This window comes from Nelumbo lutea, chromosome 8 (assembly GCF_056320005.1).
Source record: "Nelumbo lutea isolate HS-2025 chromosome 8, American lotus-T2T, whole genome shotgun sequence".
In the NCBI taxonomy this organism is placed as follows: Eukaryota; Viridiplantae; Streptophyta; class Magnoliopsida; order Proteales; family Nelumbonaceae; genus Nelumbo; species Nelumbo lutea.
In genome coordinates, this window is record NC_142691.1 from 35,671,065 (window position 1) to 35,743,153 (window position 72,089).

General features: G+C 37.2%; 1 protein-coding gene, 1 long non-coding RNA gene, 2 other non-coding genes and 1 pseudogene across 8 annotated transcripts; 2 read left to right on the forward strand and 3 right to left on the reverse strand.

Annotated features, from left to right (window-relative positions):
- Positions 1–1,857: 1,857 nt before the first annotated feature.
- On the reverse strand, positions 1,858–35,661 carry BIO1 (adenosylmethionine-8-amino-7-oxononanoate transaminase). Of its 5 annotated transcripts, none has more exons than XR_016103588.1 (14): positions 34,727–35,659; positions 25,646–25,816; positions 25,141–25,402; positions 24,806–24,886; positions 21,341–21,461; positions 21,030–21,178; positions 18,517–18,611; positions 13,494–13,609; positions 13,256–13,396; positions 11,992–12,125; positions 11,745–11,876; positions 3,931–4,033; positions 3,202–3,314; positions 1,858–2,249 (listed from the first exon to the last, which is right to left on the reverse strand). XR_016103588.1 is itself a non-coding variant. In XM_088959040.1 (14 exons), the coding sequence occupies exons 1-14, from the start codon at positions 35,479–35,481 to the stop codon at positions 2,069–2,071; spliced, it is 2,577 nt and encodes an 858-aa protein (XP_088815166.1). In that variant the 5' UTR covers positions 35,482–35,654; the 3' UTR covers positions 1,863–2,068. The 5 variants fall into 5 exon arrangements, 4 of the variants coding, with proteins under 4 accessions (XP_088815168.1, XP_088815166.1, XP_088815167.1 ...); XM_088959040.1 differs by having other exon boundaries at positions 1,863–2,249; positions 3,931–4,065; positions 25,646–25,807; positions 34,727–35,654; XM_088959039.1 differs by having other exon boundaries at positions 1,867–2,249; positions 3,931–4,065; positions 34,727–35,661.
- Positions 22,515–22,633, reverse strand: LOC148843808 (5S ribosomal RNA). Its single transcript, XR_016104004.1, has one exon. It is a non-coding gene; the product is annotated as a 5S ribosomal RNA (ribosomal RNA).
- Positions 35,662–56,116: 20,455 nt separating the features above from the next.
- LOC148843809 (small nucleolar RNA R71) lies at positions 56,117–56,223 on the reverse strand. Its single transcript, XR_016103968.1, has one exon. It is a non-coding gene; the product is annotated as a small nucleolar RNA R71 (small nucleolar RNA).
- A 9,382-nt stretch (positions 56,224–65,605) lies between these two features.
- Positions 65,606–66,654, forward strand: LOC148843810 (chlorophyll a-b binding protein 4, chloroplastic pseudogene; annotated as a pseudogene).
- A 324-nt stretch (positions 66,655–66,978) lies between these two features.
- Positions 66,979–68,194, forward strand: LOC148843811 (uncharacterized). The gene is made up of 2 exons (XR_016103832.1): positions 66,979–67,070; positions 67,978–68,194. It is a non-coding gene; the product is annotated as an uncharacterized LOC148843811 (long non-coding RNA).
- Positions 68,195–72,089: the final 3,895 nt, after the last annotated feature.

A 72,089-nucleotide genomic window follows, 5' to 3' on the forward strand; every position in this document is an offset into this window, starting at 1 on the left:
TTATTTATTTTTAGAATAAAATATGCAGAATAATTATTTCATCTATTATGTCCATAAATCCATTCAATTTTTTGTTACATATTTACTTTTATTAATTTTAATTTAATTTTTAGAATAAAACATGCAAAATAATTATTTGAATAAAAATAAATAATTATTTAGGTTTTAGAAAATTAGAATAAAACATGCAAAATAAGTATTTGAATAAAAATAAATAATTATTTAGGTTTTAGAAAATTAGAATAAAATATGCAAAATAATTACTTGATCTATTATGTCCATAATTAGATAGTATGTTTCTATTCCCAACTTCCCATTTATTGATTATAATATGTTTTTCATAAAACCCACTAAAATGTGTTATTTTTATGCATAAGTAGTTTATATTTAGTAATATTGATGTTTATTTATGATTTATTAGATATTTATAGCATTTCAATGTGTTACTATGCGTATCTTAATTTTTTGTCTATATCCATATCCAAGATGTATCTCGATACGTCTCTTAAATTTGACTTTTCAATACGCATAGCGTTTCCGATACTTTGAACCTTGAACTGAATGCATGGCGGTGCAAGAAAATTTATTTTTTACGAAGTGAATCCATTGTTCCAACCTTTTTGTTCAAACTGATGCAAAAACTCTAGTAGATGATTTGAATGGAAAAGGCGATTTTTTGATAATTCTATCTTTATTACCTGGAGACCATAAAGATACTCTTTAAATTTTTTGTATGTAAATATTAGCTTTAAGAATAGAACTCTAACTTTACTCAAAGGTTGGCCCAAGAGGCTTAACATTCGGGAATTTTTTGGTACCGGGAGAACTTACCCAGCTGGTTGGGCTCTGGTGACTTTGGCTGCGTTTAATTAAATCCTATGTTTATTTAAAAAAAAAAAAACGAATAAAGCCTTGAAGAAAAACAGAATAAAATATCTAAGCACCCCTTCAACAGGCCTAGGTGTTATTTTCAAGGTTGAGTCCCTAGATCCAAATTCCATACAAGCAGTCGCCAAAGTTATAAGTAGGGGTGACAGCGAGTTCGTTTGCTAATTGAGCCTAATATAATTTGGCTTGTGAAGCTCACGTGCCTAATCAAGTTTACATATAAAGTATTGACACGTATTGGCCTGTATTGGCCGATATGTATCGTTCTAGGATCCCTTCAGTATGCCCCTAATCAGGGGTCTATCAGTTTCAAGGGGTTGAGCCCTAAACTGGCCCCACTGAACCGATTGTGAAAAAATAAAAAATAAAAAAATGCATCAAAAGCTGTATCGATTCACCCGATACGTCCATACTGACGTATTGTGCATATCGATATTTTGAACCTTGTATATACATACATATATACATACATACAGATAAACATATATACATATAACATTTTTATTTTTATATATAATAATAACTAATTATTATAATTATTAATTTTTAAATATCAAATAAAAATACATTTTTATATATAACCTTTTACTTTTATAAAGCATTTGACTTATAGATGAGCTCGAGCCAAGCCGAGTTCAAACTTATGAGCTTTTGACTCGGGCCAAGCTCAAGCGCAAATAACTAGCTATTCAACTCGGCTTAGCTTGAATCCACCCCTATAAGCTTGATGACAGCTGTAAACACCAATTATAGATGGGCCTCGAGGTCCAAATTCCAGACCAACAAGATTCTAAATATCGATACAAGCTTAAAGTAGCAAATCGGTGAATCACCTACACCGATATGATACATATCCGACAAGATGGGCCTCAATATTATCCCTGGCTTGACCCACTTTAAAAGTAGTTTACCAGGAACCACTATAAAATTTGCTCCTAAACCTAAACACAATGCAGGTGCACGGTGCGCCCAAGAGCCGGATCAGGAGAGACCAGCCAACTGCCTGTCATATCTTGAAGATTTACATTTTTTGTCATGAATATATTATCAATTATGGTAAATAAATAATAGGTGCCATAGAATCAAAAGTACATGACAGAACGTTTGTAGTTACATGTTACAGGCTTATAGCCATTGAATAGCATTATCGCAGTATCTAACTTACTTACAAGATCGATATTTATGCATTAGCTTGGCTGAATTCATTGAGTCTCCTGTGAAGTTTGCTGATTAGCTGACTACAGATTTGAGGAGATGTGCATGGACCACACATTAGATAAATAACATTACCAAGAGGCCTCAAATAAACACCATCTTCACGAAGCATCCGAACAAGAGAGCTCGCATACAATGATCCATACCTGCATAAAATCCAGAAATTAAGATTTATGGACAAGTGATACACCATGAAAGTCAAAAATTCTGTTGGAAGAAATAAATAAACCCAATTTTCTAGCTCATAGCCAGTAAAATAAGGCTTCTATGATGATGATAACGAAGATACAAGAATATAATAGGAAAATGGATTTGTTTGCCAGAAATACCAACCAGCTAACATTGACATGTACCGTTCTCAAGTACTAGGTCATCTATGAAAATAAGTGGTGATAGTTAAACATATTTGAAGTCAACTAACATCTGTCATTAAAAACTCAAAAGAATAACGATTTATGGCCCATCAAAGAGCCAGAATATAGTGATAAAAGGTCTGCTAACAAGATCAAATAGAATCAGATATAAGGTAGATCTAAATCCAAATTTGATTTGTTTATAATTGAATTCAAATTGCAATCACCTAGTGATAGTATAGATAGATTAAATTAGAAAATGATCAAAATATTATAAATTATTAATAAGATGAACTAAAAATGGCCTTAATATTGTATTTCATGAACAAAATGGAATGAAAATCACTTGTGCGAATAGTGAAACTTGAACCTATCACCTATCACAGTTTGGTATAAACACAACATTCAAACCAATTTCACTAATGGATATAAATTTTAAGAATATACAAGCATAAATATTTAAACTGAAACAAATACAATTACATAGGGATTTAAATGGATTGAATACAAATTTCATTCTGGAAAATCTGATACCATTTGCAGCCGTAAATGGGGAAAATTGCATACCAAGGAGGATGTATTAAATGTTTACTCAAGACAGTGGTTATAGAGGTGTAAATTAGGTAACCAATTTGAAGAATTTCCCTTAAAGATTTAACAAATGCTCAACCCAGGGCCAACCAGGGTGTACCGCTAAGTGTCAACAATTGAACTCAGAAAGGAATAGAAGATAATGAGATAGTACCCAGCATCATGGCCTTCTGCACATAATTCTAGAGCAAAAAGTGTTCCTAATGTCACCACCCTCTGCACTGCTGGATGTAATGATATCTGGTGTACAAGCTTTGCATCCCATAACTGCAAGTATACGTCATAAACAGATAGAGGAAGAGCTCATGAGCAATGACTCTAAGCCTGATAGATAATGTTTGATGAGAATAAGTTGAAACAAATTGTTCATGCCACTGAAAGCAGATTGGCATTTTTCCCTCAAAAATTAGAAAAAAATTATGCATGATAATAAGGAATTAGAAATTTAATAGTTTCTACAATAAAGAAATATAGAAGGAAAATGTCTCTGGTTGTAGTATTAAAACTTTAAAAGATGTAGTATCATCATAACCAGATATAATGTAGAATTATATATGAAAATGCAACTTCAATTTATGATGGTTAACAAACTAGAAATAATTTTTAGCATGCAATCTCTCTAAAGAATATTTCAGTGAACAAAAATGCAATTAATGGTCAACAACAATTAAATCCTCATTCTTCTATTTGAAATAAAAAACGGACTTTGTAGTCTGACTCTGGATAGATTTTTTTCCTTCTGTTGAAACAATATAAATCATAGGAGATGGGACTAAGACAAACTTCACATATAAGCCCTCTTGCCTTGATTGTTTAGTAGTTGGGAGAGCATCCAGCAACATGAAAACAACATATGAAACAAAAGTTTCTGCATAATTCATACCTCTCTAAGCCGCCTTCCTCCTGCAATGATATTTGAGTTTGTCTGGGGATCTTTAAACCATCTTATGGCTTTCGTAGCAGCTGTGCAGCCCATTGCATGTGCACTGTAAGAATGCCCATGCAGAAGAGCCATGAGCTAAACCAAAACAAAGGAGAAAATAATCATTTCCTTTCTGTGAGAGAGAGAGAGAGTATTGTAAACCAGCTATGCTCATTTACATAGAATGCTTACATACCATGCAAAAATATGCAACTCAAAACAGGCAGATTATGTGACTTGCACTTTTTTTAATTGCATTTTCTGAAATTTCTGAGGTAAGGAAATCTTCTAACTATTTTCAAATATTATTTTCTTGCTCCTTTCTTCTAGATTATTTATGTCCATGCTTATGCCCCCAGAATTTTCTTTCGAGATGAACTTGAAAAGCCCTGTTCTACCAAAAATTAGGGCTTTTATGCTGGAAGAGTGTACATGATGGTCGGCTGCTAAAATGTGTTCCATCAGAAATGCAAGAACAATAAGCTTCCCTGTTCATATGCATCTTGTGCTTGGCGTAAGGTAAGTTAACCACCTCTTTAACTACTGTGATTTTGCTATGAGCATATGCCTCTATTAGCATTCATTGGTGTCTATGCCTGACTATGATGCCCAGATAAGGGTACTGTCATGGATGCAGATACAGGAAAAATGGACAAAACTCCTTTTCCATAATATGGTTTTTCTAACACCAAAAAAGTTGTCAATGCTTTAAAGAAATAATTTTTTTTCCTAATATGTTTTTTCTAATTTCTAACACCAAAAAAGTTGGGCATGAACAGGTATTTGGGTACCATAGGTGCCTGATAAGTCTTTTCCATAATATGGTTTTTCTAAAACCAAAAAAGTTGTCAATGCTTTAAAGCTATACGGTTTTCTTTTTTTTTTTTTAAATATGTTTTTCTAACACCAAAAAAGTTGGGCATGAACAGGTATTTGGCTATTTATCACCATCCAGTAAGGGAGGGAAAATCATTTTGGCATCCCTTGCTATTTTATATGATACTTGGGAGGCAAGGAATACTATGTTCTTTGTTATAGAACTCATTCCATTATGATTTTTTTTATCTTATCACCCTCAAATCAGCCCATTTATGATAGGGGATGGGCTTTAGATGGTTTACAATTTTACATTGATTTTCAAAACAAAGGTGCAACTGGAGACTGCATTCTATTGCAAGTTTTTGGTCTATCACTAAATAACTGTGCAGGCCCTCGCCCCCACCAACAGACTTGGAAAGAACCGTTGAAACAATTTTAATGGGCAGCTCCCTAGGGAATATGATTATCATTTAGAACCAGTGGAATTTCAAGAGATCATGGAAGTATGGTCATCCTTCATTTATCAGGATTCAGGCCAGAGTTGTATTGGTACAGTTATACTATCAATCTGTGATTTTGGCAACCCAGGGACAGAGTTTGATGTACTCCTTCATGTTCAAACTCGTTAAAGTTGTGGGGTGGCTCTCAAGTGATCATGGGTGGTAGAAGGGGGGTTGGTTGATCCCAGGAATTTCAAAGGCTTCACTCTGGATGCAAGAACTTTGAGAAGGGTGATTTGTCATCTCCCAAGGCTTGGCCACCAGTTCCTTTTGTTTTCTTATTGCCAGTATTTATAGTGTTCTCTTCCGCTCTTCTCTTTCAATAAATCCTTGATTATTTTTCAATCAAAAAAACCATCAAGCAATAGAAAATGCTAACTCAATTACAAACACAAGATAATTTAAACAAAAAAAAAAGTACGAATTTATAGAGAGCATTTGTTAGAAATGGTACTTGATGCAAGATATATTTAAGAACTCTTCTTCATAAAAAAGGATAAACCTTAACATAAATAAGCAAAAATTATGACATGAAACAAGTACTGCGGAGAACCAATTTGGATTTATGCCAGGGAGATCAACCATGGAAGCCATCATTCTTTTGAGACAATTGATAGAATTTAGAGTTAAAAAGAGAGATCTACATATGGTGTTCATTGATCTAGAAAAAAACTTAAGATAGAATTCATAGAGGGATATATGGTGGGTCTTAGAAAAGAAAGGGTCCCAAATGGTTACATAGAAAAAATTAAGGACATGTACGAGGGTTCAACAACTAATGTTAGAGCACCTGAAGCTAGGCTATCAATAAGTTGGTTCCACCTTATCAAACCGAACCAATTATATCGGTTCAGGTTCTGTGATTTTGTCCCAATTAATAATTGGGTTAGTTCTGGTTCTTGCTTGTTCCAAACCGATTCAGATCACAACTGATTGTTTTCTTAAAAATACATAAAGGTTTGTTCTTGATTAATAACAATAAGCTTTATTAAAGATATGAAACTATAATTACAAGAGGGATGGGAATGGGGGAGGTAAAACATCTTAACTCCCCACCAGCACATTACAATGAAAGGGGAATTAGAAATTAGCCCAAAACAAAGAATCCCTATTCACCCCCTGCTTGGCTAACCCATCAGCAATTGAGTTAGCAGTTCTCTTCACCTAACTGTACTTCATCTCAACGCCCCTAGTAAGCCATTTGAATTTTTTCTTTTCATTATTGTAGCTCCCCATACCACTGTTGTCTTCCTTTAGCCATCTAACCACCACCTCCGAGTCACCTTCAATGACCAATTTTCTGATGTTCAACTCTGTTGCTCTTTGGTTTCCTTCTAGAGCTGCACAAATCTCAGCCCTAAGAGAGTCACCTTCTCCAATTGGGCCTGAAAACATGGCAAGAATAATACCTTTCACATTCCTAAACACTCCCCCAATCCCGAAAGGCCCTAGATTCCTTATGCTACTACCATCAAAGTTCAGTTTTATGAATCCAAAGGGTGGAGAGGTCCAAGAGTGGCTGGGAGTCCTCTTAATCTGGGCAGAGTTAGCTATCTCTTTCCAATTTCTCATAGAGTTAGCTATCTGTGAAAAGTTCCAAAGATTTCAACCAATGGGCCACCCTTAAGTGTATCAGCTCTAGCAAGTTTTTAATGGTTCTTTCCTTGTATGAAAAAAATCATGAGTTTCCTTTTTCCCATAAAAATCAACACATGACCTTATAACAGTACAGGCCCATCTCAATTCCAAAGTCCATATTTTCTTGGTCTTCAGGGTCCATCAGGATCTGATTATAGCCGGAATAGGCATCTATAAAGCTCAGGAGCTCATACCCTAAGGTCACGTCCACCAGGCGATCTATGCGGGGTAGGGGAAAGCTGTCTTTCGAGCAAGCTCAGTTCAGGTCCGTATAATCTACGCACATACACCACTTGTCATTGGCCTTCTTTACCAGAACCGGATTCGCTATCCAGCTCGGGTACTGGACTTCCTTCACGAAGTCCACTGTTAGCAGCTTTTCCACCGCTTCATCTACTATTTGCCACCTTTCTAAGGTGAAGTTTCTCTTCCTCTGCCGGATGGGTCTAACCGTAAGGTCAACATTAAGCCTGTGAGTTATGAGCTCATGGTCTATGCCGGGCATTTCTGCAACCGACTAGGCAAATACATCTAAATTATTTAATAGAGAACCTACTAGTTTAGAGCGCATAGGCTCTGTTAGGCGAGCTCCAATTTGCAGTGTTTTTTCCAGGTTCTATCTTGGAGAAAGGGACCGTAACAATCTCTTCTACTGGACAAGCTCTCTCCTCAATATTCTCTAGAGGTGGCTCCAAATCTATGTCAGTGGCTATCTTGCCTTTTGCTTTTAAGGCTGCTACGTAGCATTTTCGTGATTCTAACTGACCACCACACAGCAAGCCTATTCCAATTTCTATAGGGAATTTTAATGCCAGGTGGTACGTTGAAACGACAACTCGGAGAGTGTGTAAGATAGGTCGCCCCAGTATTGCATTATAGGGAGATGAGGTGGCAACTACTAGAAAGTCATGTTCGAAACGTAGAGTGGGAGGAGGTGAGCCCGCCTCGACCGACACTCTTATCTTGCCAACGGGGCGGACTACCTCACCGCTGAAACCTACTAGTGGGACATCAGCAGGCTGTAAATCTGTCTTGCCAAGCTCCATACGCTTGAAAGCTTCCAAAAATAAAATGTCAGTCGAGCTATCGAAGCCAACCAGGATTCCCTTTACCTTGAAATCGTTGATCAATAGTTTGATTACTAGAGCATCATCATGTGGGTACTGGATCCCATGCATGTCATCTTCAGTGAAATAGATCACTTCTTCTCGAGGTCGCTTCGATGGGTTACTGTCTTCCTGTTCCAACTCCCTGACCGAATTCTTGCTTGCTGAAGTAGTACAGAGAGCGATAATCGAACCTCTAGTAATCATGTTTATGTTCCCTCGGACCTGTCTTTCTGGTTGCTACTGATTTCGGGGAGCTGGCTCCTACTCTCTGTTGGCCTGAGGTTCTTCTCTACTTGTCCCTTCCTCAGGTCGCCGCTCGTCTTTGATGAATTGTCTCAGATATCCTCTCTTAATGAGATCTTCTATCTCATTCTTCAAGTTCTAGCAATGCTCCGTATCATGACCCACATCCTTGTAAAAGTGACAATTGGGTTCCTAGTAGTAGGGTCCCCCCTCATCTTGGGTGGCCATTTCACATAACCATTTGACTTGATCTGCATTAAAATCTCCTTCCTTTTAGTGTTCAAGGGGGTGAAGGTCCAAGTGTACACAGGTGGTGTCGTTGACCGCTTGTTTGAATCTCTGGCTAGCAACTTGCTCCTCCTGCACGGCGAGCTACTACGCCTGCCTTTCGGCAATTTGCTCCTCTTGGGGTATTTGCTTCTTCGCTTGGTCTTACTGCTACTCACTTCTTCCTCTGCTCACTTTCTTTTTCCAAGCAGGTCGGACTTCGAACCCACTGCCTCCTCGGCTTTGATGAACTGGTGTGCTATGTCGAAAACTTCTTCCATGGTGGCTGGAGGGCGCAATTATATCTACCACTTTAGTTCAGGGTGTTGTACCCCATTCTTAGCTTCAATAAGTTGTACGGCGGGCTCCAAGTCCAGGATCTAAAGGCGCTCCATGTTAATTCTTCTAATATAGTCCCTTAGCGTCTCATTCGGTTTTTGGATCACATTTAGTAAACAGGTTGCCAACTTGGAGTGCCTCTTGCTTGTGGCGAACTGATTGATGAACAGTTGGGCGAACTGGTCCTAGTTCTTGATGGAACCGGGGGCTAGTCTGGAGTACCAGAGCCAAGCTTCTTCCTTTAAGGTTGTCAGAAAAGCTATGCACATACTTACGTCGTTTTCTCCATGGAGTAGCATGAGAGCCTAGAAGTTATTGGTGTGTTCGACCGGATCTGTCTTGCCTTTGTAAGATTCAAGGGTCGGTGCCCTGAGGTTCTTTGGCCTTGGGGCCTCAAGGATTTCAGGGGCCAATGGAGTTTCCCGAGTTAGGCGAGGTGGTTCGGAGAGGGAAACCATCCTACGGGTGGCTACATTGTCTCCTCCCTTCTAGACTTCACTTCCTACCAAGGCAAGCTGGCTTTTCTTCCTAGCGCGGTGTGTTCGCCTCTTGTGTCTCTTCTCAACACCTTCAATCAAACTGGCGACGTCAATCCTGGTGGGAACCTCATCTCGACCTTCCACCGAGTGCTGATTATCATGGGTTGCGTCATCAAAGCGATTTTGGTTGTCATCTCTAATGGGGACTTGAATCTGGCTGCAAACTCGCAAAGGGATTGGATCTTCCTGGTCGGCCTGGTTCAAACCGGCATTCTGTAGAGGTACCTGCTGAAGAGGTACTTGTTGACTGTTTCGAGGTGCTTGTTGACTGTTCCAAGGTACTTGTTGAAGGGGTACCTGCGGAAATCGTTGTTGTTGTTGTTGCCCCCTGCTATAAAGGCAAACCTATTCTCCCAAGATTGTAGTTGTTCAGTCATCCCTTGCACGCACTGTACTATATCGTTGAACCGGTGCACATAAACCACTACGAGAGCTGTTGTGGGCTCAACCGCAAGGTGAGGTGCGTTCACATTGTCCAGTCGCCCAGTTGTGTGTAAGGGAAAATTAATCTAACCAATGATAACAGTAGGGATTTGGCCATTGATGTTGTTGTCGTGGGCAGGGGGATTGTTCGAGGATGTCATTGCTGAATTTCTGAAAGTAAGAAAAGGGAACTTAGCTTTTTGTTGTGGATCCCACAAATGGTACCAATTGAAGTCACGCAATCTGGACGCTCACTCGTGTACCGTGAATCAGACTTTGACTAGATGTCAATCTGGCTATGTCGAGCTAATGTCTGGATGTCCGAGCTAAAGCAAGCTGCAAGAGAAGAAAGATGAGAGTGCCCGGGTAGTTTTTACCCGGGGAGGGCACTCCGATGCTTAAGTCAGTAGGTGAATGGGGATTTCTCTGAGAGTGTGAGAGAGCTTGGGAGTATAAGTGTGCGTACCTCCCCAAGTGAATTATGGGCTCCTTTTATAGTCATCAGGGGCTCAGGATGCTTTGGCAACGTTCCTGAGCTACTAGCGGAGATGTTTCCACAATACAAGGCGTATTAATGTGTCAGTTACAAGATCTGTGCAGCAGTTATAGTTCGTTCGCTTAGATTGTGGCGCACGATACGATGAGCTACTCCAATGGTCATGATATTGGTGCACCCTCGGTAACGGGGTGTGGGTGCAGTTAGACGAGCTCACCTTCGCGAGTCGCCTCAGCTCAATTGACTCCTTGCTCAGGTCGCCAACAACCTTAGGGCTCTACTAGCTCGCCCTTGCCGAGGTTGAGGTCGGTCTATGCGAGGTGCTCCAAGCTAACCTGTTGACTTAGCGCTACGTTGTCGATAATGGCCATGTGTCGTTATTTGTTTGGGAAGACCAAATTACCCCTCATCGGTAGGCATTCTCTACAATAAGTGATAAAATGAGAGAATGTAGACTTAGATGGTTTGGTCACATTTAGAAGACCATCAACAACACTTGTAGGTAGTGATTTGTTGCAAATTGAAGAGGCTAAAATGGCTAGGGCTAGACCAAAAAGGATGTGGGTAGAAGTAGTAAAAAGTGGTTTAAGCACAAATAATTTAACAATGGATAGGATTTAAACAAAATGCAATGGAAAAATAGGATTCATTAAGCAAGTACATGAATATAACAATATAACCAAAATTTGGGATGATAATGATGATGACTTGAACGATGATGATGATGATGATGATGATGATGATGATCAAAAGGCATTCCACCACTTGAAGGCCGAGGCATTCCACCACTTGAAGGCATGAGCATTGTTCAAAATGTAAGAGGTATAGACCTCCTGAGCGCAAAGATGCTTAAGAGGAGGGGATGAGGAAGGAGGTGGCATAAGCCATCCCTTCCTTCTCTTTTCTCTTTTTTTCTTCTTTTTCTTTAGTTCTCTCTTTCCCTTCCCTTTCTTTTCCTCTACTTTCTTGGGTTTGACCATGATACCAGAAAGACATAATGCTGGAAAAACATATAGCCAATCAACTGGTATCAAAAGAGATGACCAATCAGAGGCATTCATCAAAATTCATAGGGATGCTTTAATTGGTCAAAACTCTTCCGGCACCATGCCTCATGCAAAAGGCATGTGAGGCAAAGCCTCTTGCACCTGAATATACACTTCAGAGGTATCAACACCTCTGGCATATGCCTGAGCGCATTTTGGGGTCAACTCTCCAGGTGTATGGCTCTCATGCCTTCTAAAACACTGGTACATGACAAAGAAACTGCCCTAAGATGAACTATTTGGCAGTCTGATGATTACAAAAATTTAAATCCACTTGAAACTTGATGGATGATCTATCAAAGATACTAACAGATCCGTTATTGTCATACTAATGCCAAAGACAAATAAGGATATACCTTGGAATCTCCTTTAAATGCATCAAAGATAGCTTCTGTCGCCAAGGTGGTAGCCAAGGGTATAACCCCACCAGTCATAAGCTTTGCATAGCAGGCTATATCTGGTGTACAACCAAGTAGTTCTGCTGCAGACTAGAGAATGAAAATCCAAGCCCATTAATTATACAACTATAACCCCAGTGAATCAAGAGAATATATAATAAGAAAGAATAGCAATCATAAGTAACACCATATATCAGCAGCTCACCTCAGCACCAAGACGCCAAAAACCTGTAAAAACTTCATCAAAGATGACAGGAATTTTCCGATTTCGACACTCTTTGACAAGCATTCGCTGAAAAAGTGGATCAACCATATGCATTCCACCAGCAGCATGTATGACTGACAATAAATAAACAAATAAATAGACTTAACAGCTGGATAAATCACGGTATAGCAAGCTCTCAAATTATCAATCTAGATGTGAATAATTGGTTCATGATTGTGAGTGCATACAGGTTGCAAATGCATAGGATTGTAAGAAGTGGGGTTATTGCTCAGTTAGTGTAATCAACATGCTTTTTCCGGTGTAAACAAGATAACCCATGCCAATAGTCAACCTGATGCTACAAGTTGTAAGGTGTGTTCATGCAAGTAAAGGTGCAGTCTTTTCATTTTCTTTAATTACCCTGACAGTCAAATAGCAATAACAATAAGTTGTAAGTTGCATATGCATAAGGTCATAGGAAGAAGGAACTATTGCTCAGCTAGTGCAATCAAAATGCTTCTTTTCAGTGCAAACAAGGTAACCCATGCCAAAAGTAAACCTGATGCTATCAATACCTATTGTAGGTTTTCAAGACTGCTATTCAATCTTGACCACTAAGAGATTTCAGGTTCAATGAGAAGAGAAAGTGAAGAAAAAGTAGAAGAAAGAGTGGTGAAAGAGCAATAGAACACAGTTTTGAGGACAAGAACAGAAACTGGAATTAACAGAATAGTAAAATAACCACAGCTGTGACTAGATACATTCTACCCTACGGACAAAGTGGGACCACAGCTGTGGGGCCCACATCAATGTTCTCTACACTTATATTTCACTCACTTTCTTCCCCTTTTGGGGGGAGGGGGGTCTTCCAAATTGTGGGGTGCATTCTTGCAAGTCAAGGTGTAGTCTGTTCATTTTCTTCCATTACTACAGTCAAATACAGTAATAAGTTGGTGATTGTGATTAGCCAAGTGACTTAACCTATGTATAATAAAATGTCATGAGAAGAAGTAAACAATGGTTCTCAACTGTCTTCCCCCCATCCCCACTTGCACTACATGGCACAAGTGCATCTTCTTGATGCTATAAACAGATTTCATATTCATACATGCCCAAGTCCAGTATAGAATGAACAAAGAAAACCTAGATAAAAATTAATTTAATTCTGTAAGGCAATAAAAATACAGGCTTTTATCTCCAAATGTCATGGAAAAAATGTAATATGGTGAGCAGCAAAAAATAAAAAAAAAATGCACCATCTTGCCTGGCTCTATAATCAAGGCTCCAATATGATCTTCCGATCCCAAAAATAGACACAGTTGCTGTGTTATATATGTTGAATAGCTCCTTGCGAGATCAGAACTTTCCCTGCTCCCATTGAAGAGTTCCTCACATGAATTGAAGACTGCAGAAAATGCCAGCTTCAGATAACACAGAAGAGGACAAGCCAAAGAGAAGTTAAAAATGAGAGCAACAAGCCAAGGAGAACGTGCTTCACTTACTCATATTTTCAAGCTTCAGACTTTTAGATTGTAGCACTTCAGGTAGGGAAGTATTCCAACTCCCATTGCGGATAAACAATGTAGGAGGATCTAGAAAAAGGCCCCTCCCTGTATACCTAAAAAGAGAATGAAATTAAAAAAAGAAAATGCAGTGCATGTTTTGAATCGTTTCCTTCTTACCATCTATCTGTCAAATGCATAACAAGGAAATCCGAGTTTTAAACCCTAATGAAATAAAAATAAAACATAGGGATAATTTATAAAAGGTCGAACAGCATTTCAGTACACTAGGATATCATGGATAAAGTGATTTTATGACCATAAAGAAGTGGACATAAAGCAGAAGCATCAGAAAGAAGAACCCAAGGCTACCAGTAATCCCAAACACAATGTAATAAAACATTGAATCCAATGTTTTGAAATGTGGAGGCATGACACAAGGCGTCCCACTACCTAGAGGCATGACAAAGGGGCAGGGAGCAAACCACTTTCTTTCCCCTTATCTTTTCTTCTCTTCCCTTTCCTTTTCTTTCCTTTTCTCTTTTTTTTCTTCTCTTTCTTTTTCTTTCCCTTCCCTTTCTTTTCTTTTCCTTTCCTTTCCTTTCCTTTTTTTTCCTTTTTCTTTTTTTTTCTGTCTTTTTATATAAGATGTGCATGAGGCACATGAGGCGTATGCCTCTTGCACCTGAGGCGTACGCCTCAGAGATGTCAACGCCTCTGGCATACGCCTTAGGGCGTTTTGGGAGTGCCTCGCCTGGAGGCCTCCAGGCGTATGCCTCCCATGCCTTTTAAAACACTGATTCAATCAATAAAAATATAATAAAATATTGAACCCTGCCGATCATTAAAAATAAATAAAAACATCGAATCTTCCAACATAAAAATTAAGATAGAGGCACATAGCCATGTTCCAAAGGGAAATCTGTTCCTACAAGTCCATGAATGCTCACTATAACCTTATGTCATAACCTGCACTCTTCTAAAGACAATCTTCAAAGCCATTTACCCAATAAAGTCTCACCTAATATGTCTCTTGCTTTACCTTGGAAATCCATCATTACCATTCTTCCCACATTTCTTAACAAAAGAAAACCAGTCCAACAATATCTTGATTGTAAAACAAGAAAAAATAAAGTAAGAAGGAAGAAGAAGCTGTTCAGGAGAAAGAAGAAGAAAGTGGAAGAAAAGGGGAGGAGAAGAGAGCTGAATTATATCTCTCTCTATCCCTAATCACTTTATATATGCTGAAATAAATAAAAGAGACTGCTTTTTACTCCTCCTGGAGACAATGAAGCCTGATGATATTCACAGCAATGAGGTCTGTTTCTGTCTTGTTTTGGGTTAGACACGTGCAGTGGTGGTGGTCGCTCAATCTTTCACTAGGTGAGAGGGGTGATGCACTTCTTTTTCCTTGTTGTTTGCAACTGGTGGTGAACCCCCTTGCCACTACCTGTCCAAGTCCGGTCACCTGATGGATGTGTCCTTTTTGTGCATTCCCAGTCTAGTAAATCTTGAATCTCAAGGTTCTCCAACACTGATCTACATCTTGGATGCATACCTTGAAAACATTCATCCACAAAGTCCTTTTCTTTGACATATTCATCATACACATGTTGTATGGCCCGCTTTAATTGAAGGGTTGAGAGATCCATCCCATGGACGCCCAAAAATTGCGGAATAAGGGGGCGAATTTCAAAAATTTTTCTCTCCCTTCAACTGGGAATCACATTCCCTATTTAGAAAATCATATTTTCAAGGATCAATCTTGAACCTTAAACTGAACCAGATCTGAACCAAAAGAAATGGGAGAGAATGATACCTGATACGGAGAAGTAATATCTCCCAACGAAGGTGTTCACGCCCAAGGAAGGATCCAAAGACTGCTCCCACTGAAGATGGCGCAGTGCAGGATGGAGCAGAATCAGCAGTGTTCTTCCCCAAGAACTCTGTCCTTCGCAAGAAACAGTAGGATGGAACGTGAGCACAGCTTCCTTTTCAATCCTTTCTCAAAGAACTGATGTCAAGATCCAATCTTGACTTCTCCCACAGCTGGAGATCGAATTGGCAAACAGGGCGGCTAGAGCAGGGAGGCGGCAAGAGAGTATTCGCAGGCTGCAGAATTCTCTCTTCTTGATTTCAGCACTAAAGAGGATCTGATGTGTTTCTTGGTCTCACTCAAGGCTGCCGCCCCCTCCTTCTTTTGTTAACTTAAAAGATCAGCTCCTAATCCCATTAGGAGGTGCTTATCCAAATCATATTTGGATCAGCCTTCTCTTCTAGTGATAAGGATAAACCCTTATCTTATCTGCAGATTAGATTAGCTTTATCCTAATCTCATTAGGAGGTTTCTAGATCTGAATCACATTCAGATCTGGATTCTCTGAGTGAATAGGATTAAGACCCTATCCTAACTGCTAATCCATCTCAGAATTCGCCCCTTTAATTAACTAAATAAATAGGCCAATTCGAAATGGGCTTTAGGCCCATTAAGCTTATGTGCTCACTTAACCTTCCTAACTGCTGCCCAGTTGGGCTTCCTTGTATAGCGTGGGACCCAAGCATTGATCTACACATCAGCCACATGGGTTCGGCCCAGCCTTTGTTACAAGGCCTGGTCGAATACACTGTTAAGACAGTGCACCCCCTGAAACCCATCAAATGGGCTCTATGTGCCCAACACTTACCCTAAGTGGTCCCTGGGCCAAGCCACCTTGTAACACCCAGGGACTGTGGGCAGATGCAAGATTAGCCCATCAGATATTATCCTCAATGGTCTTACACTTAACCTCTCAGCCCATAATGATCATACACTGCCCGACAAGAGAGGATCTCTCCCTTGGCTGCAAGGAACAGTGTTGCACTCTCCACTTATATGGATCCCGGGAATTAAAACCTTTTTGCAAACATTTTAGAAACCATAATGTATATACTTTTATATCTCATATAAAATATACTTTGCAAAACAAATTTCAACGGTTGAAATCGGCTGCCGGCAGTCTTGGTTTCCAACAGCGAGAGTGCATCCCCGATCATTACCTTTGTCCGACAAAGGGGCTGATCCTGTCACTATGATCACCCACTTAGATGAATTCTCGGATTGTCCCAACATACCCAGGTTTTGACCCCCGCTAAGGATCTCACTAATTGGTACATCAAAGACAGCCTGATCCGACACCTAGTGCAGTATCATAATCGAGTCTAGGGGTCGGGTGTAACTTTCCAGTTTTGCCCATCAATCTCCAAGGTCCAGGGCAAAACTGGAAATCTAGTCCAGTTCAAAGATTCAATTAATCCCACACTGTATGTGCCTAGGGTCTCACCCCGATAGCTGAGACAAGCCACCCCAACCGACTTGGTGGCACCACAGTGTCAGCCTTGTCAGGATAGGTCTCCCCAGACCAACCCACTGGCTGTGAACATTCTAAACTAACACGAGTCTCAATAAGTGTCCAGTTTAAGGGTATTACACAGAAACATACCAAGGGAACATGAATCAAATATGTACTTTTATTCATCTACAATAAACTCATAAAGTACATCAATTTTGATTGAAGCTAAGGGCATACAAAACTGTCTAACATTAATTTCAAGACATACTCTACAAGATCATCTGCAGTTTTTGAGAAGCAACATGGAGAACTTCCATTGTCATCCTTCACTACATGATGTGCTTAAGAACTCCAATAATTTTTCCCTGGATCTAATGTTCCTCAGGGCCAGATTCATGAACCAGGTATAGGATCACACTGTCAAGGTCTTTCAAAACTCTCAGACCTTTAGATCTCTTTCGGAAGCATAGGAACCTAACACATCTTCAAATTGGATGATATGCTCTCTCGCACTGCCACTCTGACCATCATACAAGTACCATTGCTGAGGCATTGTGTACCCTTGTGGGCAAGGTTTTTGTGCTATAGTTACTGAATAGGGTTTCTAGTATAAACTTGCTCTCTCAATTTGAAAAAATTTCCACCAACAACCAATAAGATACCTCCAGCTGGATTTGGTTTTGTGCTAGTGAAGGAAAACTGATGTTCTAAGGCTGAGGCGGGGTTCCATTGACCACCGCTACAAGTTAGGCTAAATTGAGAATTTGCTGACTCCATGATGATTGAATCTGGCTAGATTGGAGGAGATACTGCCACACACTACCCCTGTTGCAGTTGTCAAAGTATATCATCATCTCTTTTTGTTGTTGAATTAAATCTAGCTTTTCTTCAGCTCGATCTTGCTGATCCATTAATCCAGACACCTTGTGGACCATTTTCAAGATCAGCATATTCTCCACCACCTTCTTGGACTACTTCTGTAAAGTGAGACAAGTACTTAGCCAATTGTTCTTCCGCCACCAGTTCATCTGCTACTTGAGTCCACTGTCGTACCATTGCTACTGTTCTTGAAGATAAAAAAATGAACCAGAGATTCTTGATGTGAGACAACAGGCTGAGCTGGGCTGTCTATGTTTGAAAGTTGGAATCGTAAGTAGGAAGACCCCAAGAATCTCCCCTCAGACTACAAACTGAAAAGCTTCCATCCAAAAGTGGACAGAGAGAACAAGTAGTGATCCCTTGCATATCTTTACTTTATTGGTTTTTGTCTTTTCCCCATTATTAATATTTATGGGATCACACACACTAAGTTTTCATGTCGAATCCCCTTTTCCACGCTATATCATGTGTCCTTTCTTTGCAGTCACAGCATTCCCTTCCCGCAATCACACGTGTTAATAACTCTTTCATCCTATTGTATTTCAATTTATCTATGGTTACCAAAAATGTTGTCAGATTCTTATCGGTTTGATCCCAAAATTCACGAAATAGCTTATTGAACTTGCAGGTTTGTTGCTGTGAAATTATGGAATCCACACGGTTTACTGGCTATAGCCTTTGGCAAGGCCCCATTCTTACAACAGTTACCAATCAAACGGTTAAAAAAAAACTAGAACTTAAACCAAAAGGATAGAATTTTCAATAATCAACCATTAAAAAGGATTCGAAGTACCAAATTAACTATGAATTCATACCATGGTTGCTGAAGGAAACCCGTATATGAAGATGGTGCCTGTGCTTCCATAGCACCCAAAGTATCACCATGGTAAGAACCATTGAGAGCAAGAACCTGAATCAAAGAAAATAACAATCAGCATAACCTCCATTACTAAATTGTTGACATTTAATTGACATGAAGATACATGGTAAATTTCATAATCACAACAGCTGAAATGCAGTGTTCCTAGCCCTGACTTCATAATTACATCTTTTTTTATTGTTTTTATGATGAAAGAAGCCCTTTATTAAGAAGAATGAAGATATATAACACTAGCTGAAATGCAGTATTCCTAGCCCTGACTTTCTTTCCCTTCTCTTCCCTTCCCTTCCCTTTCCTTTTCTTTCTTTTTCATTTCCTTTCCTTACCTTCCCTTCCCTTCCCGTTCCTTTCTTTCTTTCTTTCTTCTTTTTCTCCTTTCTTTCTTTCTTTCCATATGAACCATGCATAAGGTGCATGAGGCATATACCTATTGTAGAGAACATTGATGAACATTGATGTCGGCCCCACAGCTGTGGTCCCACTCTGTCCGTAGGGTAGAATGTATCTAGTCACGGCTGTGGTCGATTTATGATTCTGTTATTCTAGTTGTTATTTACTTTTCAGTTTTATATTGTTGTGTTATGATATAAACACCAAGGGTAGATGTGTCCTTTCAATGTAACTAGCATAACATATAAATATTAAATTAAAGTGGCGGCGGCAGAATATTGAGATTCTGTTCTTCTCCCCAAAACTGTGTTCTACTGCTCTCTCACCACTCCTCCTCCTTCTTCACTTTCTCTTCTCTTCGAACCTGAAATTTCTTAGTGATCAAGACTGATAGCAGTCTTGAACAACTACACCTATAGTACGTACACCTCATGCAAAAGGCATTTTAGGCATACACCTCAACCTCAAGAGGCATCAATGCCTTTGGCATGCCTCCCTAGGTTTGCACCTTGCACCTCAAGCCCAATTGCATTCATATCCTAAATGCATTCATTTGGGGCTTTAGCCTAACTGAAAGGACCTTCAAATGATTTTGGTGTCGTTTGGCAAGTCTTTTTTGAAAGATCTTCTGGAAGATCTGATAGCCAAAAGACATAAGTGAGCTTTTACATAAAGATCTTGGTAGCCCATGGACCGTTTGGTTGGAGGCGCATCTTTTCGCACAAAGATGAGATGAAAAAAGGTGAGAAGCTCCATTTCTAGCTTCCTGAAATAAGCTCGAATCAAGATCGTTGTGTCTTTTTGGGCGCAGTCTTTCAGCAGCTAGATCTTCCCCCAACCAAACAGGAAAAGATAAAAACGCGGGCTTCCGGGCTTCTAAACAGCCAACTGCCCGCGCAGAAAGACGTGCAAACAAGGCCTTTATAAAGACTACCAAGGTCGCCTTTTTGAAGCAAGGCACAAGGTGAGGTGCACGCTTTTAGAAGCAAGCCGCAGAAATACAAAAAAAAAAAGCTAAAAAATAAAAAAAAAAATGTCAGGAATTCAAAAAATTCAAAAACATCAAAAAGTATTGAACATATATTACTAAAAAATATGAACTTAAATTTAAAAAAAATGTTTTAAAAAGCCTATTACCTAAAATTAAAATACATAAACATAACATGTAAAGCGTATTCAAATGAGAATTTAAAAATAAAATCAAACATATAAAACATTTTGAAGTATGTAAGAGCTTGTTCCATTTTAAAACATTTTCAAATATATAAAAGCGTCCACATTTTAAAACATTGGTTTAAAGGAAGCAGGAAAACAAAAATTTTGTGGAGCTGCATCCCTTTTGCAATATACTAGACATTATGGAAGGAAAGAAACAAATGGCTATTCGAAGACAAGTCCAAAGGCATTGAAGCTGTGGTGCCTCAGTAGGAAAGCTTGTTTCAAGCTGGGTCTCGATTCTACCACAGTTTGAGCAATTTAATAGTGCAGATCTAGAAGAAAATTTCTGGGGTGTTCTTGAGATCCCAGCCTGCAATGAAAACATGTTTTCATAGCTTCAGTTGTTCGGATGTTACCTTAACACCTACTAAAGTAGTATCTTTCTTTTTATTTAATAAATTTTTTCTTTACTCTTCAAAATAAATAATATTCCTTAACTTCCATAGATTTTCCAGTGTTTTTTGTGGGCTTCCATAAAATTCCACAAATGAATTGCATTTCCATCGGACAAAGTTTAAACCAAAACTGAAGTTTGCAGCATTGCCTTCATACAATATATCAACTCAAACACATGTAATACATTAAACTACGCATCAAATTGTGCATAAGTCGCATTGTTATCATAAATTTAATGTATTTAGAAATGGCAATATTAATATGATTTACAAAATGCCTAGATGCTACTTTTCTTTGCATGTAGAAATTCTTCAGTGATGTAAACTTTTAATAGCAAATGTGCACCAAAGTCTTACTTCTGAGGCTTTCATTACAAGAATCGGATCCATGGGTTCAAATTTTTCTGTTCTAAATGTAATATAACCTCCAATGAATAACACCTACCTTGAACACAAGAGATCTTTCAACCAAGTTTCCTGTAACAGAGTCCAGAAGGATCCCATGATCATGTGAGAATTTGCGGAATGCCATCTTTAGAGCAATTTCAATTGCTGTTGATCCATTGTCAGAAAAGAAAGCTCGAGAAGCCCAACCTGCATCATAAACATCTAATGATATCACTGTCTTTTCTGTACAAACTACTTGAGGTAAAATGAGATGTGAAGTCAATCACAAAGAAGTAATGATCACACATTTCAGTTTGACAAAATAAGTGGTAGAAATTGAGAATGCAAAGAAAATTTGAAATAACTAACCTTTCCCCACACCTTCAAGCAAAAGTTCTGCACATAGTAAGGCCGGTTCATAAACATTCTCAGGAAACATCACATGTCCAAATCTTGCAGCAGCGTAACCCATATCTCTTGCAAGCTCAATCTGAAACCACCTAATTAAAGCAAATTGTAAAGAAAAACTCTGAGTACTTCCACCTGGAGAATATGAAATAGAAAAGATTTCTTATTGCTGATTGCTGAATTGCTGCTACTGTTATTGTTTTTTCTTTCACTTATAGGTGGAAGGGGTATTATTATAGTCGCTGTAATATTTTTTTTTATTTTGCTCACATATAAATAGCAATTAGTAGGGTGGTAGAACCACAAGATTCTGCACCCCTTTTATTTGTTTCTCTCTGTGTCCTCTCTTCTTCTTCTCTACTGCTCTTCCTTCTTTTCCTTCTTTTTCTTTGCTGATTTCTCAGTAAAACCTAGTTTGTTTATGAGCTGTTTCAGCAAAGTTGGTATCAGAGCAGGTATATGATCAAATAGCATTCCCATGTGGACTTGATCCAGCCAGCTGCATGAGACTTTCCTAGGGCTGGAGTTTACATCTCTTGTAGCTTGATTCTTGGAGATAATTGGAGAGTTCAGTTGCTGCCCAAGGTGTTTTTTGATCTTGGAGATTGCCCGGTGACCAGGATGAATCAGAGGAATCAGTTTAATTTCTTTTATTAATGCTGAATACTAATTGAAGATGGAATTTCATGAATGCCCCCAATGGGCAGCTGACTTGATAAGCAATAAAAAGAAATAAAAGGTCTCCCATATACCTAAGGCCCAATATAAGAGAAGACAATTTAAAGATAAAACAATAAAAAAAGGCAAATTAAGGCCCATCCCGCCCAATCTTTCTACACTCCCTCTCGAGCTGAGCATAGATGTCAATCATGCCCGGTTTGTTAATACCACGCTGCAGCTTTGCCTTTGATACTCCTTTGGTTAAGGCATCTACTAGCTGTTCCTCAAATGCAATAAAAGGCAATGCATACTTCTCCTAAAGCAACTCTCTCCCGTGTAAAGTGTGTATCCACCTCAATACACTTTGCCTTATCATGTTGAAATGGATTACGAATAATGTTGATGACCACTTCATTATCACAATACATCATAGGTTTATCATAATTTTTTTTATCAATAAAAGATTACTAAAATTGGGGCGCAACACGAGGACTTCCCAGGAGGTCACCCATCCTAGTACTACTCTCGCCCAAGCACGCTTAACTTCGGAGTTCTGATGGGATCCGGTGCATTAGTGCTGGTATGATCGCACCCAGCCCAATTCTTGTAGGAGAGACCTAATCCACAATAATTCTAAAACTCCATGGGCCATAGCCCTATATTCTGCTTCAGAAAAAGGTCTAGCCACTATAAACTGCTTCTTACTCCTTCAAGAAACAATGTTCTCATCCCAATCTACATTTATGTAGACTTCTATTTTCAAGTGACCATGTTTGGCAACAACCATATGTGTATCCCAAGGAGAATGCATAAACTAACTCTAAAACACTCCCCTATCAACTAGCAATTCATCATCAGTGGCACAGAACATATGATTTGAATCAATAGGGGTAGATATAGGTTTAGCACCAAATTCTCTAGTGAGAAGGTCAAGAACATCTTGCATTAGGAAATGAAGATGCCTTCCTTGGACCAAGAAACCTTAATTCCCAAGAAATATCTCAATTCACCTAAGTCCTTATTTTCAAACTTCATATTGAGGAAGCCCTTGAGTCTGCTCACGCCCTTGAGTCTGCTCACTTCCTCAATATCACTGTCAGTGACTACAATGTCATCCAGAGAAACAATAAGGAATGTCACCAAAGTGTCTCTCCTCTTAACAAAGAGGGTATGACCTAACTAAGTCTGAGTATAACCAAACTGAATTAATACATTCCGGAACCTCTTAAACCATGCCCAAGAAGAATACTTAAAACCATAAAGGGACTTCTTTAATTTGCATACCTTCTCTTGCATCTCCTTCCCATACATCCAAGAAGACACATATACACCTCTTCATGAAGATCCCCATTCAAGACGGTATTCTTCACATTAAACTAATAGAGAGCACAATCAAAGCATGCTACTAAGGAGAAGAGAACCCATACCGAAGTAGTCCACTCCAAACATTTGTGTGTATCCCTTTGCCACCAAGCTAGCCATAAACCGTTTCAATAGAACCATTGGCATGATATTTGAAAGTATAAACCTACTTACATATAACTGGTTCCTTCCCCTCAAGCAACTCAACAATATCCTAGGTGTCGTTCTTATGTAATGCTTCTATTTCAGTTTTCATAACACCCCTCCATTCTAGTTTGGCTAATGCTTTTGAAACGGATTTAGGTATAGGCTAGGAAGAAACAAAGGCTAGAAAGGAATAATAGGATGGTTAAAAAAGGATATAAGAAAGGTGTTTAAAGATACAATGGGTTGTACATTTTCTTTTACCCTTTCTTATTACAATAGGTGGGTCCAAGTCTCGAAAAGTGGATGAGGGTGCAAAACCTGTTGTCTCTTTATTCGAGCCCCTATCAGCCGCTAGGTTCAAAGAAAACAAAAAAGCACCAATTATCCTGCGCTGCAAAGACTCATAGGAGCTCGAATAAATCGCGCACCATGGATGTTACTAAGGTTTTCTCGCGGCTAAAAGACGGTCTAGTTGGTGTGGGCACTAACTAACAAGTACAAAAGAGTGCATAGGGGAAGGGGAGAAAAACAAAAAGTTTCTAGACATGGGGCTTGGGGCTCAGACCGAAGAGGAGGTTGGACAGCTAGATTGCAGTGGTAAGAATAAGCAGGCGGTGAATGCACCTGCAGGGGAAGTGGTGTCAAGTGGAGTTTCAGAGGAGAAGATTAGGGAGGGTGGTAGTGAAGTTGAAGAAAGATCTTGTGAGGCGCCTTCAGAGGGGCAGGGGATGAAGCAAGGGAGTATAGAGATAGAGAATTTGATAGATAGGGAGGTTAAGGTGGGCAAATCACTAGGCTTATTTTTGTTAGAAGGAGAGGCTTTGGTTAGAAGAGTTTTTTAAGAGTTGAGAGGAACAAAAGGGAAGAAAATTTGAAGAAACCCATTACTGAAAGAGGCGAAATTTGAAACGAGGAGGTGGACGGGAGGTGTTTCTTGACGGGGAGTCGTGAAACTGAAGTTGAGTAGGGCCCGGGTAAACAATTATGTTTTGGGGGAAGTTTGTGTCTGCTTTCTGTTGTCCCAAGTAGTGAATTTTATAAGTATTTTTCTGTTTGTCCAAAGGGGAATGGGAGTCAGGTATGTAGGTGTCCGTCTTTTGGGGCTGGTATTTTGATTCTTTTTTTGTACTGATGATGCACCCTCTGCACCCTATTGGTAGCTGTATATTATTTCCTTTTTTTAATAAAATTTTTCTTTCACCAGCAAAAACAAAACTACTAAAAGAATGCAGTACAGAAAATTTGCATATCAGCGACCTGTAGGGTAGTATCAGGTCCTTGAGTCCACCAACTAGCACAAGCATCAAATTGTTGAGTAATAATATCAGCATTCCGAACCTTCATTGAAAAAAAAAAAATAATTAAAGGCTTTTTAATTTACAAACAAAGGAACTAGAGCCATGTTCTGGGAACATTAACTATGAGATAAGGAAATGCTTCATGACTGAGCAAACTTCCATTCACCAACCATAAACTTGTCCACAGAAATATACCCTCAAGTTCAAATAAGAAATACAAAAGCAAAACATAAACCACTTAACAAATCAGATTAAAATTTTCTAACAAATGAAGTAAAATAGCTTCATACAAACCTTATGGACTGCAAAGTTCTCACCACAACGTGAATCTATAACTGTGACAATTTCTTCAGGAACAAGTTTATGCTGTGTAAATGGCCACCAAAAATTATCTCTTGCCTTTTTTGGCATGTTCTGCAATCTCTGCAATCTTTCCAAATAAGCAGAAAGCATTATCTCTTTAAGAGAACCAAAAATGCTCTGAGATTCATCAAACCATTCCATAAGGTTGTCTGATTGATCCTGTGGAACAGGTGGAAGAACAAGTACTGGTACCCTAAAAGAAGAAGAAAAAGAAAAGATATCACAAGAAACACACAGAAAACCAGGGCTAGATATAGAAAGCACAACATAAATTCCCTTGGGTGGGGAGGGAGACAAATAATACAGATAACACATAAAAGCATCTTCAAAAGTATCATACATGTAAAGTAATGCTCAAAAAGAAGAAAAATGGAACATTATACATGCAAAAGTTTAACCCAGGAGAAGAACTGAATCAATTGACATAGTCAAGTACCTGTGCCGGAGATAAGACAACAAGGGAACCTCATTTATTAGACCATGATCTTCAAAAATAACAGCAACAATATCATAACCACGTAGTTTTAAGCTCTCATAGGCCGAAATAGTTCCAGAAATTCCTCCTAATCGTCCATCACCAACAAGAATAGCAGGCAACCTGAAAGGTCTAGTTTTCAAACAAATGTAAGAACAACATAAAACTTAAGGACCAATACCAAGTATAATTATAACTCGGAAGAATACATGATAGCTTACCAATAAAACATTAACATATGTATATAGGCATGTGTATATGAATGGACATGTACATATACTTGAGTTGTAATGCAGAAAAAATTAGAAAGAAAAATAGCAGAATTATAGAACAGAAAGATAAAGAATGAATGAAGAACAAAAAAGAAGAGAAAGATGGGAGGAAATAACCAAATCATAGAGAATGTTATGCCTCCTGCCATGGTTCAAAGTATCAATATTTACTGCCATATCATACAATATGTATCAGTATTTGGGGGGACAGATATGCCAAATACTGGGAATTAAGGGAAGTATATATGCTGAAGGTTAATATCATTAGGCAGTATCTATTATTGGAATAAACTGTCAATAGAAATATATATAAAAAAAAAAGTACTAAGACTTTGACACACTCAAACTTGAGATTTCAGTATCAAACATGTCGACACTTTGAACCTTGCCTCCCATTGCTATGTATATCCCTTGCTGGAAATAAAAAGGTAAATAACAGTTCCAGAAGTTTATTTTATTCTTATTTGGCTTTTCTTATATGTTGGCATGCCATTACTTATGTTTTATTTCTTACTTGTTATATTGTACATACTCTAGTAGGCAGCAAGGTGTTCTTGTAATTTTGCTCACCACTTAAATAATAAAAGATGGGGATATTCTTACTGCCCTAGTGAGTTTGTCCCTAAACTTTCTTTTCTCCCTTCATTCTTTCTCTGTTCTCTTCTTCTACTGATTTCACTCCAGCTTCATCATTTTTTTTTTGATCAGCAACACAAAGAAAAATTTTATTAATAGAAGAACAAGGAACAGATTACAACAAGGAGTTGTGAAAAGACAGTCCAAAACAGGACTAGCCCCCCCAAAAGAACCTACAAATGTACAAATTGTTTCTTTGAACCCCTTGTTTAGCTAAACTGTCAACCAAGCTATTTGTAGATCTCCTAATCCATCTAAATTGGATATTCAAGTCTTTTGAGATCCATTTGAAGTGCCTGAAATCATTTTTGGGCTAACAAATCACCCCTTCACCTTTCGTCAGCCATCCCACTACAATCTTGAGTTACCTCCAACAATCAGTCTATCAATGCCAATTTCTTTTGCTTTTTCCACTCCAAAAACTGCTGTGAGAAATTCTGCTTTTACCAAGCACCTTTGTTCAATTGGGCCAGAGAACAAGGCCCGAAGAGCACCATTTCCATCCCTGATTAGTGATTACCACTCCAATGCCAGAGGACCCCAGGTTACCCATACTGCTGCCACCAAAATTCAATTTCAACCATCCCCTCTCAGGGGGGACCAAACCTCCAAAATTCCTGAAAACATCTATGGCCCCCCAATTCCTGAAAACATCTCTCCAACTTACAGTCCTTGAACATTGTCAAAGTTTTGACCCAATATGCTACTCATAGAGTTATGATTTCAAATTTCCTTAACAGGAAAGGAGGGGGAGAGGAAGAAGAGGCAAGGGATTTAAAAGAGGATTTATAGAAGGAACCACCCAGGGTAAGGGACCATACACGATTATCTCTTCACTCAACATCAAAGAAGAGGCAAGGGATTTAAAAGAGGATGTATAGAAGGAACCACCCAGGGTAAGGGACCACACACAATTATCTCTTCACTCAAAATCAAAGAAGACTGATCCCAGAATGCTTAACAAACTAGAACCTAGAGGAACCTCAGAATCTCTTAAGGATTTTAGGAAGGCCCAAGTTCTAATTCAACCTAGAAAAAGAAAGAGGGGGAAGAAGGAAGTCCGCAACCACCAATTTGGGGGAAAAGGGGGGTTATTAGTGGTGCATGTCACCAAATACCAAAAAAAAAAGGAAGTCCACAACAGGTATTTCTTTAAAAGAGGAAAGAAAAAAGAGGGAAGTGTAGAGAACAGTGAGGACCATAGTGTTCTCTACAGGAAGGAAAGCCATCTTTAAGAGGGGCTTCCCATACCCAAACATCTTCCGAAAATCTTAATTTTAGAACCAGAAGCAAAATCATACCTCACATGACAAAGGAAGGTGGAAAGGATATCATGTATAGCTTTCCAAGGTGCAGCAAGAGTAGTTCTGTGTAGGCAACCGGCATGCAAACTATTTCTTGAAAGCCCATGAATACTAGCCACCACTTTGTGCCACATTCTCTCATTTTCCACAGGAAATCACCATAGCCATTTACTTAGAAGTCATACTTTTCAAGCTTACATTGCCAATTTCCAAACCCACCCTCTTCTTCCTTCCTTCTAACCACTATATCCCACCTGATCCAGCGATCCTTCTTACCTCCCAAAACTCCCAAAGAAAATCCCTCATGAGCTTCTCAATTTTTTTCACCACTGCTTGAGGCATCTTAAACACTGACATGAAATAAACTGGGAGATTACCTAAAGTAGACTTGATCAACGTTATCTCCCCCCAAAGAAATATAATTCCTTTTCTAGCCAGCTAGCCTCTTCTCTACCCTATCCACAACTGGATTGCAGAAGCTAACCAACCTAGGGTTGTCACCTAACGGTAGCCCTAGGTATTTAATTTGCCACTCCCCACTCTCACACCCCAGGATCTCTAATGCCATTACCCCAAGCTCATCTTCTTCTAAGTTGACACCTGCCACCAAACTTTTAGTCCAATTAACTTTCAAATTAGGCATATTTTCAAACAGAGTAGCCACCAATTTGAAATTTTCAACTCCCATTCTATTCTCCTCATTATAAAAGATTAAGATATCATTTGCAAATTGCAAATGAGTAACCACCACATTAAAAAGAAAGGGTGATAGTGGACCACCTTGACTTAATCCTTTTATCCCTTCAAAAAAATCAACCACTCCCCCCCCCCCGACTCCAATTAACAATTATTGAAAATTGATTAGTATGCAAGCCAACCCCTAATCCACCTACACCACTAATCCCCAAAGCACAACTCCTCAAAATGTTGATTAAAAACTCCCAACTCACTAGGTCATAAGCTTTCTCAAGGCCAATTTGATTGCCACACCCTTTCTCCTTGATCTTTTTTGGGTTTCAACAATCATTCACAATTAGAATCTAGTCAATAATCTGCCTATCCTGAATCAAGCCACCTTGAGACTAAGAGATGAGGAAATGAAACACCTTTTTGATCCCCAAAGATAACACCTTAGCAATTAATTTATAAATACTTATGACAAGACTTGTTGGTCTAAAGTCTTTCGGGTTACAGGCATCAAACTTCTTTGGAACCAGGGCTAAGAAAGTTGACTTCATTCCCCACCTAATAACACCTCTTCTGCAAAACTCCCTAAACAATTTAACCAAATCCAACTTAATTATGTCCCAACCATCTTGAAAAAAAGCCATCATAAATCTGTCAGAACCTGGAACCTTAGATCTATCCATTGCAAACACTACCTCCTTAATCTCCTCTTCCTCAAAAGCCTTTTCCAAAGCTTCCACTTACAGGCTTTCTAACAATTCCTATTCCAGGCAAGCCACTGACCATCTAGTATTTAGGGGCCTCCTAAAAATTGATTTAAAATGATCCACAAAGGCCTTGGCTATCTTTGATTGGTCTGTAATTTTTACTTCTTCCACCACTAGAGAAGAAATTAGGCTCTTCCTTCTTTTTCCATTAGCAATAGCATGAAAAAATCTAGTATTACCATCTCCCTCCTTCATCCACTTCTCTCTAGATTTCTGCATCCAATTCATTTCCTCCCTTAATAGTGTTTCCTCTAACTCCTTCAACTTGCATCTCAGATCTCTCTTCGCCAAAAAGGGAACTCTCCGCTTCCTTCCAGTCTAAATCCTCAATTTCTGAAATTAAGATGGTTTTCTTTTCCTCCTGTTTCCCAAAGGTCACTTTATTCCACTCTTTAGTTTCCTCCTTCAAACATTGAAGTTTCCTCAATCTTTGCCCTTCCCACTTAGGCAACTGCCTCTGCTGATTCCACCAATCTTTCACTTTTTCCTTGAAATCTAGGTGGGTCAGTCACATGTTCTCAAACCTAAAAGGGACAGGCCCTTACAAGGTGCTCTGTTGGAAGAGACAAATGGGCCAATGGTCAGAGGTAATTCTAGGTAATGTTCTCTCCAATGATCTTCAATAATCTTCCCAAAAGATCTTCTCCAATGATTTCGTTGGTGATTGGACCAAGTGAACCAAGCTCGTCCTAGAGGAAAGTCTCCCAAGAGGAAGGAAACGATAAACTCATTAAATTTCCTCATGCTGGTGGTCTCCCTTTGCCTTGCACTATTTGATTCAGAAACAAATCTAGTCACGTTAAAGACTCCTCCAACACACCAAGGGCCCTCCCAAAGCCCCCTAATGCCTGCCAGCTCATCCCACATTACATTCCTTACCCTGTAAGAGTTTGGCCCATAAAAATTCATGAGAACCCATTCGAACCAATCTTGAGTGTTCCTCAATTTCAACAAGATTGTAAAATTTTCAATCAACTCTTCAAAACAAAGAACAATTTCTTCCATCCATATAGTAATTACCCCTCCTGAAGCTTCCCCAAGGAGCAAAGCTCCAAGTAATGTCCTTTTCTCCCTAGAAACTTCGAACCCATCTCCTATCAACTTCCTAAATTTTAGACTCTTGAATTAACAAAATATCAGGATTTTCCTTTTTTTAGGAGTGCTCTAATTGTTCTTTTTGTGGCAGTCCCCATTCCCCACACATTCCAACTAATAATCTTCACAATGATTGTTAGAGTTTAAACCCATCCTTTACCACTTTATAACCCACCCCTCCTCCCTCCCATAGCGCTAAATTTCTTGTCCCCTTCAACGTTGTTTATGAGTTTCTCTACTTCATTTATTTTCCTTCTCCTCTTTCCTCCTAAATCTTTACTTTTTCTATCAAAGGATTTCAAATCCTTAGGGGTTTCCACCTTTAGTCCATCTTTACAACCAAATTTTCCACTTATCATCTCCTACACCAACTTCCTCATTCAGAGTTGAGACCTCCTTCATTTCCTCCTCTTCCCCCACCCTTTCCTTAGTGACCTGTTTCTAACCATCCTCCATTAAGTTAACCTCTACACCCTAGTTTTTTGTTACCTCCACACCTCCCATACCTTCTCCCCCCTCTTTCCCACTCCTTGAGCTACCACCTTCAACACCTTCTCTCCTCCATCAATTTCTTGCTACAGCCTACCTCTAATTCTCCATTTCCACTAGATCCTTCCCCTAAAACCACCTTATCATTAACCTGCAGCAAGCTTAGCAAACCAGAGCAAATGGTGGAAGTCAGTATACCTGCCAAAGCATCAATAGAGACATTAGTACCAAAAACCAAATCCATTGGGTTAGAAGGGTTACCTACCGGGGGAGGTAGACAATATAGGCACAAACTGCAAGTCCTCTGCAACCCCTACTATTCCTGACCACTGTTCACTCCCCCTACTGATACAGTTTGAGAATCTTGGGGAGTATCCATGTTTGCATTACTTATTTGACTTCGACCTAGGTGCCCCAACGAGGTTGTTAATGGAAGAGTCATGAATCAAATGTTGATACAACATCTAGACACCTTGCCCTTGCTTCTGCCCTATTAACAGATCCTTCCCTTTTTTGAGTCTCAATGGTCCCCTGTTTTGTTTGGAGATGAAATTGTTCGCGCAAACCATTCAAGTCGTGCCTTCATTTCGTTTCCATTTCCTACTGGAAATGCCTTCTTTGTTTCACTCCCCCCTTTTGAACTCAATTTCTCCCCGTTGTTGCCCTAAAAGCTCAGTGGAGAAGTAAACTAATATAAGTTTCTCCCATGTTTAAGATTGTTCACCTCAGTGTTTTAAAAGCGCAAGTAGTTCGAAAAACCAAGAGAGCACAATTCCACTCCTTCTCACACAAACTAGCCCCTCCAAGGGCTGCCCAGCAACTCCCAATTCCCAAACAAGAGAAGGTCCACAAAAACAGTCCAAGAGAAGAACTCCCAGAGAAAACCTAGAATCAGCCCGAGAGAAAGCCTAAAAATCATAACCACTCTCTCTAGAGGATTCTAAAAACACTTCTAATAACTGTCGGTTTCAACAACAATGTGAAATATACCCAGAAAAACCTGAGTGCCACCTTCAATCAAAGGTTTAAACCCTAAATCTCAAACTGACCTATTTTCTATGACTCTTCCTGGCCACAGGACATCACCAAGATCTCACACCCTGGGCACCTCCTATAATCTCCACTGACCTCCAAGAATCAGGCAATGGAAGATTTAAACTACAGCCCAAGAGAATTCTCATGTAGCCGGCTGGATCAAGTCCACATGAGAATCCAAATCAATCCCAAGCCTGCTATGATACCAAGTTGGCTGTAACCAATGGTAATCAGACTTGTGTTTTGTAAGAAAAACAGCAGAAAAAGAGAACAGAGAGAGAGAGAGAGACCAAGGGAGAAGAAGAAGCATAAGTGAAAAGACAGAGAGAATGAAAGTAAAAGGGGTGCAGATTCTAATGGTCCTGCCGCCCCAATGAATTACTATTTATATTAATCAAATAGAATAGATACAAAGATAGGAAAACCCATGCCGCCTATATAAAAGAGAGAAGCAAAACAAATAATAATAAAACAGCAACAAATAAGCAACAAGTAGTGGGACCACAAACTAATTAACTGTACCTCTACACAAAGTATATAATTAATGCTACAACTGATTCAGAAAACTATATAAGAGAAGATACAGGTTCACCTAATATTACAGAATTCCAAATGTCAAGAAACACCTAGCTAAAACCAATTTAGGGGCCAATTTGGTGACAGATGAAGTGGCCTAACTTATTTCTTTGTCTTTTATTGGATAAGATAATTAAATAATAAAATATTCAGTGGTATAGTAGTCAACCCAATTTTAGCCTCAACTATTAAGGAGTTCACAACCCTCTTAACTTAATAACTAATTCATGTAAAAGACAGAACAATGAATCATTCAGTTCAGCCACTTCAACTGTTATCAAAAAAACTATAGAAGAACAAAGCTAACAGTCCTTGACCCTCCAGCAGATATTGAATTGGAAATCTGCACAAAAATAGGGCCTAGTTACTGGACCCTAAAATCCTTATTTGCAAACTTTTTGAGTAATAGAAAAGCTAAGAATGGTTTGGGTTACTAACTAGTTTACTTCCATCCACCTTCAAGTATGCAGTCCATAAGCGGGCACTATGCACCAAAAGCCAAAACTGACGCCTTATTTTTTTTTTACGCCAAAAAGGCAAAACTTAATTGAAAAGTGTTCAGATTACAACAAAGACAACCATCAGCAAAGTCAGTCAAAGAAAAACAGAAAATTAGATGCGAACATGCAACTAGAGATGGACTAAACTGTTGATCAAAAGCACAAGTGAAACCAAATACCTAGGGAGGATACTTGCAAGATCTCTGCAAACAGCACGAACAAATTTAGAATGCCAAAAAGGAGGACAAACTACCTCCAACAGAGAATAATCTGACAGCAAATTCCCACACCAAAGAAACCCAAGATGCCATCACTTACACCATAACAAGCGGGGTTTAAGTGAAAAATTAATTGCCAAGATAACCCCCATCCTAGGCAATAAAATTTCCAATATCCAGGTTTAAGTGGAGAAAAGAGAAGTGCTGAGGCCTCATCTTAGGATAACAATATTGAAGGCAGTCTTGAAATGGTGCTTGCCAAAGAAAACGCCATGCCAGCCCAGTATGTCATAAAGAGATTTGAATAAAGCAACCAATACCATCACTTCCCTTTTAACCCTACAAAATTCCATAAGCATCACAACTATAATAGCCAGAATTGCCACATCATTTAAACTGTCTAAGATAATGGTGAAAAATGCGCCCTCCATCACACCCCTTCAGATCTTTGCTGAATACAAACCACACAATGACCCAAATGAGCTTTGCCGCTGGAGAGAGACCTGGCTCCAAGATTGCCGGAAATATTCAAACAATATAGAAGATGGGAAAAAACTCACCATAATAAACTCCAACGCCAATATCAGAAGCCATAGATGTCCATTTCTTCACACCAGAAGCGATAATTAGTTGGGCGTAGATTGCATCTAACATTGCTCTAGTATGACTCCCATTTGTAACCGAAGTGCCATGACAAGGATCACTGGAAAATGGAACAACGGACTGAGGAACAATGGAAAATTCAACATCACCAATGCCAATCTCACCAGAAACACTATCCACCTAAACACTAAAATAAATAATATCACTAGTATAGACTCCACTTTAATGCTTCCAAAGAGGTATCTGAAGAAAGGAGAACAGACACCCAACACTTCCATCAACAACCCAACAGCAGAACACAATGAAATACGATACACAAGGAAGCAAAGCAAGATAGAACAAGAGTGGGAGAGATATAGGGTGCAGAGGGGGAAGAAGGAAACCTTGCATGAGGCGGGAGGGAACCTCACTCTACGCGAAAGGAAAACTCGCAGAAGGCGAGAGGGAAGAACGAACACCTTGAATCACACCGCCACTAACCATCAGCTATTTATGAGTAGTTATCCACTAAGGGTTAAACTTCACCCAACTGCAACTAACATTAACAATTTTTAAATAATTTTTATTTCAATATTTCTTCCGTGGGTGTATGTTTTTTTTTTTTTTTTTGCTGCTAAAAAAGCTTCCGTGTGTGTATGCATGTGTGTTTATTTTTACTTTTTATTTTACTCAGTCGTTCATAATTAATAACAAGGAACAGGATTCTTATCTGAATTTCTTAAAACATTATAGAAACAAAGCACTAATATCAGTACATTCTAACTCGTAACTGTGTCTTTGGCCCTGCTTCATGTGAATCATCAATCCATCCAATGTAAGTTGCGTTGTCAAAAACGGGAAGATAACAAAACAGAAGATACCTATACAAGTCACACTGTAGAGTACCGGAAGGCCCTGGACTCGCCACACCCCCTGCCGTCTCAATCAAGCTCCAAATTCCTTCCTTTCGACCATTACTTCCATCATCCAAACCTAGCCACATACACCTCTGCAACGACTCCAACAAATTCAAATCTTGTATAACTGTTCCTTCTCTTTCCGCAGCAAGATGCGGCGAAATCGCCTCCTTCCATCCATAAATGGTCTTACAGACCAACTCTGACCCCACAACTTGAGTCTCCTCCCCCCGCATTCTCATCTCCTCGTACCAACACAAATTCTTCAGCCCATCCTCACTCCGTTCCAACTTCTCATCTTCACTTCCAGCACCCAAAAGCTCCTTCGCAGCCAAGGCAGAAGCTTTCAGTGCATGATTCGAAGCAACAGAACTAGCCTGACCCCGCCTACGGAGAAAAATCTCCGAAAATTTGCGGTAAACAAAGCGAGAGTCAGAGTCTGCAGGGAACCCTGTCTGAACAGGCTTGATGTAGAAGAATTTGGCAGGGTTTGAAGAAGCAGCAGAAGTGAGAATAGAAGCAGCGAGGCCTGTTGAAACTAGGGTTTTTCCGACACCTGTGTTTGAACCCCAGACCATGTAAGTAGGATGAGAGAGGTCTACATTTATCTCCAATGAAGAAGAGGATGGAGTCGAAATGCATCTCGAGCAATGACGAGAGAATAAGTTGTAGAGAAGCCGACGACGAGAATTCTGGAGTAAGGCAGAGAATGCAGACATAGCGAAGCCCTACGAGTAGTGTACGTTTGCGAGAAAGAGAGGGAGTGAAGAGGGAAAGAAAGATTGGCAAAGAAAGGGCCTGAGGCGATGATGTTCATCTCTATTTATTTCTATTCTATGATATTCGATATAACACGCGAACGAGCGAATGAGAGTGTATAAATTTTGTTGGACTATTCTTTGGTAATTGGTACCAAGGCTGTTCATGTTAGTATGTTACGTAGTCAGAATTCAGAAATGTTGTGGGTTGACCGATGCAATTGCTGCTTTTTATTAGAAAAGTCAAACTTTGATTTAAACAGCAATGATGTGTGCTGCATGCATTTTTTTTTTGGGTTGAAATGATTCGTTTATGTGCTTGATTTAAACCCAACCTTGTGGCTGTGTTTGGTTGCAATGTAAATTATTGCAAATAAATTTGCATTGATGTAAAATTATGGCAGTGCAAATTATTTGAGTGTAAATTTAAAATTCTGACTTAGTTTTATTTAAAATTTTAGCTTATTTTGTTGGATTACAGTACAAATGAAGTAAATTAAGGCATGGAGTAGAATAAATTAAAGTTGAAATCTAAAACAAAATTAAACGAGATTTGCATTTTTTTTATTTGCACTCCCTTGCATTTGTACTAGTGCAAATAAATTGCACTACAACCAAACACAACCTAATATTCAATCCCATTATTTTGGATTTGAATGATGTATTTATCTAAGTAGATCAATAATCTCATTGGATTGGGATTTAATTCCTTCCAATCCATTTAAAATCATAATTAGGGGACTAGTGCAATGCATGATATTTGTTAAAAGAATTTGAGGCAAAAGGAGTTGGAGTGCAACTTGTGTGGGCTAATCCGAATAAGATCTAGCTCAATCAAGATTTTTGTATAAGTTGGGCTTGAGTTTTCAAAAAAGAAGAGCTTGGGCTAAAAAAACTCAGGCTTGCATTGAGGCCTTGGGTAGCCCAAGCCCGATTTGACCCAACCTAAGTATGCCCAACATTTTATGATATAATTATTAATTTATTATACCTAGAAATTGGGCTACGAAGCTTAACATGCCCAAGCCCAACCCAAGATGTTGGGTTAAACTCGAGTTGTGCCTAGGTTGGTAAATTTGGGCTTAAGCCTAAGGTCGAGGTTTGAAAGTTAGGGTTGGGCTTGGGTTAACCCTCAACCCAACCCAGTCCACCCAAGTTATACACCAAGAATGAGCATCTGACATTCCTAATAGTATTAGTTTTTATTTTTTATTAAATTATATTAACTTTACTACATTTTTATTTAGTAGTAATTTTTTGATATTTTGGAATGGATTAGGGTATTTTAAACTAATAATAATAAGTTTAAAACTAATAATTTTGTTATCTTTTTAATTTTATCAACAAATATGTAGTATCATTTATTTTTTAAATGAAGTTTAAATGGATATCAACTTATAAGATTTAATTTTGAAACTAAATTTTTACTACTTTTTTATTGCTTTATTAATATACATGTATTAATTTGTATTAACTTTATTTTTAAGTACAAACTTGTATTAATAAAAAATATTAAAATAATTAAATATTAAATAGCAATGAATTACAATATTTTTTTATATTTTACACTAATTAATTGTTAAAAACCAGAAAATAATAGTCAAAAAATAAATATGAAATAATAATAATTGTTATTATTACTAGTATAATTATTATTTAATACTACAATTATTATTATTTATTGCTGTACTTATTATTATTTAATAAAACTGAAATAATTGTTAGTGTAATTATCAATGTAATTATTAATATTTAATAAAACCCAAAATCTAGAAGAATACATGGAAGAAAAAATGGATATGGGTTAGAATATTTAGAGCCCGATCGAAAACAATAATCGTCATGACCCATTTTGTGCTACCACTATAGCGAAACATGCAAGCAAGGTTCAAAGTATCGGAAACGCCAAGTGTATTGAAAAGACAAATTTAAGAGAGTATTGATACACGTTGGATAGGCATGAATACAAATGAAAAATTAAGATATGCATGGAAACGCATAAAAACACTATAGATACTCCAATAAATTAGAAATATACATCAATAACATTAAATACAGGGCCTAAATGAGCTATATATATATATATATACATAAATATCACATCCTTTAGTGATTTTTATGAAAAACAATATATTGTAATCAACATATGAAAACATAAGGGAAACATAAGGGTATTCTCTAATAAGGTTATAACTTATAACTATAAAATATAAGCTTAATAATTATTTAATGAAACATATTCTATATTTTCTAAATAACTATTTATTTCTTATTCAAATAGTTATTTTATTTTTTATTACAAAAATCATAACAAAAACTAAGAAAATAAAATGTAACAAAAAAATAATTTTATGGATGTGGTAGATCATCCATAGATTTACAACATGGTAAATATTAAGGTAAAATTAGAAAAATAAATAAATATTACAAAAAATAAAATAAATATATTACAATAAATTTCAATAGATCTACCAATTAAAAATTGGAAAATTTTATTTTAAACTTACAAAAAGTTTAAAAAATAATTATTTGTATTCAAAAAATTAAAAAAAATGAATATTTTAGAAATTTCAATAGATCTATGGATATGGTAGATCACCCATAGATCTATGACACAATTATTCTTCATGGGCACATTACACCAAAAATATAAATTTTTAATTTTTTGTTATTTTTTATTTGTTCTAAATTTTCTTCAAAACATAAATAGATCTAATTAAAGCACAAAAAATATAGGATTTTCAACACAAGGAGAGAATATAAATAAATAAATAATATATATGTATGTGTGTATATATATATATATATATATATATATATATATACCAAGCATTAGAGAAACACAAAATATTGTAACATACTATTGAATAAATTGAAAAAAATATATATATTTATTTTTGAAATTTTTGTAATAAGTTGAAAGTAAAAGTTAAAATCTTGAGTTTTGGAATTTGCTTATGGATTTTTTTAAATATTTTACAATCCAACAATGTGTAGGGATGATTTGGTGAGTTTGGGAGAGAAAGAAGGCATTTGGAGAGAGTTAGAAGCATGTTTTTTTTTCTCAAAAAAAATTTAATTCGATTTTTGCCTACAATAAATCATACTATATCGGTTGATACACCTCGATGCGACTACGATACAATCTTGATACACCCCAATACAAGTCTGATACGCCCCCAATACACCCCGATACAGTCACTATACAATATCGACATGATAAAAAGATACGATACAAATAATTTTGTAGTGTTTTCCATGACAACCTCTTAAAGATACAATATGTATTAGCCGATACAGGTTAATACGTTGGGAAATTTTGAACCTTGCATGCAAGGTTAGAAGTTAATTGGTTTTGATTGCACAAAACACCAAAACCTACCCATTTGACACCAATCACCATTATTTATACCAATAAATTGTTTAAATGGTGGCCTTAAAGGCTTAAGCAATAAACATATGGAAAAGATGCTCCCACGTCTAGGGATTTTTGGTTGGTCTTTTATCATGGAAAAGCAAAAAGATAAAAAAAATAACCCATTTGACGCTAGAGGCCATTAACCAAAGACTTTATTATTTCAAAAGACACATGTCCTAACCAATTATACCACAAAACAATTTGACCCTTATTTAACCGACTATGAGACTCTGAATATGACATCGAGAAACTAGTCTTATTGTCAGGAATGTAGAGACCATCCACTAAGCTTCCTCTACCAATCATCCTCCCACAAGTTAGGTCCAGGTTACACAACAGTTTAATGAATTTGTGATACTACTAATCGAAAGAAGGTTAATAGGTAGCTAAGGGACATGCAAAACATTACTCAGGTTAAGTCCTTAAGGAAGGGATATTGATCCCTATCCTGCAATGGAAGAAAAAGAGTCATATGCAAGTCTCACTTTATCCCTTCCTGACAAAAGGTTATAAAAACTGAATAGGTTTGGCTTATCGGTCATGTGATTAAAAGCCCCTAAGTCAATGACCCAGGGGGAATCTGTGGCTGTGGATACATGGAAGGTAGAAGCTGCATTACCTGATGTAGACGCAAATGAAGTAGAAGGGTTATCAGCGACTGATTTATCCATCTGGCGCAAGGCCTTACCATATGATTCTAAATGACTAGGGAAGGAGTTCATAATGTCTTCCTTGGGGTCAGAACCAATGAAGTGTTCTTGAGTGAACCAATGAAGTGTTATTGAGTAGTCAGTTGGCACCACAACAAACTGAGTTTCGTGGGTTACCGCATTTGCTGCGTTGTGTGTTGTATTAGGTTTCTTCTGACTCCGTACCTTATCCTGTTCTTGGTTCTTTATAGCCCACTTTGGTCTCCCATGGAGCTCCCAACTTGTGTCATGCGTATGTCTTGAATGACGACAATGAGTGCAAAACAACTTATCCTTATCATCGGCTTTCCTAGAATCATTTTTCTTTCCCATATTATTTCCACCCATTGCAGCTAATGCTACCTGTTGCTTCCCCTCACTTGTAACCATCACACTCCACCTACCTTCCTCATACTAAACAAGGGCATACACCTCTTAGGGGCAACTCTTTACTTCCTAAAATTTGAACTCTTAGGGGTTCATATATGAGGTTTAGTCCAACAAGAGGGCAAAAACCCACTACTGAGAAACCAACTTCTTACAGGCTCTAGCATCATCCTCATGTTTCCATTATATAGCCTGATAGTGGTCCAATTCCTTCCACACTGAGGTAAGAGCTGAACAATAGGCTAATAAACTGTGGTTTCCCTGTTTACAAGTTGAGGATTCAGTTAATAACTGGTAAATCTTAGTAAAGTGCCTTTGCTTTGAATAGGTGGTTTTGGCATGTTCCCATATATATATATATATATATATATATATATATATATATATATATATATACAAACAAAATCCCTGTTTACATGGATCCCGGGAATTAAAAACCATATGCAAACACTTTGAAACCGTACATATATATATCATATATAAATTTTACAAAACAAAAATCCAATGATTAAAATCAACTACCGGCAGTTTGGTTTCCATCAGAAAGAGTGCATTCCCGATCATTTCCTTTGTCTGACAAAGGGGCAGATCTTGTCACTATGATCACCCACTCAGATGAATTCTCAGACTGCCAAAACATGCCCAGGTTTTGACCCCTACTAAGGATCTCACTGATTGGCATATCAAAGACAGCCCGATCCGACACCTAGTGAAGCATCATAATCAAGTCTAAGGGTTAGGTGTAACTTTCCAGTTTTGCCCATCTGTCTCCAAGGTCTAGGGCAACACTATAAATCCAGTCCGGTTCAAGGATTCGAGTAATCCCATACTGCATGTGCCTTGGTTCTTACCCTGGTGACCGAGACAGGCCATCCTAACACTTGACGGCACACCAGTATCAGCTTTGGCAGAATAAATCTCCCCAGACTTATCCAATGGCTGTGAACATTTAAAACTAACACGTGTCTCATCAAATGTCCAGTTTTAGGGTCTTACACAGAATTATACCAAACAACATGAATCAAACATGCACTTTATTTATTTACACTAAATGTCAAAAGTACATCAATCGGATTGTAAACCCAAATGATGTAGAATCATCATTCGCCATTTTCAATGGCAGGTTTACAAGCCAAAACAGAAAAACTGCAAGTGTACAAGACCAGTCCTTACACCAGTACTACTTCTAACAATCACAACTAAGGCACAAAATGCCACACCCTACTTCTGAAAACATGTACACACTACTACAACACATAAACAATTTAGGAAGAAGAAGAATATTGTTGTACCAAGTATACTGCTATAAATTCCACACTTCACACACTAATTCTAGCACATACCTAGACAAAGGTGATCACAAACCCCTGTATAGCACCGGTACAAAAGTGCAAACATAATCAGGTCTTCATGGCATCAGCCGAAGGTCAAAAAAAGGAAGTTTGTAGGTCTTCACAACATCATCTGAAGGGAAAAAAATAGAAGTTTGTAGGTCTTCACAACATCAGTTGAAGGTTAAAAGGAAGTTTTTTGGATCTTCACAGCATCAGTCGAAGGAGGCAAGGAAGCTTCACAGCATTGGCTTCCACCAATTAGGGTGGTGCTATGACCAAGGAAGAACCTAGAAGAAGTGATGAAAGTGAGTCTGATTTGAAAATTTGCCTTCACAGTCCAAGAAAAGAAACTGACGCATGGGTTGAGTTAATACTTCTCAACGAAAGAAAACTCCTATTACCCAGCGTGTTGCTTTGATACCATGTAACCATACGAAAAAGAGGAAAAATAGAGGAGAGAAGAGAGGAGAGGGGAAGAAGAAAAAGAGAAAAGATGTGAAGGGTCGAAAGTATTTAGCTGGCAGCACTCAACTTCTCTTTTTATTTAAATTTTTTATAAAAACTATAAGAAATTGCAAATAGGCCCTTGGCAGCACACCCTAAACAAAAAGAAAAGAACATGTTGCCAGTAGTCTAAGCTGACAACATTGTAACAACATGAATAAAGAAAAACAATTTAAAACCAACAATAGTGAGTTTGGGAGAGAAATAAGGCTTTTGGAGAGAGTTAGAAGCATTTTTTTCTCAAAAACTTTAATTTTCCTTTTGCCTATAGGTATTGGTTGATACACCTCAATACGACTACATACAGTCTTGATACACCCCAATACAGGTCTGGTACGCCCCCGATACAGTCACAATATGGTGTCAACAAGATGGAAAGACATGATATAAATGATTTTGTAGTGTTTCCTGTGCCTACCCCTTAAAGATACAATATATATTGGTTGATACGGGCCAATATGTTGCGAAATTTTGAAACTTGCATGCAAGGGTAGAAGTTAATTGGTTTTGACTACACAAAACACCAAAACCAACCTATTTGACACCAATCACCATTATTTATAACAATTAAATGTTTAAATGGTGGCCTTAAAGGCTTAAGCAATAAACATATGAAAAATATACTCCCCTGTTTGGGGCTTTTTGGTTGATCTTTTATCGTGGAAAAGCAAAAAGATAAAAAAAATGACCCATTTGAAGCTAGAGGTCATTAACCAAAAACCAAAATGCATTGCAAAGAATAAATTTCATTTTAAATCTTAAAAATATCAATATAACAAATTTGTTGGGTTATTAAACAAGGAAATCTAGAATTTTTCTCCATTCTTTTTGAATTTTTTTAATTTTCTTAATCCATGTCATTTTTGAAACTACCAATTAGAAACTCTATTTTCCCAGAAAAAATCTTCCTAAAATCTTTCTCTCTCTCCCTCTCCCCACACACACATACATTTCAATTACCTAAATAATCTAATATCCTAAACAACCTCCCCCACTATCTTCAACTTTCTACTAAGTTATCTTTAATTTAGTAGAGAGCCTCTCTCCTAAATTATATCTAATTCTTATTTATCTTCTCTCCCACCTTTTACCTACATCTATCAAAAGAAATTTTGAATTAAAATTTTGAAAAGTATTAAAATATTCTAACAAAATTATATAATAAGTTAAAAATATTTATTAAAAAAACAAAAAAATAATTATATTTTATTTAAATATATTCATATTATTAATAATTTTATATTTTTACAAAATTAATCATGAAATTATTTACAAATAATATAAATTATGATTTTCTAGATTATTCAGTCTAAATGTTATTTAAATAATAAAAAACTAACACTAAAAAATGAAATATTATTTAAACATTTCAATAACTAAATATCTTAAATAGAAAAGTATTAAAATTAATATTTTAAATCAATTAATAATATATTTTAAATAGTTATAGAATAACTTTCATTTATAATAAATAGATTAAGATTTTAAATATTTAGTTAAATAATTAAATATTTTAATTAACTATATATTTAAAATAACTAGATTTTAAATAGTTTAAATAACAAAATTATGTATTAATAGTAAATATATATTTTTTGTTTTGTAATTTAATAGAAAATTTTCAATAATCATTGGGGTTTAAACTACTATTATTTAGCTTTTCAAATTTAATTTATTGTGTATTTTTGCTTTAAATTTTTAATAATTATTGGAGATTAAACTATTATTCATGGGTTGGTTTTGTTCAGTTGTAGGTTGCTTGGCCAACCAAATCGACCTGATCAAGTTGGGGAGTTGGTCACTCAAGTTTTATCAATTTGGGTCAATTTTCGGTTTGGTCGGTCGGTTCAAAAGATTTAAACTTAACAAATTTAATTTAAAATTTAAGTTTAGATTCTAAAAAATTACAATGGCATTATTAAAAAGTAAATTTAAAAATTAAATTTATGATATAAAATATTTTAGCCTAAGAAATATTGGAATTTTCCCAATTTTCCCACTTTCCCGTCTCCACGATGATCCCCAATCCTCGTGATTCTTTATAATGTCAACCATTATGTTTTTGTTTTTTATTTTATTTAAAAAATAAGAATAAAATAATCAAAATTTACAATCCTATTAGAAAATATTCAAACATATTTAACCATATTTTTAAAAATATTAATGTATAAACATATGTGACATATATACATATTTAAACATATGTGTATGTACATATATATTAGCCGGGATCCCATGGGGGGATCAGGGTCCCTACGGGGTAGGGAGTGCTCAACAAAGATGAAAATTTCCCCATTTTCATCCTCGCGAGGAGATAATCATCGTCATCTCCACCCCATCGGGGAAATGGGGAAAATGCCATCCCTAAGTATGATAAATAACCCTATGTAAAATTAATTAATGTTAATTTTGTGTTGTAAAATTTATTAAAAATAGTATATAAAATATAAATAATTTTTAATTGTTATATAAAACAATTGTGCACTCTTACATGTTTCTATTGTTTATCTTTAACTTAATAAGTCATGTGCACCACATGGGTCCCCGCTAGTTAGATCATTATGTTTGGGTTTGGGTAGGGTTATCTGCCCTATCCTAAATATTTTCATTAAATCATTAGGTTTCTACTAAAAACTCTTACTTTTGGTAATTAATAATTTTAGTAATTTTATATTCTCAATAGTTAAATTTTTAGTTGTTTTCGCTATTAATTTTTTCTAGTAATTTTAGTAACTTTTATTTTCATTTATTAATATTTTTAGTAATTAAAAATATTTGTTAGTAACTAATATTTTTGGTATTTCTAATATTTTTAGTTACTTAGTTCTATTTTTTAGTTATTTAGTTCTATTTTTAGTTTTTTAATATCATTAGTTATTAGTTATTTATTTTTATTAAATGTTCTTTTTCATTCAATAAGATTTTCAATAATATAATTATATAATATTATAATTACTAGAAACATTAATTAGTTATTTTCAGTATTTTAATATTTTTTAGTTATTTTCAGTAATTATTTGTAAATTTCAATATCTTAATATTACAAGTAAGATTAAAATTTTTCATCGCTTCCCAAGTATGTTCTTTGTCCATACATTCTTTCCAATGATCCTTGTTTAGATCGTAAAATTTCAAATGTTCCCTATTTAGATCAAGGATATTTCCCATATGGACCATTGCAACACACCCAAATATACATTTATCATTTACATAGGAAGCATCAAAGTTTATTTTAATGGCATTTAAACAAGGACTCAACCATTTCATTGGTATTTATAGTTTCTTTCTTATTTTCTTCCACCGGAAGAAGATTTAATTTCCCCAAAAGAATTTAGCTCTCTATCAAGAATGATGGGAGGAGGCAAACTTTTGTTGTTATAGATCTTCTCATCTCGGTTCATGCATGCCATAAAAGGATGGTGAATTTTCTTTTATATCAGGGTCTTGACAAGGATTGGGATCACAATATGAAAGATTCATCCCTGTCTCCAGTATTAACCATTGAGTGGTTAAGTCCATTTGTTAGCTTGAAAGTCTTTTGGGTTATCATCCACATTTGTTTTCTATGGGTACACTTGACAAATATATGATTTAAATCCTCTTCCTCCTCCCCACATACATTGCACGATCCATCGATTTTCATTCCCTTGGTCAAGAGAAGAATTTTAGTTGGGAGTTTATTACTTAGAAGAAGGTACATGAATGCCTCATATTTGGGAGGGGTGTTAGGCTCCAAACTTTTGCAAAATCATTTGATATCCTAGAGGGAACGCCATCCAAGGATTTGGCTTTCATGTAAGCTGATTTATTCGAGAAGTTTCCATTGGCATTTGGCCACCAAATGATATCCTCCTTTGGGGAAAGAAAGAAGAAAGATGGTTCTTATGCTCTCCCAAATCAAGGAGGAACTAAACTTCTAACCATTTGTTCCTTCCAAATTCTCCTCTCTATGTCAATGACTTCATTGACTTTCAAATTTTCATTTGATATTGTATCCAAATTGACACAATTTATAATTAGGGTATCATCCACCCAATTGTCATTCCAAAAATTTATTTCTTTTCCATTGTCTACTTCCCATCTAATACCTTCCTTTAGCAATTTTCTAGCGAGAATACCTCTCCAAGCCCAAGAATGATATTTTTTCTTTTTAACTTCCCAAAAGATTTCTCCTCTTAAAATATTTCTTAAATACAACTTGGACCCAAAGGTTTTCCATTTCATTAGAATTCTCCACCCAAGCTTGGTGTGAGCTTTGGGAAAATCAAGGCCCACACAAACAAAGGAATTGCTACCCATTTAATTTAAGAGGAAATGGGTCCTTTGTAAATTCTATAAAGTTGGTTTTGTTTTCAAAAATAGTGACTCCAATCTCCATTTGAAAGGCACTAATCAAGAGGTTCTAAGTCCGCTAGGATTGGGAGAGGGAAGGTGTTAGGCACCCTTTCTCCAAACTGTAAATGACAACCTGATATAGGAATTGTTTAGGCATTCAACTGTTGAAAGAGTTAGGATACATCTTTTGGATGGCCAAACCATGCTAAATGGCTAGTAGAAATTTCAATTTTTTTCTAATCCTTATGGGAATTGAATAAGGTTCATTGCAATTTTAGGTTAAACCTTTTTAACTGGTAAGTGTAGACCCATTATATTAGGAGCCCCAAGGTACCATAGAAGAGTCTTCCATTTTAGGATAAGCCCCTCCCACTAGTGCATCTCCACCCAACAATTTAGCTCGTTTTCATGCTATTGACGGAAGGCCTTCGGAGATATCATTTTTATGATATTCCATATCTCATTGCACTTATATTAATCATGAGAGAATGTGTATATCAATCCCTAGGTTAGATTTGGGTCATACAATAATGGCTTCCATCGACTTTCATAAAGTTAGATTCAAATAGGCCCTTAATGGGCTAGGGTTCCCACGAGGTTCCTCTTGGGGGGGGGAGTTATTGAGGGGGCCCATTAGAAAAGGAAATCATACAATAACCCATGTGCATTCATCCATGACGATTATGGGGAGACACATAAATCAATACATAGACCAAGCACTTATGACCTATGGACGAATCACATCCATTCAATACATCATATATACATACATAATTGATTCATATCAATTTAAAACTTGTAAAAAGTAGATCACATGCGCATACCCTTTAATCTAACTTAAAAGAGTTTTTCAAGTATGGGCTGAATTGGTCCATGCAATGGGCCATCAAACCCCTTGCCTAGGTCAATTTTGGGTCAATCAAACAATGACCCAAGGGGTTGTGATCAGACCCCAAAGAACCATAGGTTCGACCCGAAAGATCCATAATAGAACAATTATATAATATGTCAGAATATATATAACAAATTTTAGATCATTGGCCCTCTCTGAGAACTGAATTCTTAGAGGTTTCTGCTAATTGCTCAAATAAGCTAGATTAGTTCTTGTTTATTTTAGTTTTGGTTTAAATCCGATTGGTTTAGTCCAAGGGCTGAACCTAGTTGAAAGAGTTAGGATCCATCTTTTGGATTGCCAAACCATGCTAGATGGCTGGGCAAATTTTCAAAAATTTCCTAATACTTCTGGAAATCGAATTCTCTATATTTTAAAAACCTGCATTTTTCATAACGATCTTGCACTAAACCGGACTAGATTTGAAACCAAACAAAGGGAGAGATGTATACCTGATATGGATTCCATAGATGTAGATACCAAGGTGGAAGTTCATGCCATATCAATCCTAAAACCAGCCTCAACTAAAGATGGCATAGTATATAGCTGAAGTTGTTTAACAACACAATTTTCTTCAAAATTGGGATCCAACTACTTAGATGTATACTTGGTTAAGCCTCCACTAATCTATATTAGTCCCAAATAGTTGATGTCAAATTGACTAAATGTGGGAGACAAAGAAGAGCAAAGAGAACTAAAAACTACAAAAGCATGTTTTTAGTTCTAATCTAATTAGGAGATAATCCAGATCTAAATCATATCTGAACTCTAATTAGAGATAAACCTTATCTTTTTATAAGAATATGTGTTCCATACCCATATTCGTCTCATGGCACATGACAACTAATTAATCATACTGATTATGGGCTTTAGGCCCATCAGATGTAAGGCACATGATCCAAGGTGTTGCAAGGCCAACTTAGGCCTCATTTGTATGGTGTGGGACCCCACAATGACCTTACAGAAATTCACATGGGTTCGACCCAACCTCTATGAAAAGGCTTGGCAAAATTCACTACTAACGTAGTGAAACCCTGAACACATTACTATGGGCTCAATATGGGCCCAACATTTACACCTAAATGATCCTTAAATTCAGCCATCCTATGAAGACCAAAGGATAATGGACTCCTGTAATGGTCTCGTGCACTTAACCTCTCGGCCCATAATGATCAAGCACTGCCCGATATGGTATGACCTCTCCCCTAGCTACAAGGTGTAGTGTCACACTCTCTACTCAGATGGATCTTGGGAATTAAAACCTATTGCAAACATTTTTTCATTAACATTGATATTATATATATCATAAATATGTTTCGCAAAATCAGATTTCAAAAACAATTGAAATTCACTACCGATAGTTTAGGTTTCCATTAGAGAGAGTGTAAACCCTATCATTCACTTTGTTCAACAAAAGGTTGATCCTATCACTATGATCACCCACTCAAGTGAATTCTCAGACTACCCCAACATACCCAGGTTTTGACCCTCGATAGATCTCATTGAATGACATATCAAAGACATCATAATCCAACACCTAATGCAATACCATAATCAAATACGGGGTTATGTATAACTTTTCAGTTTTATCCATCAATCTCCAAGGTCCTAAGCATAACTGAAAAATGGTTCGGGTTCAATGTTTCATCTAAACACACACTACATGTGCTTTGGGTCTAACCCTAACAGTTGAGACAAACTACCCCAATTTCTTTGATAGCACATCAGTGTTAACCTTGGTAGGATAAACTCCCCAAGTTTATCCAATGACTATGAACATTCTAAACTAACATGTGTCTCATAAGTGTCTAGTTTAAGGGGTAAATATATAAAAATATACCAATATTAACATGGAACAATAATGTACTTTATTCATTTACAAATAGATGTTCATGTACATCAGTCTGATTGGAGCTAAGGGCATATACTGTCTAACATCAACTTCGTAAAAATTCAAATTAATAAAGGTGGAACTATAGAATTTGTGAATAGGATCCCATCTAGCCTCATTTAATCACAATTTTAACGGGATGTTATTAGGAATTAGGAACTAGTTTCCCTTAAATGCCTCGCCTCTCTCCCTTTAATTCCGAAATTACAAGTAGCTTAAAGGAACTTTTATAGATTTAAAGTTCCAATCTCATCATATCCAACCTTGAACACAATAAAAAACAACTAAATAGCCAATGGTTAACCAAAGGAAATATAAGATATCTTAAGAGACTTACCTCTTTGAGTATAGCTTTACTTGAGTTTATCAGTAGCAATTTCAAAACCTAGGAATGACATTTTTGAGGACTTAAGCAGAGATTATGACTTGAAATTGCTCCGTAATGCAAAAAAGTGAACGTTGGAGTGTGATCGTGTGATTGTATGGTGATGTCGCACAATAATAATCATCTAAAGGGAATTTTATAGATTTAATGGTAGATTGGTATTTGAATCATAATTTATTTTCTTGGGGTTTGACATATTCTAGAAAGAATGGTGGGGTTTGGTCGGGTATCCACAGTGTAAGAAGTGGATCTGAGATGGGACTGAGCAAAAATTGTGTGCTGACACTTCGCAATACAATCATTGTTTACCCATCCTAGATTTTATAAACCTAAAGTACTCCATTTCTTAGTAATGTATACCCGCTCCCCATTAACCAAATGAAGGGGTTTTCTTTCAATGTTGTTTTTCCATAATATATCTCTTTAACTCTTATCTATTGTAGACACCCCATTTTTGTGCTTTTCAGTTTTTTTGTAGCACTTTATGCTTAAAGCATGTTTCAGTTAACCGCTTACTGACCTATGATATTTTTTGAATTTTAGAAAAATTTGAACTCTAGAATCCAAAACCATTGGTATGTAGATGCCAAAAATCGAAATCTAATGATGCCAAGACCACCTGAATCCAACACCTTTTATCCTTTTATCCTAAGACCCGATGTCATAACCGATTCAAATCGTCCGATCCGAGTCATTTTGATCTTGAAAATCATCTCAAATCAAATCATAAATCCAAGACCATGGGTATGTAAATCCAAAAAATCCATATTTGACACATCAAAACCACCCAAATCTGACATCGTTTACCCCTTCATTCTAAGACCTGAAGCCAAAACCGATTATGATTGTCTGATTGGAGTCATTTTGTTCCTGAACTTCATTTCACATCAAATCAGAAATCCAAAACCCTAGGTGCTTAGAGCCCAAAAATCCAAATCCAATGACACTAAGATCACTGAAATCCAACACCATTTACCCCTCAATCTTAACACCCAAAGCTGAAATGAGGTACATAGAACCATTTTGATTACAGTATATGTGTAGAGCTTAAAATTCTGAGTCAGAACTGATTATGGTCGTCTGGTTGGAGTCATTTTGATCCTGAACCTTATATCACATCAAATCAAAAATCCAAAACCATAGGTACGTAGAGCCCAAAAATCCAAATCCAATGACAACAAGATCATCCAAATCCAACACCATTTACCCCTTCATCTTAACACCCAAAGTCGGAACCGATTCTGATTGTTCGATCGGGACCATTTTTTATCCTGAACCTTATCCCACATGAAATCTGAAATCCAACCTTGTATGTGTATGGAGCTCGAAATTATGAGTCTTGAAGGTATACTAGACTCATGAAGCTATACTAGATTCGAGCCTCTGTTTGGAATCCTCTTCACAATATTTTCCAACTTTGGCATCCCATGACCAAATGTTTCCCCTAGCCTTTAGAATTATCTTAAAATCCAAGATTTGACCAAAGATAGTATCTAGCAATGAATCAAGCCAATCACCTAAACTTAGATTGTCCAATTTAGATAAATTGGTGAAGTCTTCCACTTATTGTTTTGATTGATGGAGAGGACCTCTCTACAAGTTATCTTGATAGTCCCTTCCCTCAAACAATCTCCCTCCAAAAACCCTTCAAACCTCAGCCTTTGATTTCCCTTGGCTCCCGATCTTAGGTAAATTGGCGAAGTCTTCCATTTATCGTCTTGATTGATTAAGAGGATCTCTCTCAAAGTTATCTTGATAGCCCCTTCCTTCAATCAATCTCCCTCCAAAAACCCTTCAAACCTCAGCCTTTGATTTCCCTTGGCTCCTGATCTCAGCCCTCCACTTGCCTCTCAAAAATCTATAAATACCCCCTTTCTCACACTAAAGAGACACACAATTAAGCCTAGAGAAACTACCCTACACTCACTAGTCTAGACAATACCCCCTCACGTCCCAAGTAGCTTCACACCCATCACTTCCATCTCTCACTCTCTCTATCTTTCCTCATGTCCAAATTTAGCTAAATTCATCCATAATATTCTTGAACACCCTCTTACAAAAAATTAAACCCATGCTCTTTTTGTCCGTTTGGAGCTTAATGATCTTATAGTGCTATAGCTTTATCCAATTTCCAGAGGTCTCCTTACTATTCGAGTACATTCAAGCATATCTCTCCCTTGACTCCACTAGACTTGTATTGAATCAATCAAAAGGCACGAGGGGAGACTCAAGGCATTAGCTGGTGGACGTTTGATGATCGAAGTTGAGATCACCATTCTCTAAAGATGATGATGGGAATGCACCAGCACACACTGATTCCAATTTGTCATTGAGCAAATATTTTCTTCAATTTGCAATATGGATGGAAATTTTATCCAAGGCTCCTCTACCATGTGTCATTACTTAACATTTGAATTCTCTTGATATCCGTAGACATTATTTCTTCCACTTCTTAGTTTTTTTCTTTTTTTTTCATTCTCTTTTCTCAGGCTATATTTAGTTTGAAGGAAAAGGTAGGAAAAGGAAGGGAAAGATAAGGAAACCATAAAGAAAAAAAAACACAAAAAACAAATAGCAAAAAAAAAAAAGAAGAAGAAGAATGACTGAAGGAATGAAGGACAAATAATGTGTGTAACTTTGCAACAATTATCTCACATTAAACAATTGTGGTATATTAATTTTTGGTATTCGATTATATCTTGAAATATGTTATTAAATCTTTCAAAATGTTCAAAAAAAAACTTTTTGTTAGCATGTTGAGATTGTGCTTTGCAAGAAGTTTGATCATTTTGTCCTGCTAGTCTTGATAATTGATCCATTTATCGTCACTTATTTTTCTTTGTGCTTTTTACCCCCGACACTCCAAGATTTTTACCTAGGAGGGGCCTTTTTTTCAACAATATCCGGATTTTGCAAATTTTTACCCCAACTCTGCAAGGTTTTCACTTAGGAGGTTTTTTTTTTTCAACAGTATCTAGTTTTCGCAAATTTACCCTAGCTCTGCAAGGTTTTTACCTATGAGGGGCATTTTCAAAAAAGTATATAGTTTTCACAAATTTACCCCGACTCCACAAGGTTTTAGCTAAGGAGGGGCCTTTTTAAAAAAAGTATCCGATTTTTGCAAATTTACCCCGATTCCTCAAGGTTTTTACCTAGGTGGGGCTTTTTTAAAAAAGTATCAAATATTCACTCTGACTTTTGATGAGTACATAATTTACATACAATTTATAAGGATTTATGCATGATTTTTTGATGGTTTGTTTGAGTTTCACCCCATTTCAGCTTAATTTCAGGAAATATTTTAGGGGAAACCAACTCAGGAGAAAGAAGGCATCAAACAAATAGAGAAGAGCCAAATTTGAGGTAATTTAGCCCAGCTAGAACCATGGCCCAGCCAAGAGAACAATAGAGGTTCACTCGGCCCATGCAACCCATGCTACACTCTTTGGGAGAACCCAAAGAGAGAGCCTAGCAAAAAAGAAAATTCAACCCAGCAAAGAGGAGGCCCATTTCAGCTCAAGAGCAGCCTAAATTGTAGCCCAAAAACAACCCAAATTTCTGCCAAGGTGCAGCCCAAGAAGAGCAAGGGGCAACAACTTCTAGAGAGTTTAAGAGAAAGGGGCAACATTTTCTAGAAGGTTCAAGAGGAGAAAATGGCAACAAATTCTAAAAGTTTCAAAAAGGCTAGAGGTAGCAGCTTCTAGACTCCTTGAAAGCCTATTTAAGGAGGTCTCTTGGAGGGGAATGGTGTCCAATTGCCTAAGTTCAAGTCTCCTTGGTCTCTTGGGTTCAAAATTCAAGGAGAGGAGAAGAGAGAAGGAGATGCGGAGATCCAAGCATTCCAAGAAGAGAAGAAGGTAAATTCAAAGGAGAAGGTTTTAAGAGATCTATGTCACACTCTTACTTATTTTTTGCATACTTTGTATTCAAATTCAGCTAGAGATTATGTAATTTCTCCATCTATCTTTCTTTCTTGCTGCAATGAAAGTTTGATTGTTGTAATTTCAATTGTGTAATTAGTTATCTTGAATCATTCGAATAGATCATATCCAACTTTAAGTTTCTTGATTAGAATATTAATTGTAGAACTGATAATCCGAACTGCTATCTTACAAATTCAAATATGAAATTTCAGATCTATAATTTGTAATGTCTGAATTGCTTGAGAGAGAATTCAAACATTCATCATCTAGTATTGGCCGATTTTTTCTAGACTCTTGAAAATTCTAGAGTGCTTGAGAAAGATTCTAGAATTTCAAATATGCTAATCAAGAACTGAATTGAATGCAAGATTAGAGATAACTTGCACAATTCAGTTGGTGATCATTCAATCTGAATTGATGCCTTTGAATTGTTTGATCTAATGCATGCATGAAAGATTAGATTCTTGATAGAGATATAAGAATCATCATTCATGCATAGGATGAACATGCGCTTGAAAAAGGTTGTTCATTGCTTTGGGGTTTCACCAAACCAAGGCTGAATCAAATTCTATTCGAATGATTTAGAGAGCTAATTGTTGAATCATTTCTGGGTATTTTTATCTTATCATCTCAACTTGAATACAAGGTGTTTGAGCCAACTCCTAGTAGATAGTTTGTTAGCTAGATTTTCAAAGTTGAATTAGATTTAGAATTTGACTATCAGATAAGAGCATGCTGATATAACACTAGTAATTGCTACATAAGTCCTCGTGGGAACGATACTCTATTCATCACTCTATTACTTAAGCGGCTAGTGCACTTGTTAGTGTCACCAAGACGCACTAAGTTTTTGTCACCGTTGCCGGGGACTTATTATAGCAATATTAAGAACTATTGGCCACTGTTAATATGATTTTTAGCTCTGCATACATTGCTGATTTTTAATTCTGCATCTTAAAATTCAGATTTAAATGTAGTAGCTTTCATTACTGATGAAGCTGGTCTTCTTTCCTATTGCTAAATTGCTTCATCTTTGGTTTTTGTTTTAAATAGTTTAGTTGATTGCTGGTTGTGTTTATCTCAAAAGAAAAAAATAGATAAAAGTTGAATTGCTGAATTGTTTCATCTCATAGGCGGCTAGTGCAGTTCGGATCTGATTTCCTTAGCTGTGATTTTTGAAATCAGAAATCAGATCTGAACTCATTATAGTTGCTATAGTTTCATTAGTGTAGCTGCTCTTTTTGGTCTGCATATTTTATGAAAACAATGTGGTTCATATCTGATTACCTTACCTATCACTTCTGCAATCAGATCTGAGCACATACTAAAATCAGATCTGTCATAACTTGCTTTCAATTCTGATTTACTAATATCTACTAAATCCCTGAATTAAAATAGGTTTCATATCTGTATTTGGGATGTAGTTCAGATCTGTATTACTGATCTGTTTAGTGGCTATACTGGTCATGGTAGCAAGATTCAAATCGGTAAACACTAACGCTTACTACTGAAATCACATACCAGATCTGAGCACACTGAATGTCTTTTTACTACTGATTGATTTTGGTTTTGTACAGATCTGTATACAGCATGTTTCATTACTGATATCAGTGGTTTATCTTGCTGATTTGCTCAGTTTCATTACTGATAGCAGGTGTTTGGTGATGCACACATCATAAAAACAGTGGGGTCAAATCTAATAGTTAGTAACCTTTCAATATGGAGCTCAGGCCTGAACACTATCACCTGAACACAACTGCTCTACTCTCAATAGCTACTCATTTCAGACCTATACATTGACCTGCAATAGTGTAGTTTCAGTAGCTATTGATTTCAGCAATGGAATCAGATCTGAACAGTGAGAAAGATTTTGTAAATTGTAGTAGCTATCTAATTTCAAAGAGGATTTGTAAATTGCTACTGATTTCAGATGTGTATATTGTTGTTCTCAGTAGCTGCTGAGATTTCAGATCTCAGTAATTAATTTTCATTGCTGATTTCAGCAATGAAAACAAATATGATATTGAGAGAGAATTTGAAAATTGTTGTTCTAGTATCAGTAGCTACTGATTTCAGATCTGTATATTGACCTTCAGTAGTATAGTTTCAACAATTCAGATCTGTGTAATTAATTTTCATTGTTGAAATCAAGAAGATTGCATACTACCCAAGGTATATACAGATTCGAACCCGAAGAGAAGCCTAAAGCTCTTGATTTCAGTCTTGTTTCAAATCTGCGGATTGCTATTGAGCTTGAAATTTTGTATTCTCTTATAGCATTCAGTATTTGCCTTGTAAATTGCAGCTAGATTAGGATAACTGATTGGTCAAATTATTTATATTTCTAAATTGTGTATATAAGTCTTTTTATTGCTTTCACTTTTATAGTTTATGACAAGCAGACCTGAACTAGAGGAAATCTTTTACGATCCAGAGAGAGTCAGAACTGAAATTGAAGAGATGGGTGAACCCAAAACTATGATAGACTATGCCAAACCAACCCTAACTAGGGCTGCTTCAAGCATTATAATACCGGCCATTGATGCTAATAATTTTGAAATCAAACTAGCCATAATTCAAATGATCCAAAACACAATTTAGTTTTGTGGCATGGCTCATGAAGATCCAAATTCCCATATAGCCAATTTCTTGGAAATTTGTGACACCTTCAAGCATAATGGGGTAAGTGATGATGTTGTTAGGCTGAGGTTATTCCCATTTTCATTGAAAGACAAGGCCAAGGCTTGGCTGAATTCATTACCAGTTGGATCTATAGCCACTTGGGATGAGATAGCTGGCCGATTCCTCTCCAAAAACTTTCCTCCATCTAAAATAGCAAAAATGAGAAATGACATCACCACTCTCTTCTAACAAGAGGGAGAATCTCTATATGAGTCATGGGAACATTATAAGGAGCTGCAAAGAAAGGTCCCTCATCATGGTCTTCCAATATGGCTACAAGTGCAGACCTTTTACAATGGTTTAATAGATTCCAACAAGATCATCCTAGATGCGGCAGCCGGGGGCTCCATCAACAATAGGACCCCTGAGGTGGCCCATGCACTCATAGAGGAGATAACAACCAATAATTACCAATGGCATTCAGAGAGAGCTCAAGTGAGAAAGCAACATGGTCTCCATAATGTAGATACATACACAACTCTATCTACTCGAATAGGTGCACCCAATAAGAAATTAGACGAAATGCAGATGGTAACCATGCTGGTGCAGTCCGTGACATGTGATTTGTGTGGGGGAGGCCACATCAGCACTGGATGCCAAGTTGGCAATCGATTTAGGCAGTCTACAGAACAGGTTGACTTTGTCAGCAACCTTCCAAGGCAGCAAGGATATCAGTGCCATCATGTCTTTCACTCGGGATGGAGAGGACACCCGAACCAATCATGGCAGAATCAGCATGCACCAAAGCCCTTCCACCAAAGTTTTCATCAGCCGGAACAAAAATCTAACCTAGAGGAGCTGATGACAAAGTTTGTAGCCAGAGCTGAAACCAGGTTTCAGAACCAAGAAGCTTCAATAAAGAACTTGGAAAATCAGGTTGGGTAGTTGGCGCGATTGATCTCAGCGAGAATACTAGGCATTGTACCAAGCAATACAGAGGTCAATCCACGAGAACAAGTGCAGGCTATCACTTTAAGAAGTGGTAAGGAGCTACCTGAAGTAGAAATGCACCAACAGCCACAAGTTCCCTTTCCTAATAGGCTGAAGCAACACAAGCTGGAAAAGAAATTCGGTAAGTTCCTTGAGATATTTAAAAGTTTACATATTAATATTCCTTTTGCTGATGCTTTAGCCCAGATGCCACACTATGCAAAATTTTTGAAGGAGTTATTGGCAAACAAAAGGAAATTGGGAGATGTGGCAACGGTTGCTCTAAATGAAGAATGCTTGGCAATCCTTCTTAACAAGCAGCCTCAAAAGATTAAAGATCCAGGGAGTTTTACTATCCCTTGTACTATAGGCAGTTTAAAATTTGAAAAAGCATTATGTGATTTGGGAGTTAGCATAAATTTAATGCCATATTCGGTTTTCAAGAAATTGGGATTGAGAGATCCCCAAGCCACTAGATTTGCATTGCAATTGGTAGATAGGTCCATCAAGCATCCTAGGGGGATTATAGAAGATGTGTTGGTTAAAGTAGATAAATTCATCTTTCTAGTTGATTTCATTGTATTGGACATGCAAGAAGATGTGGATGTCCCACTCATCCTAGGGAGACCTTTCCTGGCTACCGGGTGGTAATGAATGATGTCCAACAAGGACAAATCAGCCTTAGGATACAAGATGAGGAAATAATTTTTAAAATGTATGATGCCATGAAACATGCACCCTCTAATGATGATTCTTGTTACATGATTGATGCTATTGATGATGCTGTTGATGATTGCTTTTAGGTGAGTAGATCGTTTGATCCTCTTGAACTCTGCCTAAAACAGGGAGAAGTTGAAAAGGGGGAAAATGAAGAAATAAACCTCATGATAGCATACCTGAATGCTAAGCCTCAGTTCTAGGGGAAGGGATTTCTCAAGTTAGAAAATTTAGGAAAAACACCAGTACTAATAGGTAAGTCGTCTTCTCAAGAACCCCCCACCCTTGAACTGAAGCAATTACCACCCCACTTGGAGTATGCTTTCTTAGAGGCACCATTAGCTCTACCTGTAATTATATCAGCAACCTTGAGCCCATTGCAGAAAGAAAAATTGCAAAGAGTGTTACAGGAACACAAAATTGCATTGGCTTGGAAGGTAGCAGACGTCAAAGACATTAACCCATCAATATGCACACATAGAACTTTGATGGAAGAGGACAACAAACCCTTAGTTCTGCCCCAAAGATGCCTAAACCCGAACATGAAGGACCATCGTCGTTGCTCAATACTCTCTAATTTTAAAATATCCATTGCCATGCATCACCCGACACCTTTAAACCCCATCAAAGGCCCTTTATTGAAAATCCAACAAATTTTAGACCCTAAATTGACCATTTTACCCCTTATATATAAAGATTTCAAACTGAGGGCTTTCATTGGCCGCTACTCTCTTATTTTAAGATTTGCATTGCGATACACCCTCCGATACTCCAAGACTGTGCCATCACCTTCCTAAACATCCCAGTTGACCATCCTCCATTTTTGGACCCAAAATGACCATTTTACCCTTTCATCAAGAAAAATTCCGATTCGATGCCCCATGTTGCTCGACACACTCTGAATCATGATTTCTCGCTTTGACTTGCCTTCTCATTGCAAAAGACCCCATTTTGTTTTTTTCACTTAAGTCCCTTCACATTTCTTGAAATCACCCCAAAGCCCTCACTAAGCCTAGAATCAATCCTAGCCCTAGATTTGAGCCCCCCTTGCTTCTCCACCCTAGGATCGGCCTAACCCCCACTTCTACACCCCAAAACCCTAAATTTTAAAACCCTAGCCGCCCCTCTAGTTTTGGCTCCTAATTTTGAATTTTAAAATTTAAATTTCTAATCCCCCTCATCCTAAACATTAAATGAGAGTGATTTAAGGAGCCTTGTCTAGAAGACCCCACTCGTTAGATTAGCACAAATAGATGCAAGCCCTCCAACCACTTTAGCCAAACCCTAAAACCCAAACCATTCTCACCTAAACCCTAACTAGACACTAACCCAATTCAGTCCAAACACAACTAGACTACCCCAATTCGGTCCATTCCCAACTGACCGAACCAATCCAACTCTATTCGGTTTTAAAAGAAATCCTAAGAAAAAATAAAATAAAAAAAAGAGAAAAATCAATAATACAAAACCAACCGAACCAACCCTAGAAAAAAGGAGACATTCCTTCCTCCTCCCTTCTACTCATCTCTTCTCCTCCTTCCTCCTCTATTTCTCTCTCTCCCACTCTTCCCACCAAATTGGAACTTGTTCCCTCAAGCTTTCTCACACTCTCCCCACTGAACCCCAGACCACCGAACTGAACATAGCCATCGTCTCCACCTCCCTCAACCACTACCAACACAACACCACTGAACTCTCCTTCCCATTTTCTTCTTCCTCCTCGCCCTTCACCTCCTCCCCAACCGAAACACCGCCATCTAATCTCCATGCCCCAACTGAAAACAAAAGAAAGGAAAAGGAAAAACAAAAAAAAAAAAGTGACCACTCACCATCCTGAAGGCGAGAAGGAGAAGAAGAAGAAGAAAGTAGAATAGAAGAAGATGAAGAAGAAAGAAAAAGGAAGAAATGAGGGCTCTCCTCAGCTTCAGTAATGGTAAAACCGAACTCATCCAGCCTCAGGCTTACTCTCATCTTCTCCCTCACCCATTCTTACCTTATCAGACCTGAACTCCCCACAACCGAATCCAAAATCCCCCTTCCATCTTCTCCCTCACAAACTGAGACCTGAAAATACAACAACCGAACCCTCTCTCTCATCTATTCAATTCTTCACTCTCTCAATCGAACTCTTAGTAGCCTCTCTTCAACTATACCACTGAACTCCCCCGCCATTTTTCCACCATTGAACCACTGTCAACCTAACCCGAACCCCTCACCATTACTTCATCTTCTTCATTCGGTTTAGAAGCCATCAATCCAAGATAGAGAGAAACCCCTCACCACTGAACTCTTCAGCATCATTCACCACAATCAAATCCATCACCATTGCAACCTACTTGATCAAAGGCTAAAAAGAGATGAGTTGTTCACCTTTCCTTTATTTGTAGTTTTTTTTTTTTCTCTTCAATCTTATTAATGTTTCAGCATTGTTCTTTTATTTATTCAATGATTGACACTTTTTTTAGTTGATTTCATGATGTTTAAATGTAGGAAACATTGGAGTGAATTGTTAGAATATTTGAATGAAGAATATATGTCTCTACTAGTGTTTTCTTTAACACAATGTCAATCAATCAATTGCTGAAATGTCTTTCGCTTCTTATTTTCTGAATTTTGTTCTATTTGATTTAGAGATGATGTGCATGCTGGTTTTGACATTTTTGTTATAATTATTGGGATGTCGATATTTTACAATGTTGATTTTCTTTTAATTCCTTAATTTTTAGATTTAGTTTTGCATGACCTAGAAAAGATATGCATGCTTGAATCTCGCATTCTTTGAATTTGTGAAATTCTCTTGAACCCAATGGGGAATAAACTCTTTTTGACTCAACCCTGCTACACCTCAAGTAGGAATGTTGGAAGCTTTGGATAAAGAAGGGGGGTGGTTGTGTAGACAACCATCCCTTTGCTCCTCCAAGAGCTCCCTACACCCAGAAAAGCTAGAGGAGGAGATGGAGCCACATGAGAGGATATCCCCTTTGTGGTATAACCCTCTTTGATATGGTAAATGGCTTTAAGCTATCAATTTATCTTGAATTATCCTTAGTTTGGCATACAGAAGATAAGAAGGGGAGATGGGTGCTTCATACCTTCCCTCTCCCTCCCTTAGATGCCTAGAATCATGCCTTAATCTTGGTTTAGGAGTTAACTCTTTCTTTTTCTTTGTTTCTAACTTAGGAGGCCCATCACTCCCTCGTTCAAGTTGTTGATGTGTGGCGGCTCTTCTCATGGCCATGAATTGACACCCAATTTCAATGGGATGTTCACACTAACAATTAAAGAGTCATGCTAAGATAGACAAGTAAACAAATGAATGGCTAAATTAAAACAGATCTAGAAAAAAACCTTTAAGCTAGAATCAAAATATGCAAATGATCTACTCTAACATGCCAAAAGAGAAAACCGATTAAGAAAATGAGTGAGAGATAAAATAAGGACTATATTAATGAACAAACTAAAGAAATGGTAGGTCACAAAGACTATAATAACAAATGAATAAGAAAAAAAAAAGAGTTGAGGAGCTAATGCAAATTAGATGACTAGTAAGGAATGGTAGGAAAACATGTGAAATGGCTAAATGTACAACTAGTAACATGGTCATATTGTGGACATCATACTACGATCATGTAATTTAATAAAACTAAACTAAAGAAGAGAACAAAACAAGCACCCATGACACTGGACGAGAGAATCGGAGCTAAATAAGGTTAAACATGATGCGTACAAATTATCTAGCTAGATACGGTACCACTTAAAGCTAAACTATGGATGATAGCCTGACACTAGGGCCCTGTTCGCTTTTTAGTTTGTTACTTACTTGGGTAAATGCAATTGCCTGGGTAAGTTTTTCCTAGGAAACACTTACCGAGGTAAGTACATTTACCAATGTTCTTTTATTTCTTAGGTAAAAAAGGCAATGGCCATTTTAGCCATAGAAATCCATTATTAAAAGGGGCATTCTTGTCCCATTCAAGTGTTAGCAATTTTCTCTCTATGTGGGAAGGTTATTTACCCACTTAGGAGATGGATATTAATTTCCTAGCTAATTAATACCTAGAAAAATAAATTTTGGGTTTTTATTATTCTCTCCACCCTAGAAATCTAAACTCCACTATACAAGTGGGATGGATTATGATCATGGACCAATGCAAAATCCACGACATGATGTAGTTTATAAGGGGCTACTAATAGACTTGGTGGGGATATTTCTATGGTAGACTGTAGTTTACTTATCCTAATAAACATTCCCTAGTCCCCACACATAAAGCTGAAAAAGGAAGATGGGATTTGGTGATGCCCTTGACCAACCCTTGCCCCTCTCCAAATCCAAAAAAAAGAAGGGGTAAGTAGACTGTCCCCCCTAGGAGCTGTAGTCTATTCGTGGATGTATGGCCAATGCCCAAGTACCCAGGGAATTGACACAATAAAGTGATCATGATGCACTACACTGACCGTTTGGCAATTCAACGTAAAAGAGTTATACTGTACAATGGTGCATTACAATAACCTTTCGACAAATAGAAGTCATAGTGTATTCGTACGTTGCATGGCCAATGTACGAGCGTTGATTTACATACATCTCTCTTCTTTTCTAGGAGGACGATGGAGCAAGGTGCCCTTACGACAATCAATTAAGCGTGGAAGATGCCTAATGGATCGAAGTGTCAATAATGACCTTTATCAAGATGTGGACATGAGGCATCCTGTACTGGGGGGGTCTGTTCAATCACCAGATATTAGCAAACAAACACCAGCTGGTTTGACAATCCGTTATGTTAAAGAAACCTACTGCATCCGCATGATAGACGTCACATATACAGAATACCGGCATTTCTATAGACAAAGCCGGAATCTCTAAAGAGATGTCAACACTTGGATGCAACAGAATTTGGATTTACGATAACAGAATTTCAAACTCGGACGCAAAATCACATAAATAAGTGCACGTGTTGATACAGTGCATTAAACAACCACCTCCAATAAGTGGAGAACGATCTCCGTGGCCGCTAGCAATGCAGATGCTACTACATATGGAGTGATCATTGTTGTGAATCGTCTATTTTGATGAAGAGGTGGGTGGTCCATTCCACTCCCTAATCATTATCCCACCCCCAATAAAGCACCCCCCCCCCCTTGGGATTTTAGCTACTGTTTCCTTTATTCTAGTAGCACATGTATATGGACATCTTAAATGGCAATGGAGGCATAGACATTTGAAATGGAAATGGACGTGTATCTCTTTTAAGTGTGGTTGCACCTCATACATAGATAGAATTGGTTGTAAAAGGCAATTTTCAAAATGTTGTTGTTGAATTAAAATCTATAAAAGAACATGAGTCAAAATACTCTTAAATATTATACAAATAAAAAAACAAAGATATACTAAAGTAAGAAGAAAACACTAAGTGCGTTTGCCACCCATCGGACCGACGGTGGTAAATTATGGTTTTGCAAAAGCATCGTTTCCCATCGTTACACTTCTCCATGAGCTCGAGCCATTTCCACTCCCACAAAAATGTTAAGGGGGCCACACCCTATGCCGTGGAGATAGTATTGCCGCCCATCTATCCCCACGCCACCCATTCGGGCCAGTATCAGAAATGGCAAAAAACCCACACAGGGGCTTCGACGAGGTGTGGAGGTGTTCTATGCAGACCAAACCCACACCCTCCTAAAGGCACTAACCCACCAAGCAACCCCACCCCTTTTGGACGTCCATTGGCCCAACGGCCGAGACCGACGATGGGAAACAGTGGTATCCAAAAGCATTGTTTCCCATTGTTACACTTACACAAGAGCCCGAGCTATCTCCTCCTCCCACAGGGCCGTCAAGGGGACCTCACCCCACATCGTGGAGATCGTATCATTGTCCACCGCTGACCATCTATATCCCCACACCTGTCCATCTAAACAAGCATGTCAGAATTGGCAAAAACCACACAAGTGCTCCGACGAGATGTGGAGGTATTCCATGTACATCAAACTCAAGGAGAGACTTCCAATGGTAGGGAAAGAGAACCATTAAGAAAAAATCCACTACTAGGTGCTCGGAAAACTTTAAGGCTGAGTGGATAGCAAAAATTTCAGCCATTATAAACGAGTGAACACCATGTAGGTTTGCACTTGCTACACATAAAAAGGATTTGTCACTTGTTAGTATCATAAGCAAATAAACCAAATGAAATGCCAATGATGGAGGGGGGGCATTGCTGGTGGTGGAGTGAAGTTTTATAACAGGACATTGTCATTTGCTCTTTACTAGTCGAAATGTAAACCATTTATTATTTCAATACGATGTATTTAAGTGTTCCATTTGATTGTACTTTGTGGAAGTTGATTTCATGGTATTCAGTGATAGGTGGGTTGTGTCATTGTTTCCAACTAATTGAAATGAATCGTTGTGTGAGGATTGTCTCTTATGTTAATGTATTGATGTTATATTCATGGCAGAAAAAAAATGTCAAGTGGAAACATTAGGACAAGGTGCTTCACAAAACTATTCAAGGAGGTGCTAAAGTCTCCACCAACGACTCGAACCAATGGTGGGAAATGGTGGTTATGCAAAGCATCATTATCTACCTCCCACGGGGTCATTAAGGAGACCTCAACCCATGCCATGGAAGTGTTGCCACTTCCCATCTATCCCCATGCCATCTGTTCGAGCCAGTGTGTCGGAAATGGCAAAAACCCACACAGAGGCTCCATTTGTCCACATCCTACTATTAGCACTTACCCACAAAGCATCCTCTCCCCTTCTGGGGGTCCATTTGCCCAAAGACCTGGACCCATAGTGGGAAATGGTGATTCTACTGAAACCACTTGGGAAGATAAGTATTGCAAAACTGATATTTTCTAAGGTGGGGGGGGGGAGGGCTCTGCCCCTTTTTCTTAACTCTTGGATGGATTTGCACATATTTTTATGGTAGTTAAGTTATTTTAGTGAACAAAAAAAAGCATGCATGCCATATGATTAAAAAGATTGAAATGCAACATTGATATGATGTGTAATAACAAGACGCCAAACAAGATAGCCACACACAGGGGGACATAAATTAATCCAACACCAAAACGAAGGGGGTGGGAGAAGTCTTATAAGACAATCCTAAAACTACTAACCAAAGCAATGACCTATTATTTCCATTCGACTAGTGAGAGGGGAACAAAAACATACAAAATAAAAACAAGTCGCCAAACTATAGTCATCACTTCAACAACTAGTTGATAGGCTGATTCTATGGACTCAATATGCCCTCAACAAAAATTGATTGCTCTTTTCAAATCTTGAAGACATTCCACAACATTGCCATGACTATTTGCCAGTGTAACCTCATTTGACCACCCACAAGGAGATGCCTACTAAAAAAATTTGCAACCGCCAGCCAACTCATTTTCAGTCATTTGGTTACCTAGCAACTGCTCCTGCAAGTGCAACAGCACATGTCAATTGCAATGATCATTCCTTATACCAATACTAACATATAATATAATCCGACTAAAAATATTACCTAAAATTTTAATCTGCAACTATAAAACAACTTTTGTGGGTTATTGGGAGTTGTTGAAATTCGAAAGATACATTTTTATTTGCAATAGCAATACTCATTTTCGTTTCTATGGAAAGGAAAGAATCAACAATTTTCGTCAACTAGTATGAGTGTAGTGAACAAAAAAAATGAATCAGCAGGGAGCCTCTAAGAAGCCCTCCAACGGTCGAAACCAGGAGAAGAAGAAGACCGAAGACATGTCCTTTTGCTTTTTGGGGTATAGTCGTAAATCTAGGGAAATTTTCATTGGCGTATTCTATACAAGGCTGTTCACAATTTTGGTCTCTGCAGTGGACCTACCAATAAAAACCCCAAAAATATATAAAAAATTCAAAAAAAAAAAAAAAGAAAAAAAGTAACAAAGTTCGCGTATAAATGTGATAAGGGAAATTTAAGCTATGCTGGTATGAGTAAGAGGTAAGAAAACCTATACAAATCTTGTATTGGTTAGATGTTTTCCATCCTTTTACTACACAAATCTGTGCCCAAAAAATGTTCCACACAATACGAGGACACCAACTATCCTCCCACACACACTCCATTCAACACGTGTAAAGCTAATGGAACGACCGTTAGCTCCAAATCTACGCCCAAAACCAAAATCTCCCCCATTCTTGTTCTCTCGATTCTTGACTTCGAAACCGTGCAACCCTCAAATCCGATCATCTCTAATGTTGATGACCGTTCAAACAGATACATCGGAGGTATGAACTCATCCCTCTCCTCTCATTTATCCTTTCACATCCTTTATTTATTAACTCATTTTTTTAATACAAAACACAAAATGAAGGATCACCGACTCACCGACGACCACCAGCAACAGTAAATAGAGAAGCGGAAGGTGCAATCTTAAGATCGAGGTTCCTAACTGGCTCTTATGGCAAGTTCAGTAGAGATATCTCTGTCAAATCGTCCACTTCTTCGTCCCCTAGTTCCTTTAAGATCGAAGCCAATAAGGGCGAGTAGTTGCCTGGTTTGGCCTTGCCTCCCTGTCTCAATGACAGGTAATCTCTGCAATATTTTTTTTCCCTGTTACTGTCTTCTATGTAGTATGCTTTCACTAAAGCTTCCTTACAGATTGAGTTGTTGTAAGTTGAGAGCTAACCAATGCCAATAGTTAATCGACCTCAACATCTACTTCTAACAAATTGATATCGATGACAATCTCCCAGGCGAAAATGGATTTGATCCTTTGGGACTTGTAGAGGACCACGACAATCTGAAATGGTTCATCTAGGTGGAGCTTCAGAATAGGAGGTGGGCCATGTTGGGTGTCGTAGGGATGTTGTTGCTTGAAATCCTCACCAAGATCGGCATTATCAATGTAGCAACGTGGTACGATGCTAGGAATGTTGAATACTTTGCATTGTCTTCTTTGTGATTGAGTTCATCTGGTTCCATTACATGGAGATTAGAAGGTGGTAAAACATAGAAAACCTAGGAAGCATGAACAAAGATCCCATCTTCAAGAACTATATAGCTCAAGGTTCTAAATATTGATACGCCGGTAGGGGCGTATTGGTACCATATTTTACTTTTTTCAATCTAATTCAGGGGCGGTTTAAGATTCCTCCACCCCCTAAACCAGTGAGAACCCCGATACACCCTCTGTAGGGGTGTATCAAGGTACTCCCAATATGATATGTTTTGGCCAATACGGGTCGATACAAGGTGATGTTTTGAACCTTGATATAGCTTGCCTCCTTCTCATTGATTGCTAAGTTGAGCTTTGAATGTGGAGCTCATAAGTGTCAAGGTTCAGTTCATTATGGATGAGAAATAAGGCTAAGTTTTGATTGTGAAACATTTGCAGGGAGATTTGCAATGTTGGCACTCTTGGGGTTTATTGTCCAACACAACGCCATCGGGAAAGTGATAACTATGCATTTTGATGCCTTATGGGCATCAATTCAGGGGTATTTTCAGCCTTACAATCATCAAAATGTATCCTTATCCCAATTAATTTCAATGTTGCGATCTCTAAGGCTCTCTATGCAAATTCTGTGCAAAACTATAGAGTTTTCATGGCTGAAATGCAAATTTTTGGAAGCTGGTGTGAAGCCCAGCTGAGAGAGGGGGTGTTTTTGTAAAAAACTGAAAGCAGAAGGGCGCCTCCAAGTTGATAAACCCAGTTTGGTGCCCCTCCTACTATATTAACATGCTCCCCACGTTTTAGCAAACCCTTTTAACCCATTATTTTCACTCTAAACAAACCCTAACAGCCCCTAACTGCTAAATCCTCACCTTCCATTCCTTCTAATCTCCACCATCCATTATAGGTTACTCTCTTTTTAGCATTCTAACCCTATGAGCCACCTAACTTCTAATCTTCACCATTCAGCCTTTAGCCATTTTAACCATTAAATCTTAGCCTTACATAATATTAGGTGCCTTCCCCTTTTCTTCTCAGCTTTAGGATCACCCTAAAACCATCCTAACCATTCATTCTAAACCCTAGGGCACCCATATTTTTGCTAAAACCCAACTGTCGCCCCCTCTTTCTCTCTAATTTCAATTATATCCACCCTTCTGTATAAAAAGAGTCACAGGGGCCCTGTAGAAAGGGTTAGTCAATACACCCAAATAAGAAGAAAGGCTGATCTTGAGAAGTTCAAGGGTAGAGCAAGAGGAGGACGCCCAAGCAAGAGGAGGGGTTCCTACTTGCAGTTCGCCAACACCACTACTGCCACCTCTGCATTTGAATCCCAACCATATTTTCTTCAGTTTTAGAATTAATTTTTGTTATTTAATTTTCAATTTAATTTTTCCTTTTGCAAATTTATTTTTATTAGATTTTATTTGTGTTTTATTTCTTTTTTGCAGATCTGAAATTCGGCCAAGTAAGATGGAAGGCCTAGCTCGAGAAGTTCGAGGGTGGAAGGAGAGATCTGGAAACTACTACTTCTGATCGGATTTTCAGACATTTTTATTTTGTTTCTTTAATTTAGTTGTTTATAATATTTATTTATTTTTATGCACTTGTTATTCTCAGTATTGTATGAATTTGGTTTTAATGAATTCTATTTTTTTAATTAATTAATTTTTTATTTCTGCAACTCCTACTTGCGTTCTCTTCTCCCAGATCTAAGTATGTAATTATTTTTCCCTTACTTTCGTGTGGATACGACCACTTCTCACCATTTACTACGTTTATAGTTGTTGTGACAAATGGAAAAATTATAAATGTTTAATCTGGTGTTCTGAAGTAATTAACGACGCGCTTCCGAACACAGCAAGTTTTTAGCATCGTTATCGGGGAAGCAACAAAGAAAAATTTTTATTTGGTTTATCCGGATCGGTAAAACTATTTTTCTTTTTCATTTTATTACTTGATCTGTTATCTGAGTTTAGTTCTTGCTTCTCTTTGATTCTGTAGGACGGAATAGCGAAAGGTGGGGTACCGGATCATTGCAGGACTACGGGAAAGAAGAGAAGATAAGAGAAATTGGAGTAAGTTTCAAGTGTATCACCCCATTTTATTTTTAATTTTTAATTTTTAAAATCATTTTTTTGGTAGAATAGTGATTTTTTATTTTTTTAATTAATTTTTTTCTAGATCTGATTTTTAGTATTATTTTGCTTCCATTTTGTTTCTAGATATATTCTTCTTTCTTTATTTTAATTTATTGTTTGATTTTTTTGCTTTATTAGGTTTGCATTTTTATTTTATTTCAGATTAAAAAAATCCCATTCCTTTATTTTATTTTCTTTTATCTCTTGTAGTATAATTTTCTTTCATTTATTTTATTTTATTTTATTTTTTGTTTAAATTTTAGATTTGTTTTTTTTTCTTTCTTTAATTTCATGTTAAAAAAACAAAAAAAAGGAAATAAAAAAATTATTTTATTTTACTTTATTATTTTTGCAGCATATTTTTCTATCTTTAATTTTATTTTCGTATTAATTTTTAGATTTGTATTTTTATTTTATTAAAAAAAGAAAAATTTATATAAATAAAAAAATCAGCATAGTTTTTTTTCTTTTGTTTTGTCTATTTCTTGCATCATTTTTCCTTTTGATCATTTTATTTTCAGTTTAATTTTTAGATTAGAAATTAGTTTGTTAGAATTTCTTTTTGGTAGTTGTTAATTCTGTTTAACACAAAAATTGTTGTTTTATTTTCTATTTGCAATTATTATTTGTTGCTTTATTTAATTTCTTTTCTTTTAGTTGTTTAATTGAATAATTAATTGCTAAATAGAAAATTGTTTAAATTTTCGAATTTGAGTTTAAATTTCAAATGTGAATTTAAATTTAAATTTTAATACGAATCTGAATTTGAATTTGAATTTGAAATTTTAATTTTAATTTTCGAATAAAAATTTGAAAAAAAAATTAAAAATTTACAAAAAATTGAAAATTTGAATATTCAATTTTAAGTTTTAGGAATTTAAACTTCAAAATTTCAATTTGAATTTAAACTCCCAAAAGTATAATTTTTGAATTAAAAAAATAAAAAAAACGAAAAAATTTGAATATTTCTCTTGCATTTTCATTCCATTATTTTGGGTTTGATATTCTTCAGCATGCATCATATAGGTTTGTTTATTTGCTGAAATTATTATTGTTAGTTGTGACTATGTTAGTTGCTCTTTTTATTATTTTAATTGTTCCTTTTGCTTAATTGATTGCTTTATTTTTTTTTTAGGTTTAATTGCTGAATTGCATTTTAGAACTAATTGTTCATGCATTGTAGTTAGTTGGATTTTGTTGTGTTTATTTTGTCTTTCCGTTAATTCATCTAAGGGCATCCAACCTAAATAAGATAAGGTGGGGATTTCATCACCCTTGCTTGGCCCAAAAATCACCACCATTCACGTGCGGTTCACCCTAACCCTAATTTAAAAGTTGGATAGAAAGATCCTTTAGGGAAGCCTCACATTTGGTTCAAAGGTGTGTTAAATTTTATGAGAGCTTGAAATTACTTTCCATAACCGGCGATTGGTGTCTAAGGAAAGAGGTTAAATGGCTACGCTAAAGTGGGCTTTGTGGTTACTTAATTAGGTCCATGCGAGAGCAAGGGGAGCCTTCCACATCCCCATCTCTTACCTGGCTAACCAAAGGAAGTGGTGTAATTCCAAATGAACCTAAGAGGATTCAAATTGGTTGAAACACTAGTTTAGGAAACCCCAAGTCAGCCCCTAGGTCATGTGGTTGATTTGCTTGCATTTTTTAAAAATTTATAAATTTAAATTCAAATTCAAATTTCAAAATTTGAATTTGAATTTAAATTTCCAAAATTTAAATATCAAATTTCAAAAAAAAATAAAATAATAAAATTTTAAAAATTAAAATTTGAATTTAAATTTCAGAAATTTAAATATCATAATATAAATTTGAATTTAAATTTCAAAAATTTTAATTTTGAATTTCAAAAAAAACAAAACAAAAAAAAATAAAAAAAACTAATTTTGAATTTAAATTTCAATCTTCAAATAAAAAAAATTAAAACTAAAGAAAAAATAAAAAAATTTAAAATTTCAAATTTGAGTATAAATTACAGAATTTAAATTTCAAAATTTAAGTTTGAAATTAAAATTCAAAATTCAAAAAAATGGGGGACTAAAACAAAATGAATTCAATGGAAGGAGTTTGTGGAATGAAAAACAACTTCCAACCTGAACCACAGATAGATTGGAACCGTGTGTCTCGACAACTGGATAGAATTAATGGGATGGCCCATAGAATTGACCAAGTCCATGCATATCGTCAACAAAGTGGCCCATTCCCAACCTTGTCAGCCTTTCCATTATGTTCCATCTCTGCAAGCTCGGCCCATCATGTCAGCCAATGCCCTATGGCGAGCTATTGTCAACCAGTTATTCCAAACCAAGTACATGTGGCCAATAGATTTTTCCAACCCAATGCTAACCCATTCTCTAGTCCATATAACCCTGGGTTGGAAAATCAGCCCGACTTCAATTATAGGCCCCAAGTCCAAGAAAACCCCTTGCCAGATATGCACTCTCAATGGTATGAAGTCCAAACTCGTTGGGAGTACAATGATTACCCTGGGACTCAAACGGCTCAACCATGTCAAACCTACACACTGTCCCAACAACAATACCACCCATCTAATTCAATGGCCCAGAATTTTCTGAGGACACAAGTACAGAGTTCATTCCAGCAAGTGTACCCTTGGAACCAACTGGTTCAACCGTATCAGGCTTACCCACAACCTCCTCAAGCCCTTGGAACCCATTCATGAATGTTCAGTAGCTGATCCTAAATGAACAATAGTCCATCGATAGATTAGAAAGCCGAATAGGACAACTAGCCAAAGCCAAGAAGAGGAGAGGAGTAGGGCAATTACCAAGTTAACCGGTTGTGAGTCCTAGAAATTAGCTACCGGGTTTTCCTCCACAACAAGTTCAACCACTTCCTAAAAACCCTCAACCTGAAAATACCAAGGCTATTACAACGTTAAGGAGTGGGAGGATTTTAGAGAACCCGTGTGAGAAAAAGATAGTTAGTGAAAAGGAGCAAGGAGACCTTGAGTTGGGGGGAGAAGAATAAAGAAAGAAAACATTAGAAGAAGAGCCCATAGTGAACCAACCTGTAGTCACATTTCCAACTGCACTCATAGTCGGGCCAGTGCAAAAGAAGAAAGAGACCTGCAACGAGGAAAGCAAGGAAGTCTATATTAACTTCCCTCTCCTCGATGCAATCCAACAAATTCTGACCTATGCCAAGTTCTTAAAAGAGTTGTGTACTCAAATGATGGAGCCACGATCGGCTCCACAAAAAATGATGCCCTCGACAAATGTTAGTGCAATTCTCCTAAACCAACTTTCTTGAAAAATGAAAGATCCTGATGCTCCTCTCATAAGCTGTGTCATATATGGAATCACCTTCGATCGAACTCTATTGGATCTTGGAGTCAGTATAAATATGCTTCCATCCGTTCATGACAGATTCAGGATCGGCAAGTTAGA

Coding starts and splice junctions, on each gene's coding strand:
- BIO1 (XM_088959039.1), bottom strand. CDS start 35,481: ATGTCTGCATTCTCTGCCTTACTCCAGAATTCTCGTCGTCGGCTTCTC. Junction 25,817..34,726: donor CTACAGTGTGACTTGTATAG/GTATCTTCTGTT, acceptor TTTGAAAACTAG/ACCTTTCAGGTTGCCTGCTA. Junction 12,126..13,255: donor AGCCTTGATTATAGAGCCAG/GCAAGATGGTGC, acceptor ATTTATTGTCAG/TCATACATGCTGCTGGTGGA.